At 39.1% G+C, this 60948-nt stretch overlaps 1 protein-coding gene across 1 annotated transcript; it reads right to left on the bottom strand.

The window, feature by feature from the left end:
* Positions 1-18542: 18542 nt before the first annotated feature.
* Positions 18543-59591, bottom strand: LOC145992360 (glycine receptor subunit alpha-2-like). Its single transcript, XM_083128742.1, has 6 exons — positions 59419-59591; positions 54322-54404; positions 40529-40669; positions 27722-27923; positions 20899-21088; positions 18543-18734 (listed from the first exon to the last, which is right to left on the bottom strand). Exons 1-6 carry the CDS (start codon positions 59589-59591, stop codon positions 18543-18545), a joined length of 981 nt encoding a protein of 326 aa, XP_082984868.1.
* Between the last annotated feature and the right edge of the window lie 1357 nt (positions 59592-60948).

Here is a 60948-nt window from a genome sequence, read left to right as displayed (position 1 = left end):
AAGAACGTGGCAGCTGACACTACCTTTTATTTGAGATTATCGCTTTTTGCAGCTTTTCCCATATTAATGTAAGTTTCTTCCCTACAAAAATATTCTGTCCCGCACACCCCTAGTTTTTTGAGTTCCTATATCTTTTGTTTTGTTGACGATAATATTTCCTAAAATCCTAGCTTTACAGCACTATTTATTAATCTATCATATTCTGACATAATTTCCGAGGTTACGATGAAATTAACTATTATACTCGAAAAATGTGAATATATGATTTTTAAGCCTGGTATACATTGGTAGAGTAGACGGGAGAGTAGCTGGAGCAAGTAGATCAAAGAGAGCTACTTTCCTCGTATAAACAACAACTGGGAAGAGTACTGGAGCCAGTACTCGCTGCAGGACAGTCGAGTGGATGTCCTCGGAGGACAGAGACTCGACCGAGTTGCTTCATCTCCCATCGATTTTTTCACTCGCACATAAACTCGACAGACCACTCGATCAATGTAAACGTTTTCTGAGGAGAGTATGGAGTCTGTGCGGTAGTAGAGTGTTGTGATTTTGCACTTTACTGGTATTTTTTTAAAAAAAATCAACCATGAATTTGAGGTGATACAAGTCCGACAACATAAAGTTTGTAGAGGCGTAGGAGAAGTAAAATTGAAAATAAAGAATTTATGTTCTACGTACAATCAAGAACAATCTAAAATAGATAAGTAAGTTATTTTTCTTTCTATACTTGTTCTCGTGTATTATTGTATCCATTTCTCGTAAGAAAAAGTGTATGAACTGTTTTAGAGCTTTTTTAAAATCGCAAACTACGTCGACGTCTTGATATTGTCATAAGAGCACCAAACAGCTTCAGTCACTATCCCACTTTGTAAAAAGCGACGGGTTCAGTGGTAAGCAATTAAAGTAAAATGCACACTAATTAATTAGTTCAATAATGTCAAGTTTAACTGCACTCAAGCCATAAGGAATATAATAATATCATAATAAATATGGTCTCAGGGATCGTGTTTATGCAGTTGGACCTTTAAAGCGAGGTAACTTTGTTTATACAGTTACATTATTCAATCCTGTAAATTACGTAACAGAAAAAAATAGGTTTGAAATCTATATAATTAAATAAATCAATTCACATTATACAAGCTGCCCTCTTACGCACAAACCACAGACTCACTCACACATTCATCGGCAGATAACACAATACTAATCCTACTACAAATACTTTCATTTTTTCTGGAATAATACCATTGTCTAGCTTTCAGTTAAATACGGCGGTCAGCAACTTTTCTTACTCAAAGCAATGTGATTTTAAGACTGATAATTATACTCAAATGATTATTACTTATTTAGGGTTTGGATCGATTATAAAATTACTTTCTCAGTTCACAAATGAATAATTACGGCGAAATGTTAGTATGCGAAGTAGATAATGCTTATGTCAATTTGGCTACGGAATATTGTGTAATCCAATATTTAGAATCAAGCGCTGATATTCTGGATCGATCTCCGATGTTCATAAAAATGCTTTTCTTACCTTACGGCTGGACTTGGGTCATTGCTACCTGGGATGTCATCTCAGATGGACACTCGATTAACGGAATCACTTTCACTTCCAAAACTTAACGTACGGTTGTCAACCCGTATTCCTTTCCATCTTCCTTTCTCTGGAGTAATCTTCATTGAAGCCAGGATCTTCTGTTCGCACAACAATGGATTGGCACTTCAACAATGGATTGGCGCTTCAACAATGGTTCAGCATCTCAACAATGGATCGGCACTTCAACAATGGTTTGGCACTTCAACAATGGTTCAGCATCTCAACAATGGTTTGGCACTTCAACAATGGATTGGCACTTCAACAATGGTTCAGCAACTCAACAATGATTTGGCACTTCAACAATGGTTCAGCATCTCAACAATGGATTGGCACTTCAACAATGGTTCAGCATCTCAACAGTTCACGATCTCTCACACATTGAAATCAGAGTTCACAGAGTTACGAATGTGGCGGTTAGCTTTAAATAGTTCGGGCGGCGTTTCTAAGGTGTTATGCAATTATCGGTCTATAATTTATCACGGCGGTAATCAAATTCATGCGACGAAATATGGAATTTTGTCGCAGACGTAGGCGCGATCGGAAAGGGGAGAAACCCCTTGCGGCTCTGTAGCGTTCTACTCGCCCATGATGTGGCTGTTCAACGTGTCGAAAACTAACAAAGACTCTTTCGCGAAATCAACCAGCACGAATGTGATCCGAACGAATATTCAACTAGCACTCAAGCGTCCTTTTGTTATCTTCCGTGATTTTTGATCCTCAATTACGGCCTTATCCTTCACTCGATTTTTATTAAACTTCGGAATCTTGACTTTTAGAACGTGTTTTACCATGGTCTTGAATTTTTGCTCGATCGGTCCACTAGATCAAAAGTTCCTTTTTTCCGTTAATGTCCATAAGAACATATACAAATGCTGTTTCCCAAACGATTTGTCGTGGCCAAATGCAACATTAAACATCATCCACTTGCACATTGCCTTAGTTTTACTAGTATTAAATGTAGTTTCTTAATTGGAATAATTTAATCTATAATTATTTTAATCAGATTTGTTAATCTGTAAGGCGTGATTTTCCGTTATAACTTTGATTGAAAGTGTGTAAACAGTTACTCGCCACATAATGGTCGAGTCGAGCAGACAAGCCAGTAACTCGTCCCAGTAACTCTCCCGTTTACTCGACCAATGTAAACCAACCATTATATTGGAAGAGTAGCTGAAGCGAGTAAGGTAAAGCGAGCTGTCAAGTGCAACTGAGATACAAAACGTTGTACATAAACGGGAGGCCATGGACACTTGAGGAGCTGCAGAAGAGCGACCAGACCCCGACTGCAAAGAACGGTGTGACAACGTCGCCTGGAGAGGAGAACGCAAGGTCCATCGAGTATGTGGCAACGTCGCAGGAACAAGGCGGTTTAAGGAACGGGACATCGGAAGAACAAAGGGCAGTCCATCAGGAGACGAGAGGCCCGCGCCTTAGAGATGGAAGCTACAGGGGGAGGGGGAGGGGTGGACAGTCCCCCCGCCTAGGAGCAGGTAGGCGAAGTTCCTGAAGGCAAGGACCGACCGACGGAGAGGGGGAAGAGGAAGGTATCCAGGAGGACCGGGACGACGGGAGAGGAGGAGGTAAGGTCAATGACTTTGAGGGGGTTGAAAGTGGGGTCATAAACATTCTATTTTGGAACATTGAGGGTCTCAGGGGGAAACTCTCCAATCCCTCGTTTGTAAATTTTGTGAAAGGGTTTGATATTTCATGTATGGTGGAAACGTGGTTGCCAGCAGGCGAAGCCCCGCAAGCGATGGACAAATACTCTCTCCTGCAGGGCGCGCAAAGGTCGGGGAAGAGGGGGCGACACTCGGGAGGGATTCTTATTAACTTAGCTCATAATATCAGGAAGAAATTGGAAGAGATAGATATAGGTGTAAGGGGGTTATTAGCGTCAAGGATAAATATTGGAAACTGGCATTTATATATAATAGTAGTCTACAGGCAGCCGAAAAATTCAAAATTTCACTCAGAAAAATTCTTTGAGGACTTAACAAAATGCGTAGAGGATATAACAGATAGCGACCCAACAGCAGGCATTATAATATTAGGAGATATGAACGCCAGAATTGGAGACGAAGAAGTCATATCGGAAGGAGAGGGGGGAGGGGAAGAAAAAGCAAGGATAAGACTATCAACACGGACGGCAGGCAGCTATTACAAATAAGCGAAGTGATAAACCTAGAGATATTAAATGGGAAATATTTTGGAAATCGGGAGGGGGAGTATACATTTGTAGCTCAATCGGGGAAAAGTGTCATTGATTATGCTATTTGTTCGAGGGAAATAATAGGGGAGCTGAGGGACTTCTATGTAGGAGACAGAATAGATTCGCACCACTTCCCAATCATATTGTCACTGAGATCAGAACCACATGAGGTGAGCCTGGGAGAACAGAGTGCACCGAAATAGGGAAAAGAGGTACAAACTAGAAAAATTCCGAAATTTACTCGTAAATGGAACGAGGCGGAAAGGAAAGGATGGGAGAAATCATGCGTGACGGGCTCAAGTTGATGATGATAGAGCAAACAGAGAGAGAAATGGAAAATGGGGGGGGGGGGGGTGGAAAGAGCCGTAGACTTGCTGCAGCACACTATTACAAGAGTAGGGAGGCACATGCGAGTGCACAAAATAAAACAACCAACGAAAAGAGGGTGGTACAACGGAAAATGCAGGGAAACAAAAAAGACTTTGCAAAAAGCACTGAGAGATTTTAGGATATTAAATAGTGAAAATAAAAGACAGCTGTATGTAGATCTCAGAAGAAAATATAAGCAAATCATAGAACAGGCGAAGCAGGATTGGAAAGTAAAAAATACGGAGATGCTAGAAGCAGCAATGGAGACAAAAGACAGAAGAGCGATATGGGGGGTGATAAAGAAGCTAAGGGGAAGTAAAGGGACCAACAGTACCATAGAGCCAAAAACATGGGATATATATATTTTGCAGAACTATACAAAATACCAGAGGAGGAAGGGGGAAATAGTGGCGTAAATGGAATTTTCCAACCAATCCTGGGGACACATATTCCTGTCCTAGACAATGAAATAACAGCTACGGGTGTCAGACGAGCAATACAAAACTTGAAAAGCGGGAAGGCTGCAGGGGCGGATGGAATTTTGGGGGAAATGGTAAAAACAGGACTACAAAGGCCCAATATGGTGGGAGTAGCTACACTTTTGTTTAATAGTATGTACAGCAGGGGATTATTTCCCGAGTGCTGGAGCCAGTCTATCATCTGTCCCATTTACAAAGGAAAGGGGGATACGGACAATCCAAACAACTATAGGGGGGTCTCGTTACTTCCAGTATTAATTAAAGTCTACACGAGCATATTGTACTGGAAAATTAAAAAATGGACTGACATATTCGACAAAATAACGCCATTACAAACCGGATTTAGAGATAAAAGCACCACGTTGGACAATATATTTACACTCCAAACATTGATGGAAGAAAAATTGAAGAAAAAGAGAGGAAAGCTATATACCTGTTTTGTCGACTTCCAAAAGGCATTCGATACTGTAAATAGAGAAAAAATTTGGGACAAACTGTGGGAAATGGGAATGTCGGCCATGATGATAAACGCAATAAAGGCAATATATTCAAAAGTCGAATTCTGTGTACGGTGTCAAGTGGATACCGTGACAGAGAAACGAAAATCGGAAGCGGGGGTAAAGCAAGGATGTGTTCTGTCACCCCTGCTCTTCACTCTCTATATAAATGATATAGTGGCATATATCGAGGGTGAACAAGCCGACACCCCCAAGGTCGGGACGACAAGGGTACCGGCGCTCTTGTTCGCAGATGATGTGGTTCTGATCTCAGAGACAAATGCCGGCCTACAAAGGGCTCTGGACGGGTTGGAAAGATACAGCAGAGAATCCAAACTGCAAGTAAATCTCACAAAAACAAAAATTATGGTGTTCAAGAACGGATATGTATATGGAAAAGACGAAAGGTGGACTTTCAGAGGGCAAGAATTAGAAAGGGTAAAAAGAATAAAATACTTGGGATTAGTTCTCACTATGGCAGGGACATGGACAAGACATATGCAAACGGTACAAGGAAAGGCTGGGGCAATAACAAATGAAATAATGTGGACAGTATGGAAATTGGAGAAATACGATATACATTTTGTGGAAAAACTGTATCGTACATTATTAATAGGGTCAATAGAGTACGGGAGGGAGATATGGGGAGCAAAGGGGGGCGATGCACTAAACAGAATCCAATGCACATTTTACAAGAGGGCTTTGCATATCAGCATGGGCACTGCAAACTGCGGCGTACTACGGGAACTTGGATTGGTAAGGGAGAAAACGTGGGGTATGTTGAAAAGGGTTAAATACTGGGCAACATTAATATCGAGAAGGGAGAACTCGGTAAAAGGGCAAGCGCTGATGCAACAGGTACAAGGGGAGGAAATGGGAACATGGGCGAAAGAGATCAGAGGTAAACTATACGAAATTGGACTGGGATGGATCTGGGAGGGGGAACACGTCGACCAGGGGACATTGCAATTAGTGAAACAAAGATTAGAGGATATAGATAGGCAGGAAATAATAGCGGAATGTGAAACCAAGAGATCGCTCGAACTCCAAAGAAGGGGACCGCGGGAATGGTGACAAGTACCGTACATCAAGAAGGTGAGCATGGTGGCAAGAAAGGGGTTGGCATGGATGAGGCTAGGGGGATGGAGACACAACACAGTAAAAAATGAGGAAGGGATATATAAATGCGTATTATGCAATGGTGATGATGGGACAGAACATTTATTCTTATGTCAGGACACGCGCGTTCTGCAGGAGGAGAAGCTACTCAACATCAGCTTGGAAACTGTGTCCAAATCAATCGTAGTGCAAAGAAACATGGAACTATTGGAAAACGTGGGGGTATATTTACAAACAGTTAGGGGGAAAAGAAGTGTTGTACAGAGACGGGATAAGGAAGAGGAATAGTGTTAGTTTAAGTGAGAACAGTTAAAACGACCAGAACTGCTATTTAACACCTATACGGAATGTAATGGAAAGTGTAGTCTGTAAGGAAAATCATAGTTGTGTAATACAAATAGATGTAGTGCGCACAGCCGATGGCTCGCACATGAGATAAGCAATAAATACTTACTTACTTACTTACTCTCCTTGTGTAAACAAGTGGGGAGAGTGCTGAAGCCAGTAGTCAGGATTTTTCACTCACCCGTAAACTCGAGAGACCACTTCGCTAGGGGAAGGGGGGCCACCACGCCTAGAAGTTACGCGGGAAATATACTTTTTAGGGGATTTCGTTCCGATTCTCGACGAAGATATAGGGGTCGACGAGATAAAAATGGCGATAAGGAAACTGAAAAAGGGGAAAGCGGCAGGACTTGACTCCATTGGGGCGGAATTTTTCAAAGCCAACGAAACTGACATTCATATGGTGGAAGCACAAAGCAAATTAATGGACAAGATTTTTAAAGAGGGGTACTTTCCGAAGGACTGGGCAAGCTCCATAATCTGTCCTATTTATAAAGGGAAAGGAGACAGAAATGACGCAAACAATTTCAGGGGCATTTCTTTATTACCTATATGGAGTAAAATCTACACACACATCTTAAACCGTAGGATCCAGAAATGGACAGAAATATTCGACAAAATTTCACCACTACAAGCGGGCTTCAGGAAAGGGTACAGCACGTTAGACAACATATTCATATTACAAACTCTCGTACAGAGGAAAATAAAACAGAAGCGGGGGAAATTATACGCATGTTTCATTGATTTTGAAAAAGCATTCGACAAAGTTCATAGGGATATTTTGTGGGGAAAATTGTATGAGAAGGGAATGTCCGCGCGCATGATCAGAGCACTGCAAGCAATATATGCGAGGGTAGAATTCGGAGTAAGATGCGAAGGAAACCAAGTCTCGGCACTGCAGCCTTCGCTCAGGGGACTCAAACAAGGATGCATCCTTTCACCAGTGCTATTTTCACTGTTCATAGATTGGGTAGCGCATGAAATTAACATGGACCAGGATTCTATCCCATGTATAGGAGTGCAAAGTATACCAGTCCTTATGTATGCAGACGACATAGTCATCTTGTCCGAGACAATAGAGGGTCTTCAAAGGGGCATAGATAGCATATATGAGGGGTGCATCAAATATAAAATGAAGGTAAACATTAAAAAGACAAAAATTATTCCTTTCAAAAATGGCTACATATTTAGCAGACAAGAGACATGGACATACGGGGGAGAGTTAATCGAGCGGGTTAAAAACTTCACATACCTGGGGGCAACGCTCTCCATGACAGGGAGTTGGACACACCACATAAGGGCAAGAAAAACTAAAACAAAATTTGCAATAGGACAAGTCATAAGGACAATAAATAAGGCACCTCAAATGCCTTTCCCGGTCATTCAAAACCTCTATTCATCGGTAGTGTTAGGTAAATTAAACTATGGAATAGAACTGTGGGGGTTAAGGGGGGACAACACAATAATTGGCATACAAACAGAATTTTATAAGAGAGTAATGGGCGTAAGCAGAGGCACGGCCAACTGTGGGATTCTTAAGGAATTGGGACTGAACAGAGACGCGGTACAAGCACGGATGAGGGTTGTTAAATATTGGATGCGATTATCACAAGAGGGTCAAACTACGCTGAGGGGACAATGTTTGGAAATACAGACAAGAGAGCATAACGTTTACAGCTGGGGCCTGGAAGTGAAAAATCTCTTATATAATAGCGGAATGGGTTGGGTATGGGAAGAGGGAGGAAGGGGGGCATCTCAACAGAAAATCAAATCAGGGACAGGTTACTCGACATAGACAGGCAAGAAATAATAGCAGACTGCCAAACAAAGACCTCAATCAGGGAACAGCTAAGAGTAAGAGAATGGGGGAAAGCGAAATATATCCAGTTCGTGGGAAAAAATGAAAGAGGCGCGCTGGCATGGTTCAGATTAGGGGGATGAAAACAACTAAGAAAGAGAAACGAAGCAGGGGAAACGATATGTCCTTTGTGCGATGGGGAGGAGACGGACGAGCATATCCTACTGCACTGCCCTTCTACACGTGACCTAAGGGACAAATGGATGAAAAACTTAACAGGCAGGGAGATGATAGAAGTGGTAGACGACAGAATAAAGATAAAGGAAGCGGCGCAGCAAGTGGGGAAATACCTGGGAGAGGTAAGAGAACGGCGGGGGAAAGCTATTAGAGAAGGTAGCGAAATGAGTGATCATGCTCCAGACGAGCCATCTTTATAGTGTAAGTGTGTGTAAAGCAACATGTATGCGTGTTTTGGTGAGAGTGCAGGAAAAGAGAAGTCAGGAGAAAGACTGAAATAAGAACTGTCGAGGGAGGGGAAGAATGTGTATATATGGAACAAAGTAAGAGACAGCTTAAACGAAGACTAAATGTAACAAAATATTGTAGAAAAATCAAAAATATGTAGTGCGTACAGCCTATGGCTCGCACAAAAAGAAAATAAATCTTATCTTATCTTATCTTATCTTTCTGAGGAGAGTATAGAGTCTGTGTTTTGGTAGAATGTTGTGAGTTTGCTTGTATTTTTTTTAAAATCAACCATTAATATTAGGTGGTCAAAAACACAAACTCAATCAATCAACATAAACTTTGTAGAACTTTACCGTGAATATGAGTGTCCATGGAATTTGTTTCGATTACAAGAACAAACAGAGGAAATTACGGGCATATGAGGCCATAAGTACAGGATATAAGACTTGATGTATTTGGGTTATGAAAGTAAAATTGAAAATAAATAATATACTTTTTACGTACAACCATGAACGATTGAAAATAAGCAAATCAAGGAAGTCAGTTTTCTTTCTAGACCTGCCCTCGTTCATTATTGTTTTCATTTCTCGTAAAAAAATGTATTTAAACAGTTTCAGTGCTTTATTTTTAAATCGCCTATGACTTCGATGGGTTCATTTTGTCAAAAGAGCACAAAACAACTGTACCCACTAGCCCACTTTGCTAGAGTGGAGTAGAAAGTGTGTAAACAGCTACTTGTCATGGAAGAGCCGAGTCGAGCAGACAGACAGGCCAGTATCCCCGATGGCGTAGTGTTGGGTCGTCACCTTGTAATCAAGGAGTTCCACGTCCGATACCCGGTGGAACTACATAGTGGTTCGGATTCCACTTTAAATTGTAGGTCCAGTCACGATTAACCTTACTGTGCATAAAGTGAACTTACAACACCAAATGAATCAAGGCAGGCCAGTTACTCGTCCCAGTAACTCTCCCGTTTACTCAGCCAATGTAAACCAGCCTGAAAACAGATGATCATATTTACTAGACCCGTCGAAAAGTATAAAATCATGTAAATCATCAATTTCATCATATCATCACTCATTCCTATCTTCGCAAATTAGCCAAAAATGACATAGAAAGCGAAGTAAGAAAAATCAAACTAATCAACCAATATCACAACAAATGGAACACGTAAATTTAGGGAAACACATGACTCTGCATTAAACTACATATCTCCTCAACCCCTGACTCTAAAGGCACGAAAAAAAAAAATCTCTAGAGGAAATCATAAGCTATGAATTTGTTTGTGACTTTAGGACGTAAATTACATAGTTTCTTACATATTTGCTGTTTTTGTTTCAGAAACCAACTTTTACGCTAATTAAAAAATTAAAGAGAATATTTGAATCTTTCTAATTCAATTAAAATTTATCGTAGCTCTATCAAACAAAAACCATAATTTAGAAAATTGTGTGTTCTTTTATTTTGGTTATCTTCACTTTTTGCGTACAATGCACCGTTTTCGAGATATTATATTTTTTAAATTTCTAAGTTGAATTTCTGCCGCCATTTTCCAAGATGGCGGATTATCCCCAAACATTTGGATGGCGGATATTTAATATATTATTCACTATACTATTCCGCATAATCTGGCCAAGAAACATTTGTGTTGCAATTATTTCCGGGTAAAACCGTATTTTTTCTCTACTAGTAACAGATAAGCTAGAAACGTACATTCTCAAATTGGGATTCTTTTCTACTTCTTCCCCATTCTCTTTCTTCTTCTTCGTCTTTTCTGTTCCTTTCTCTTTCTTCTTCCTCTTTTCTGTCCCTTTCTCTTTCTTCTTCTTTTTCCTCTTTTTTGCCCCTTTCGTTTTCTCCTTCTTCCCCGATTCTCTTCTTTTCTTTCTTCTTCCTTCTCTTTCACCTTCCTTCTCCTTCTCTCTCGTTCATCTTCCTCCTCTTCCTCTTCCCTTTCGTCTCCCTCCCTTTCTATCTTCTTCCTCCTCTTTCTCATTCTTTCTTTTTTCTTGTTTCTCTTTTCACTTTCCTTTCATCTTTTTCTTCCTTCTTTCTTTATCACCCTTCTCTCTTTTTCATTCCTCTTTCTCTCTCTCTCTGCAAATAAGGGTGCAAGAAAATTGAAGATTTCCGACTCCACTGCACTCTTCTTCTCTCCTCTTCGATCTTTTCTTTTTTCTCTTTTACTCTCCTCTCTGCGTGTTGATTTCAAATTTCCTCTCAGCGTATTGAATTCAAATTTCCACTGAGGCTGTTATATCAACTAACCAGTGCTATTTCGTACATCGCCGAACATGTTTGTTTTATCGGGCCATAGGATGTAGTCATTTTCTCTCAAGTAGAGTTTTCAGGTTATAAACTTTTTAAGAGTATGCAAGAGCAATAATCAACGTTCGAGTTTATGGAGAGGGGATGTACGGGATCCCCTCAGGGTGCGAAATCCTGGGAGATAGGGGGAATTCCCCACCACCAAAATTCTTGTCCTAAAAAAATTCTCCCAACAAGAGTTTTACTTAATAAGAACGATGATAAACAATTTGTTTTAACTACTTGAAATATGCTTTCCTAAGAAATTATCAAAAACACATAGAACGAAGGACAATGTCTGTTCGTATGAGTGTTGCATGCTTTCTCCCTCTCTCTTTCTCTCTCTCTCTTTTCAAGAGACCATTAAGAAAATATGCACGATAAATGTAAAACAACAATGCAAGGCAACTATAAGTATGAAATATAATAGATTTATATTGTTAATAAAAGAAAAAATTAAACGATGACTAAAATACTTAAACTTAAACAACTTCAAGTATTCTGGAATCAATTTATTGACAATTTGAATCAGTTGGAATTACTCTGGCACTTTAAAAATATCTGATATACAAAGTAGCAAATGAGTCCCTTTTATTTATTTTATTTTATATGTAACAAAATAATAAATATGTAAATCATGTAATAATTTATATATATATATGTGTATATATATATATATATATATATATATATATATATATATATATATATATATATATATGCTACACACACACTTACACTTACATATCCATAAATATTTGTGTGTATAAATTAAGATTCTCCTCCCCCCACCAGTCTTCAATTCGCACTCTCCCTCCAATAGATCCAAGTATATAAGGCAGAGAAGAGAGATTCTCATCCCTGCCCAAGGGTGATCATATCCATCCATAAATAAGAGGAGCATTTGTATGAAATATTTTCCATTACATTTTAAAACTTTCGTACTTGCAAACGACATCAAATTTGTAAATTTTTGTTTAGAATCTCTTTTCTGCTAATTTGGGTTAATTGCGACTATGAGTCGTAATAGATGATATTGATGAAGGGACACTCAGAAGAACATCCATGGTCAAGTCAAGAGTCAAACCCAGAACTTGCGTGGTGAGATCATTAGAACCGACTTTTGTGAAACTTACTGAATTGTATCCAGATTATTATCAACAAATACTCAACAATATATTAAATATTTCTTATTCTTGGTTAGAAAAGAGAAATTTTAAAATGGCAAATTCAAGGTGTGTAAGTCGAGAAAAACCTTTCAATTCTTCACAACCGTAATATACACTTGCACGGGGAAACGAAGTTGATGAACTACTTTGGTATAATTCTACTGTAAATATATGTAAATTTTTACTTGAAATAAAATTTTGGTTCTATAAAAACGGATAATTTACATTAGAACAAAAAAAAATATCTCGCACATTAACAATTCATGGAAAATAACAAGTTCGGAATTGAGAGTAAACTTTCGGAGAAAATATTGTGAGCAAGTGACTGTTTCAATATGGCCTATTATTTTAATGTTTGTTACACTTATTTCTAGTACTACTTCTACTACTACTACTTCCACACAATAAGCATTTTTCTATCCTGAAAATAGAGAATTGATTTTCTTGCAAAATAAGCAGTTCCTGCTTATACACGAGTACAGTAAAAGGTAAATGTAAAGGGCTCCCCTGTGCTTAGTACCACGCCATGAAGGCCTATAAGGGGTGTGTGGGTAACACCTCACACTTTCTTGATCGGGTCATCAGTGGGAGTGATGTGATCAGCATCACGCCCCTGACCGCCTTTACCCTCCAGGTTTCCCCCCAGGTACTATGTCATTCGACGCCGGTACCGCTTCCAACGTTAGAAAAGTTCCCGGATTTGAACCGGCCGGGGATCGAACCCGGGACCTTACCGACTTTTTTATTTTTTATTTTTTTTTATAAATAACTTTATTTCCTTGTTACATTTCCAGAATACAAAGTATGTTCATCCAATACAACTGTTTTTGGTAATAGTTACATAGTGTGCATGACAGTTAAAAAAATTGCATACGTAGTATGCATAAAATATGAAGAAATATGTTGATATTCTTGATGCATATATATTTCAAATCTCTCACGAAAATCATGTTTCTTATAGGTACTAACAAACCAAGCATAATTCCCTAATATCAATTGCACACTATGTACCTTTGTTTTCGGGTAATAAGTAAAACTTGGGTACAAAAGATGATCAATCGTGATTTGCCTCTGGCTTGTTCTGCATATTATACTGATCAGTTTCGTGGTATACTCCCACGTTGATTTTGAAATTATACACTCACTGATTAGGTGTTCTAAACTTTCTTCTACATTACACCATTTACACAGCGGAGTTTCAGCTAATCGGAATCGATTAAGTTCAGTTCCAGTTATCACGATTTTGTGAACAATACAATACCATGCAGACCTTAGCATTGTTGATAAATGTGTTGCATGTACATTAGACCAAACTCTGTTCCACAGGACACGAGGGTACCTCAAAATTATTTTACATTTATTATACCAATTCTTACAGATTATTTTGTATATATTTTTTACAGTGGATATTTGAAGATTGCCCGATAGTAACAAAGAATAACATATTTCCACAATAGAATCTACCAAATATTGGTACTCTTTGCTAATAGTGCTTATATCAAATGGATATTCTAATACAATAGTGTTCAAACATTGCTGGAGGATCGTACCTGTCAGAGCATTCAGTATGATTTATCAGAGGGGCAACGTTAGCCTGAATCATTAGTGTTTGACATTTGGTTGGCACGTGAACCAATTTTAATCCGCCGCATTCAACAGATACACACATTGTTTCATGGCTAACCCGAAGGATATGTCCAGACCACATGAACCAATTTACAGCACTCTTCAGTTTTGCAAGGTCTATTTTTCGAGGTGGAAGAATTTTCGCCAGAAACCAGACCTTGGAGAGCGCGAAAATATTTACAAAAGCTACACGTGATAGTAAGCTTAAATTCCTAAGCTTATGTTTACATAAAACACTGAGCCACCGCGGCCATTCACGGTATGCTACAAAAGCAAAAGTTGTTTTCATGAACGAGCCATACTACAGAGCAGAATTTGTTAATTATAAGTTTATGAAGAATGTCATGTACCTACTTACCGAAAAAATGTCTTACGATGAATATTTTTTTCATGTCTATAAATTTGTGTGTTTTGTTTCCATGGTTTTCGTTTGTAATTGTTGCTAAGTATTTTCCACTTCTACAATACTTTATTGTTTGGTTTTATCAATGAGAATTGATAATGAGTAGATGTTTCGAAAACAAAAGTTCGTGCATTCTACTGAAAGTTTCTCACACAAGCCTTCATTTGCTTTTACAATAACATTTGTTTCAAGAATGTTATCAAGATACATTATAAGCTTGATATCAATGAAAAGTCAGATAGACAAATTGGAAATGTACCTACAGTTTACTGTGGAATCGGAACCACTCTGTAACATAATTCTACAGGATTCAAACCCAAATACAGTTGATTACAAGATAACTGGGTCAACCACTACACTCTCGCGATTTATAGCAAGGAGATACTAAGCTGAAAAGTAATATTAATACATAATCCACAGATGACATTCGTTTGAAAGTAAATATGGATGATAGTATTTCTATATCTACATAATTTAATTTAAATTATTAAGAACATTTTTAGGTTGGTAGGCTCCATACTGTTTAACGGATTTTAAAGTTTGTCCAATTTTTTCTTCATAAAATTAGTATATTCGAAACGCATTTTAAGGAGAAAGAGCGATAAAAGTGTCATACTGTACACAAGTTTTAATGTTCGCTTTTTAAAAAAACCAAAATCGCTTATATAGCTACGAGTATTTTAAACATCAAAGAAGATATCGACGTATTTTTTAAGCTAGACTGTAACCATACCTGCGATGCAAAATAAAATATGTAGGTGATTGTGTTTTCACCTTTAAAAAAAGTTACAATTCTTTAAAATTGAACATACGTTGTTTCATTACATATTCCAATTGCATATTTGAAACATAAAATTGATAATAATATTCTTGAGATGTTACGGAATTGGAAAAGTTATCATCACAATACCAAATATTATGCCCTTGAATTTTAGTCAAGGGGTACCGTATAAGACGCACAGTGGTTCGGATCCCACTTAAAACCAAGGATTCTTAAAGGTCAAGGAACTAATAAATTCTAATAGTTTATATTGGATTTTGTAACAGGGATGGGAACTTTCTTCCTCGTACAATTTAAATACGGTCCAAGTTTGGTATTGTTTATCTTTCGGTATCGAAATTGGACCGTATTTAAATACGTCCAAACAAAAAGATTTTGGTCCATGATAATTATGGTTTTAAATGGGTTCCAAATTGATTCTCTGCTCTACCTGGTCCGATTTAAAGTTGCGTTATAAATATGCCCGGGAATACGTTTTATATTGGAATGGCACACTCCACGGCCATTGAAAGGACTGTTGCGACATGAAGTTTAGTATAGTTTTAGTTCTCACAACTGTCGCACTCTCCGTTGTTGAAAGCAGCCTTCAACACAACCCCAAGAACAACCTAAACTCACAAACGTAAAATCCACATTCAGAGTCTATAAGTAAGTGGTCCAACAGTTCTGCCCCAGCACTTGGCATTTCAATGATAGTGAGCGAGTTCGAATCCGAACTACGACTACATTCTTATTTCATTTTACCCATTGATCACACGTTGCTCTCTTAGAAAATTAAGTCTGCTTTCGGTCATATTGCAAAAATGTATACTATGTACTTGCGTCTCCTCAGACAACATGGACCACAATAATATCTTTGCAGGGAATCAAATTAGAACCGATTTCAATGAACCTTTTAAAGCAATACGTGAGATTTCGGTTCCGGAACCGAATCGATACATGTTAAGGAGAAATTGGTTCTTTGCGGTCCCGATCCCATTTATAGTAACTCATTTTCTCTTCCTCACCGGAAGAGAATTCATTTACAGTTCCTTGGCCTTTAACAACGTTGCTTAAAACTAGGTCCAGTTCCGATTAACATATGTGTGCATACAATGGGTTTAAAACAAAAATCTCAAACTCACAATACCAAATATCACAAAAAAGAACAGGGTATAGATTGCAGGTACGATATTTGTGCATCAAATATCGTACTATCTGCTATAACACCGTGTACGTATGTGTACAATGCTTGCATGTAACAATATAGGCTGAAAATCTTCATCTCATTTCCTCCTTCTGTTAGGGATCTGAAGATAAAGCCTTCCATGTTTTGTTCATCTTGTCCAGGTGATTGTGCCAATACCAGAAGTTGAACCCTATGAACGCCAGAGGGAAGATGATGAATGATGATGTATCAAGAATACCCTCTCGACGCAACAAGCTCTTGACGGATTGCACACATCTTCTGTTTTTCCAAAACTGCACCATCCGTCTCTCTCTGTGTTTTGGTAAGTGTTCCTGGAGATAATAAATGTGTTTTAAGAAGTGGATGTTAAACATACATTCAAGTTATTTATGCATTAAAATTTACTTTAACTCGAACCCAAACATTTTGTGGACAATTTCACACATAAAATAGCAAAATCATTGTGGATAATATTACTTTACTTTACTTTACTTTACTTTACATCTTACTTTGATTTGTGTGGCTATACAATGTTTAGAGGACACTGTTATTCCAACACATACGTGTTCCTAACGAGGAATAATGATGCTCCACTTCAGGAGCATATTTCATCGTGTGAGGACCAAAGGAAAGCAACTCCAACGGCGGAGTGGTTGCGTGGTTGCCTTGTAATCAAGGGGTCCCGTGTTCGAAAACCTGTGGAGGCACATAGTGCTTCCGATCCCATTTTAAACTGTAGTTCCAGTCCCAATTAGCCTTACTGTGCATAGAGTGAACTTAAAACAACAACTCAACAAATACAGGAGAGAGAAAATAATGTAGCCTATTTTTAGGAATACGTGACTGCACTTTTCTGCTAAGGATTAGAAGTGAAGATATTTCAATCTGACTACAAATAGTGCTCTTCAAAGAATAGTTTTAAAACAAAATGAAAACCTTATTTTTGGAGTTACGTTCCTCTCGTTCCCATTCGACGATTTTACTGCAAGAGTTGAAGAAGACATCTCCACACGACTGGTTTGACCCGAGAAATCATCTCTATTACCACATGTTGCATTGAAGTGTCATAAGATCGCATGATGTTCAGGGGAATAGCTTAGCAGATAACCTCATGCCCATACAAAGCTAATAATAATAACAAAATTGAACCACATCGAAGAAAATGTTTTATTGATTTGGTTTATTTTACTTCGTATTTGTACCATTTTTGGCTAATCGTGAAGATGAGATGAGTGATGGTATGATGCAATTGACGAAGGGACATTCACAAACAACAACTATACCCAGGCTGGAATTTGAACCCGGGACCCCTGGCGTCGTAGCGCGCTGTGATAACCACTCTGCTACAGAGGTCGAAATGGAACAGCAAAGTGTCGTCGATGAAGCCCAACCATATTAAAATGAATAGAAAGAAAGCAATATATTTTTAACAAAAATAATTGCAAAAAAGATTTACTGCAAAGTAGGAAATTTCAGATCTTAAGTTAAACAAAAATAGAAGAAAGATTATGAGAGCCTTACTAGCTATAAGAAAAGTAGTGATTTTCATGGGAAGAACATACCAATTAACATGAAGAATCTACATTGAAGTTAGGAATGTTGAATGCTCATCTTGCTCGCAAGTTTTATCTTCTTATCTCCTATAACGCTAATTTGAGATCCGCTATCCAAAAGGAACTTGTGCTGAGTACCACAAACTTTACCATTTACATAAATTAAGTCAGCATTTTGAAAAGGGGAAACTGTCAACGTACGACCTACAACATTTGCTGGGCATATGTTTCCTTTATGCACAGTCCCTAGTCGTTTAAATTGTCTCTATTCTGAAAACAGACAGACGAATCATGATTGGGATAATTGCAAATATCACATCTCTGCCCCTCACGCCGGTCACCGGTCGAATCCCGGTCGCCCCGATCACTGGTCGTGCCCTGGCCCCGCGAAAAATTGCGCGAAGAATGAAAGCGGGAATTTCCATTGCGCCACTGGCCGCGATTGGGAGCCTGATAATGTCTGTTCCGGCGATAACCATTTTGTTGGAAATTGTCATTACCACGACCAAAAGAACCTCTGTTATTTCTACAGTTACCTCTGTAGGATTGACCTTCATAATTATTATAACGAGGGAAGTTATTTCGGGTGTCTTTTGTATGCCTGTCCTGCTTATTCTGGGCGTTCACCATTTCATCCATCTTAAGAGATAAACTCTTTTATTGAGCTTCGAGACCTGTCTCCTGAGACGAAGGTCCCGGGGTCGAAGGTCCTGGGTTTGAAGGTACAACGTTGTGTACTCTCAAAGAATCCAGTTCAGCCTGCATGGCGGTGACACGCTTCTCGAGGTCGGGATGGACCTGAGAACGTGGTGTTTCACAAGGTGTCGCCGGCGTGTTGTGAAAGGGGAGCTGTTGCGCACATGGCAGTTTCAGTTCATTTACAGGATAGAACAATGAACCTTTCTGAGCTTCTGACATCAACTCCTGGATTTTTCTCTGATCAAAAACTGAATTTTTTCGAATTGCTTTAAATCACGCAAGAGCTCAGGGACCGAAGCATATTCCTTCTTATAAGTTTCGCGAATGTATTCAGGTTGAAGACCCAAACACAAATGTTTTATTTGTTTACTGATGGGCATGTTCGGATCCATTTTACATAAGAGAAGCAGCTTATCTATTATGTAGTCCGACACTGATTCATCGTCTCGATGTAGCCTATGTTTAATGCGCTCTTCTAATTGCAGCTTGTCTATGGATCCGGTAAACTCTTCAATGATTTTAGATTTAAAGAGATCATACGTAATGGCTTGCTTTCCCATAGTGTGTACCCATGCATGGTGCCATCTTAAGGCTGGCTCATGTAAAAGAGGCGGCAAAACTTGTAGTTTTTTCGGGGTATCCCAATCATTAAGTAGAGCTAAACTCTCTATTATGTCAAAAAATTTAGTGGCATCTTCTCCGGCCGTGCCTTGGAACTGTAAGCCGTCCAACAAAAACGGGTTAATAAAGCCTGTGCATACCATAGTACTGGGCGGGGTTCAAACTGGGGTGCTAACAGGCAAAAATCTAGCCCGGCTACGGGTAAATACAGGGCTACGCCTTATTGGGGTGGAGGACGCAGATGGTTGAGTATTTACAAAACTGGATTCTTCGCCAACCACATTCTCTACCAAAGCTTGTATTCTGTCTAGGGTTGCATCTAATTCGTCACAATAATCTAAACTGAACATTCCACATCATTAACTATCACGTCGTCGCTGTCAAAAATGAAATAATTTTTCGTGCTCACCAATGTAAATTTAGAACAATGAATGCAATTTGTGAGAACATTAAGTGGCCTTAATAGTGCAGAACACGAAGAAGTGAAATGTGAGAAAAAATGAAGTTCGAGTTATTAAAAGGGGTTGCTGTTAAAGTGTGCGACTAGTTTTCCACATTATCATCACTCTCTTGGGTTGGCAAAGAAAAGCCAGTTGCTTTTATTTCAAGATGAAATAAATGAAGGCTGACACCACCATTACGTGGAAAATTAACGGTCTATTCTCATCGCATTTCCGGAAAAGGAAATGGATGAGAGGCCACGTACCTCTACCACGTATTGCGACACACTTTTACTAAGCGTGTGAACCTCGAAAGGTTCGGGGATCGAACCTGGAGCCCTTTAGATGAATGTAATTCTTACCATTGGGGGTTAGCGGTAGTCCGTAAGCTCTCGCTTGGCTGCATCTGCTAACTGCGGGAGGTACCTAAATAAACTTGAATTTACAGAACCCTTTACCTTTATAGAATGGCATCACTCTAGATTTGGGTTACAATAACCTTAAGTCTGCATTGGCAAAGGATGGCATTAGAAAAGCATATTCCCTGTCTCTCTCTAGAAGCGTGGACAGAAGAGTTTCTAAACTAACTCTCACTCGTTTGCTGAAGTTCGCCTCTTAAATTGTCACTCAGCTTCGCTGTACTCCACTTCCAAACAAGTTTCTAGAAGTGCGCAGCCAGCCTGAATCTCCTTCAAAATCAAACTCACTCTCCTCTCTCCAAAACTCAAAACCCCCTTTACTTACTCCCGAACCACTCTCCTGTTCTCTTTCAAACTCCAAGACCAACTGTCACGAGCAAGACGCAACTTGCATCCACCCTGATCAAAACTCCTCCCCTTTTTTCTCTCTCATCCCATTTTCCTCTGCAAATACTGGCGAATTCTTTTCGCTGAGCTGGCGATGAAGTTAACACATTCCTTATATTTCCTGCAAGCCTGCCTAGCTAAACGTAACTCGAATATGAAAATGAGGGATACATAACGTTCTCATCTAAATGAAGGATATAACTGAAGTAATATATTTTATGAACTGGAAGATAGCATAATGAACATTTTGAGCTCATATCGAGCAGTGAATCTAGTGCATGGCATGCGACCTGGAATAATATGACGAGAAAGGTTCAGCAAACTAGACGAGGTTATTGTGTGGAGGAACCAGCGATTCTCGTCCCTCGGTCCCTTCGCTTTCCCGATAAATTGCAATAGCTCACCAACCCACTTTAGTGGCGGCTATTACGGCATAAAAATACTTACGAAAAGCTTGATGCGCGTCAGAGATGAAACAGCGTAGGGGTGTGGCTCCTGGGTCTTCTTCCGCATGAGTGAGCAACGGCTGCTGAACAGAATGACTGCGTACTCCAGAAGGGCTCCCACCACGAACATCATGCAAGCGATGAACCACTGCTCCACGGGCTTCACCTCGAACGAAGGACTCAACTTCTGCCTGTTTAAAAATATATTTAAGAAAACTTTCTACGGGATTCCAAGGCAAATAAGCAGGTGTTAACTGTTAACCCTCGGATCTGACTATTTTTGATGAGCGAGTCGATTTTTTACCTCATATTTACCATATACAAGGGTCTTGTACAAACATAAAATTTATCCCATTTTTAAGGATTTTTTAAAAAGGATTATTTATAAGACACTGTATTTTCAAATTCGTGTATCTCGGGAAAAAGCTACAGAGATGAAACTGGTCACCTTTTGAACATAGATAATCAATATTATCTCGTTAAAAGGCATTTCTAACACTATTCGGTCAAGTATTCGATGTGTTCAATTTTAGAAGTTTTAAATACCGTAACGATCCGTAGTATCTTTTAATTATTATGGACAAGGAACTCCAACTTCCAGTCATTCAACTATCGTTTTCCAATCAGGAAATATTCAGAAACATTACAGGAATGCAGTGTCAGACAGCACTGAAGCTCTTCCTGGTCATCAGCGGTATACGGACGAAATCCAGGAAGAGGCTACAGTCCTGACTGTGCATTTGTTTAGTAAATTGAATTGCAATAAATGTCTGGGAGGCAGAGAGTTCGGGGTCAGTTCTAATTCAGATATTGAGGAGCAAGTTACGATTGAATAGAGAGAGACGAGGAGGTTCTAGGGAGAACGTGTTAACGCTAGTCGCAAGTCAGACTCTACGTACAGTCACATGCATAACCTCTCACAGCAGATCTTCAGTTGGAGTACAGAGACAGATATATCCTTACATTACCTATGCTGATCAAGTCTTTAGGAGTGTGAAACTCAAGTGTCATGTGTTGCCATTCAAGTGTGTATATTTAGTACCTCTAGCGCGTCCTTACATTACCCATGCTGATCCAGTCTTTAGGGGTGTGAAACTCAAGTGTCATGTGTTGCCATTCAAGTGTGTAAATTTAGTACCTCTAGCGCCTTACCACCAATCTCACTACGAGCAGAGAGTGCTATACCATCAAGGATGAATGATGATTAGTGAGCTACATTCCCAAAAGATCGCCCCCCCCATACCTAAGGGTATGAGACGATACTAGAAAATATTTCAAACGTTTTTTACTCATTCCTAGATTTTGAAGTTCCATATTTCTTCCACATCCTATTAGATGCTTTTATTTCATTTAAGGAATATAATGTATTTTGAAATTTCCGTGTAGTCTGCTTTACAGTTAGGAATTGTAAGTTGACGGGGATATGTTCCGTACCACATGCAGCCATTCATTCTGAAACGCTTCTCGCGTTGAAAAAGAATTTACAACATACTTTCGAGTAAATACAACACAACGTCATCCATTTAACTCCTTACTGTATAGCTACTTTCAAAAGAGAGAAATGTGGGAGTTTCATTTGTGCAAGTGTCAAAGAATGACGAAGGACTCAGAATATTCATCCCTCCAAACATCTAACAAAATATCTGCACCCCCAATAATGGACATTTCCACTATGACATTAAAAACGTTTTAAATCCATTCATTTTACGGATAATAACACCAAAATGATATGTGCAAAATATCTCGGCGATATTTGTTTTGGTTCTCGAGAAACACGCCTTCCACATCCTACGTCACTGATTTGAAAACGTCCTCTGTTTGGCCTGACGTCATCACTTAGAAATGCATGCAGGCACGGCTTCTGCTCGTCCCTTAAATTTAGCATGGGCCGTGAAAGCGACAACAAAAAGTAATTTGTTACTGTGTAAAACAAGTATCTTATAACTTCCAGTGCAAAAATGTGTGTACAGTATAGCAGTATTTATTATAATTCAGCCACTCGGTAGAGGGTTTCTCCGTTAGGCTGACAAAGCAATACAGTCAATGGCTGAACACGTGAAGAGTCTTGTTCATTGCCAATACATAGGTTCTGGCTGGCAAAAAAATATTGTTAGAAGAATGCCTTTTCTGGAATTTTCATTCCAGAATTTTTCGTCATAATATTTTCTTTGCAAATTTTAAAACTGCAATACGTTTAGAACACTCGGGTTTACACACCAATTTCTTCAATATAAGAGGTCATATGGCAAAGAAATTTATTCGGAGTTTTTTATTTTCCTGCAGTAAACCACAGTTTTCTTCTTCAGTTAATATATATATATAGCAAATTTATGTATTTATCCTAATTTTACGTCGCTTTTCCATCACTTTTTTTAACCGTAACGATGAGAACGAATGGTTAATTTAGCATGTATCTTCTGTAACGTTTCTCTCACATTCCTTGCCAATTTTGAAAGACTACAAGCAGTATTTGAAGTCGGGGTGCAAGATACCCGCCCCCCTTCCACCACCACCAACCAGCACAATCTAAGTATCACCCAACCTGGCCACGAGATGAGGCTTTGGTCTGTCCCGTCTTGTTTCGAATACATTCGCTTGTTCCGTCTTCTTTTATGAGATGAGACGGGAAATGTTTCGTCTCATGAACAACACTAACGTTAACATTAGAAGCATCCCCTAGCAATCCTAAAAGTCTCGAGCAAACATCCCCCCACCCAGCAATTTCCACTTCAATGAAAGGACATTCACAAAGGAACATTCATGCCCAGGTTGAGAGTCAAACCTGGAACATGCGACTTCCTCAGATAAATAACGAATTTTGTGTATAATAATTAGAACGCCAGTTCATTCGTGGTAATTCTGAATCTGCGGTTTGGTTTGCATATATAAGCAGGATAATATCCAGTTTTCGAGGGCTCGTAGCGTCGAAAAGACGGGTCAAACAAACAAACAAAAAACAAACAAAATCATTAAAATAAGTTTTTGTCTTTATAATCTGCATGCACTGTGAAAGTTTACACGATAAGCCTTTGCATACGTTGTTAGTTCTACATTTTTTGAGGCTTGAGACGAGAACGAGAATTGCCCTCCGAAACCGAGACGAATGTTTATTAATCGAGACGAGACTGTCAACGAGACATTTACAAATAAACACCAGACAGACATTTACAACTCTCACCGAGAATGAGACCCAGACTGCCTTCTCGTGTCGTCTCGACAGGATTAGGATCCTTAGTGGTGAGGTTGTGAACCAACGAATTAACGCTTTCGGGGTAACGAGATGAGGCGGCTATTTGGCAGTACAAAATTCAAAATATATCGTAACATTTCAGTATGTGATACAATGTTATACACATTATTTCCTTGTAATAATTATGCATAAACAAAGCATTGAAATGTACTGTGCAAGTGATGTAATCTTCTCAGCGTATTTTCTCATATCTACACAAAAATATTTGCGCAACAGAAATGAAATACAAACTGAAATTGCTTTATGGAAAGAAAGTAAAATAGGCTTTATAAATAAAGTGAAGCATATGAAAAAATTTAATACCGCACTTTTGTCATTCATATTTTGCACTACATAAATTATGCTAAATTTAAGTTTAAAAAATAGTTTTAAAAACTTGGTCAGTAACTAATTTTTCAAACAATATTTGAACACAGACGCAGCTGAACCTTTTCATTTATCTTGCACGTGAGCAGCAGGGATATTTAATAGAAGTATGATTATTACAAAGCATAGCTTTCCCTTCCACTATCGCTCCTTCTTCCATTATTTAAGTCGGTACAGATCTGTAAAACTGCTGCACACGTTGGCTCTCCGTGGTTACCCCCAGTAAACTGAACGCTCGAATAGCAGACGACGAATGAGCTCTCTAAGTAGTGACGTATCAACATGGCGGGACGTGTTATGAGCTCAACACTAGCCTCCTAACTTTCGAAGTCTCATTTTTTGCCTTAAACTGAACGCAGGGAAACTCGAGAACTTGCAGGGCTCATTTTTCCAGGGTGTAGTTTTTAAAAATGCTGTAAAAAGAAATGAGTGGAAATGTCCATTTCTCCACACATCCCATAACCACCGCTTGAAATTTTACGATATTCCCCTAAACTTTTGCAACAGATTCTTTTATTCTAATTCTGACCCCGGTTTTAACTCTCCACAATTCTAGCAACATTATCACACCCCTAGCATGGAAATTCTGATAACATCATGCTCCTTCTTACTTATTATTTTCCTGGAGAATTCTTGCAAAACCTTCGGGGCATTTACTTCGAAAGATATATGTATTTTAAAATATCGTGTCTCGTAAATAAGCGATGTTTTTTTTAAAAAATCGACTTGCAGCGGATTTAACAAAAAGGAATCGACACCCGATCACAAAAATTGACCAAAATCTGACAGTTCGACGTGTAATCACTCTTGTTTCAGGTGTTTTTTGATACAATAAATTCAAAATCTTACTTTTCTACGCATTTGATACATCGCAACTATGTGTTGCTTCATGTGTAATGCAGTTAGGTGTTTCCTTACGTACACCGCCGGACCCTATGGTCGCGCTGCGACGCCAAGGGTCTCGGGTTCGAACCCCGCTCGGGCTAGGTTGTTTGTGAATGTCCATTCATCAATTTCATCACTCATCCCCATCTTGTGCCAAGAGGCACAAAACGCGAAGTAAAATAAACTAAATCAATCAATCAATCAACCTTACGTACACCAGGTTGGATTCAGGAAAGTCTACAAAATGGACTCTACGTATGGGGCAAAATGGCTTTGTAAACTGTTGCAGAATAAAAAATAGCGATAAGAAATTCAGTCAACATCACACACACGCACACACACGCATATACGCGCGTTTGGGTGTTGGAAGTCTATACTTATACTTTATATTACTTTACTACTACTAAACAACAAAACTAACTCTCTTACTCTCACTACACACTAAACCACTAACATAATAAAACATTAAAAAAATATTTAAGAAAAGAAAAACATAAAAAACCTCTTCCAGTATGTTTCATCATCAATGAAAATCGTTGAAAGTCTAGTTGTATCAATTGTATTAATTATATGAATTGTATTATTTGTACAATCAACATCGTTGTTCTGGATCTCCGAACAACGCTGTAGCCTACATACATGTAATGTTCATTTGAAAAAAATAAAGAAATAGAGGAGAAGGAAGCCGTAGGCAGGAAAAATTTTCGAGGGGGTTCACTCATAATTGTTCCCATTCCCATTGGCGTCTCAAGAAATTTGAATAATAGAAATAATAATAATATTTTTTTTTAAAATTTCATAAACTAATTAATTCCAAACATTATTATTATTATTTTTATTGATCCTTATATTCTTGAGGAGACATTTCTACTCTATCCATCAGAAGTGTGAATATGCAGCACAAGTGTTTTTATTTATTTATTTAACGTTTCATGCAGTGTATACTGAAATGCACACTTATTAGCTATATTTTGTTATTAAATTTTAGGTACCTCAAGTAAGAGCTTTAAAAATAAGAGAGAAATTTTAGTCATAAAGTTTATGTTGTTTGACCATTTACATAAAACTTAACTTTTGGAATTTTGAAAACTGTGGAACCAGTTATTCTTTGGATTATGGTAAACATTACCTTGTGCCTGTGTATAACCTCAATTTTTCGATCTAACGCCGTTTTGCTTTGGTTATTCTGTTAAAATACTAACTAACTGGACTTTATTTCCGTTATTAACAATAAAACATTCTGCTATTTTGTAACTTGCTTTAAACGATGTCAATTCGGAGGATGGAAGGGGGTTTCTGTAAGCCAGTTCGATCCCACTTTCCGACGCTCATATTGTTCATATACTTACCAAACAGCATTACATACAACCACTATTTCGACCGCTGCGTGAAGGATAATGAACGTAACGCGCTACGAAGCTGGATATTCTATGTTTGAACTCTTGCAAAGGCGGAATTTAAAAGTTAGGACGGGAATTTTGGGACAGTCACAAGCGAACTTTCAGTCTGATCCAGGAAAAGCACTGGAAAGAGGACAGCAGATGTGAAAATGAAGGGGTTGCGGGTGGACTGCGATTCTGAGAATTAAATCAGTTTCCCTCAAATTTCTGAATTCAAAAGAATTGTCTCCCTGTTGTATTCTTGTGAAACCGTGAATATTTTTTTGAAAATGTGTTACACATTTTGGTTCCTGAACTTACATTAATCCAACATGGCAGAAGTTTGGGGGGGGAGGTTGAACCCCAAACCCCCCTCTAAATACGGCCATGAGACGGGGGAATCGAAATTCAACGGATATGACGTCCTGGTGTAAATCAGGTACCAGGACAACAAGCACATAGCTCTGAATGTATGATGATGGACGCTGGGCTACTTTCGGAGGTTCCCCTGTCTAGTTTATTAATCTATTGTTGGAAGTCTATTTGGCGTCGCTACAGAGGGAGGATGATAAATTTACAGTTGTAACCAATGCTCCATTGTTGCTACTCTGTAGGTGGTTACCATAGATACCTTGTACTTGTAATAAACAAGCTACTGCGAAAGAAAATGATGTCTGGAAATATTTACGAGGACGCAATATTTCTGTAAAACCTGAATTTCCAGTCAAGAACTTATAACAAACTTCCAATCTATTGTGTTGGTGAAGCCCTCATGTTATTTGGCTAATATGATATGAGTGGTTACCGTGGTGGAAGAGGAGCAGAAACTGCCTGGATCTCAAATTCGGCGCCTATGTATGTTAACATCGTATTTCGAAAGTGCTGAGTGCACAATTGGGAATGAATTGGAAATCACATCTCAAGGTCAGTGTTAGTTCACTTACCGGAGGGAGTTGAACATTGTGACGAGAGTGAGGAGAGTGGTCATCATCAGCGTCACCCTCCCTGGAACCATCTCTGGGTTTATAATAAAGCTGCACCAGGACAGGGCAACCAGGAGTCCACTGGGGAAGTACGTCATCAGCAAGTGGGGGGAGAGATCCCGGTACAGGTACACGGTGAGGTAGAGTCGTTTAATGTAATAATCTGAAAGTAAATATGTGTAGATAGGAGCATTATCTAGAAAAAATCTAAAAAAAAATATTTTCTATATATATTGTAGAAAAATATTACATGAATAGCAAATCCAATTGACCTTCAAACTTACACAGGCATTACGTAAAAAATATATTGTTGTAAGCCCGTTTTCCTGGGCTCTGAGAGGTCACAGGGAAGTTTCATTTAAACATTTAGGTAGAGCTTAATAATATCTGATGGCTGAACCTGCTCCGTAGGAGGGTAGAGATATGGAAAGTTGGTGTAAAAGGTTATTCACGCTTGTTCATACCTGGTAGATGTGTGTGATGTCTTGTCCTAATGCTTCTCGCAGACCGAATCGTGACAGTTCCAAGGTTCTATCCAGCGATCCTCAGATCACCAAGCCAAGCGATCCCTTGCGCCTTGTAGCATGCTAGGCAGCGGTAACTCCGTGTTCCATCGTCGTAGTTAGCAGTGTAACGTGTTGTAATCGGACTAGTTCTCCATGTAGCGTCGATGAGTGTCAGAATCAAAAGAGAGCGAGCTCCGGGTAGGAGCTTGCTTTTATCATTCTAGGCGTCGAAAGGTTGTTAAACCTTTCAAACGCGGTAGATCCTGTTTAGATCCACGCGTTTGCCTTTCCAGTTCCTGGTTTTTACGGAAGTTACAAGCTAGCGCATTCTTGAGATCGCTCGCTGGTCGGACAAGTTCAGGAAATGAACAAGTGTGAATATTAACATGACGAGGTTTTCTCGGTCTAATAGTCTCCATATCTCTACATTCCCCTTGTTGAAATAATCGAACCATTCTGTGATGGTCGACTACTTCGTCCGGAGTAGGTTATATTTAAAAATTATGATTTATTAACATATCAAACTCGTAGAAAACCAATACAGTAAATCACTAGAAGAATCGCATCACCATAAAAAAAAATTGAAATCACCAGAATAGTCATATCATATCGTGGCACCAAACACCGTTGAGAAGAAAAATATAAAAACACGTAGAATAATAAAAAAAATGAAAACTGTAGGTTATAGCCTCTTATAAACTCAAAAAGTACGAGCACAATAACTAAGTCTTGAGGCATGGAGAAAAATAATTACATAAGTGTCACACTGAACTAGTTTTGATTGAGTGATGACAGCACAATAAAAAAAAACAACAACACATGTCAGCACAGTGTGAGGAAACGCCGGGAACCGCAAGCGGTTGTTTTTTTTTTTTTTTTCTGTTTGCTGAGTTCAAAGTACACTCGGCGGAACATACACGATGCTGGGCGGAGCCTTGAGGGATGTTACCTATGGCAACTCTGTAAACTGCATGCCGCCATAGGCTGGACGTGCTGTGCAGCTGACGATAATTAAAAAAAAAACACAAAAGAAAGAGACGTATCTCTAATCCAATATGGGTAGTACCCATGGGCACTAACTTTGGCACTGTAAATGACATATGTTCGTATTAATTGCGTGTGCCTTACGGGACTTGAAGTAGCTGAGCACCGGAACACTTGTAGCCGATGTAAGATAACAATAAGTATCATGTGTCGTCAGTAAACAAGTGCAGGATGCACGGAGTGGGCGTGGCCTGTCGATGAAGATCGCCGTGACGTCAGCGAAGTTGAGTCTGGAAGTCAAATTTGCGATGGCGCTTTGGGTCAAGAGACGTCCTGGGTAAAGCGCTCCACATCTGGGTCGCGGCGTGGGAGATGGAAAAATCAGCCATGGGGTCCAGACGGGAACGGGTCCTTTGGTGCTGGAATTTCACAAGATCGTTGTTGGTCTCTGCGATGAGCCTAGGTCTGTCGCTCGATGGTACAAGCCGGTGGTCGTCATGGGTCCGGTAGCATCCGTGGCGATGAGAAAATGAAACAAGCGCAAAAAGGGAAAAATTAGGAAAAAGCAAAAGGTAGTGGAGCAGGGTTACAATAAATGATGACGGGTTATAAAATCGATTGAAAAGGGACTTTCAGTTAAAACTGGTGAATTATTTGGGGGGGGAGGGGAGGTAATATCTAATTTGAATGACGGCGAAGGGGCGTTATTACTTATATGATGTAGAGTTTTGAAGGGGGCCTGTTTATGATTAACAGGTTTACCTGAAGAAAAGTTCGCCGGGGCAACAGGGGGGGGGGGAATAGGTGGAATAATTCCATGTTGTAAGGAAAGTTCGCCGGGGCGCAACGGGGGGGGGGGGAAGTTAGAATATTCGGCTTAGCCGGGAATGAAATGAGAAAAGAAAGGAGAATTCAGCGATAATAGAACGAACTAAGTGATTACGAGACATTTCCTTCTGTAATATGTGTAGATGTCGTTTATAAAAGCAATTGCAAGAATTTTACGTGTCTTGTGGACAAAGGTTTAAGCGCCTTCGATTCGCTGCTAATAAAAAAAAAATTGAAAAAGAAGTGAAAAAGAGTAAGTAATATGTTTGTGTAAAAGTTCATTGAAAAATAGAGGAGGTTGTAATTTCATGGGATATGAGCTATACCATGTTGTATGCTATCAATATTGGAACTATAATATTAAAGGAGAGAGTGGGAACATTTGCCTATATGTATTATATGCTTTATTAACATATTTAGTGCATTGCAGCTTTCAAAGAAGCAGTTCGTGTTACACCTAAGCGTAAATAAAAAAAATTGCTATGGCCAAAAAGCCAATTGTTCAAGCAAGTTCTACGCAGTTCATTTGTTCTTTAAATCATTGATCTTGTTCTATCTTAGTTCATTCGTTCTTTATTTCTGTGTACTTTTTTCTTCATTTGAGCGTATATGTACCAGCAAATGGGGGAAAAAAAAAAAAAAAAATATTTGCTAGTTAGAATCATAAACACACTAAGTACTTATTAGTCAAATCAGCTAAGTGATATGTTCTGACTATTACTATGCGTTGAATCGCAAATTATAAAATAACATTAAAATATCTGTAAAAAAAATTAATTATTAGGCAAGAGATGTATTATAAATGTTCCGACGATTGAGATAGCATTCTGTAATCCTGATCTTGTTAAAAATAAAAATGACCATGTTGTATTAAAAATAAAAATGAGTTCGTTCTAACGCAGAAATGCAGTGCGAGCACTGGAAGTGGAAAGAGGGGGGAGGGGAGTCGATGAGCGTGAGAAAATGCTGAATCAGGGAATGCTAGCATGTACGCAACGAGGAGCGAGGAGGCTAAAGTAGGTGACAACGGAGTGGCGTGTTAATGAATGTTAGTGGGGTTATCATGGCACTAGTCGTAGCGGGCTTTGAGTCTAGAAATAGTAATAGTGTCAGATTTCTCCTTGTTTCTGCCGTCGATGTAAGTAACTTCGTAGGAATTCTCGTTAACTTTGCGAAGAATAATTCCTTTGTACTTATAAGAGGACGCAAAGGCTTTTGACACGCCTGGAGTTGGAGTGGCATCTAGAATCCATACATGTTGTCCTGGTGAGTACTGTATTTTCCTAGAAGTGCTGTCTACGTACTTTTTCTGCTGTTCGTAACGCTTATTCAAGTTGTCATGTGCTGTCTTACGTATGGAGGTCAGGAGTTCAAGTCTCTGTGCGTTCGTCTGGGAAACATTGTCGGGGTTCGAAGGAAGGACTGCGTCAGCTAAGATCCTTGGGTTGTAGCCAAATAAAGTAAAATACGGGCTCTGGAGGGATCCAGAATGGATTGTAACGTTGTGGCTGAACGCTGCGCTAGCTAAATAGTCACACCACGAAGCTTTCTTTTCTAACACAAAGACTCTCATAACCTTCTTTAAGTAACTAAATGAACTTTCAACTAATCCATTCGTGAAATGGGCACAAGTATCTACATATTTTAGTTGTACGCCTGTAATATTAGCTAACTCTCGTAAGAGTAAACTTGAATTGGGTGTTGAACGATCTAAATAGATCGTCTCTGGGATGCCATGAACTAAAAAGACTTTCTCAACTAGGGCTGTTGCTATGTTTTGTGCATCGTGATTAGCCAAAGGAGCTGTAATTACATACCTTGTACAACTATCGACTACTGATAGGAAATATTTGTATTTGTGCGTTTTTGAAGAGACTAAAGGACCACATACGTCAATATGAATTCGTTGGAAAGGAATTTGGGCTGGTTGAAATGTTTGCAGCGTATGCGGTTTAGAACCTTGTGGTTTCTTTGAAATCTGACAAGGGATGCAATGTCGAACCTTATCGTACACAAATTTCTTCATATTAGGGAAAAAGTAGCGCATAAGCATTAAATTATATGTCTTTTGTGCACCTTGGTGACTTCCGTTCATTTTGTGTGCATGAATAAGGTCGAAAACTTGATTTCTTACTGCATGAGGAATACAAAGTCTATCCCTATTACCAGTTTTGATTTTATTAGTCCTATATAAGACTCCATTTTTGAGTACATAAGAATACGAAAGCTTTTCTAGTTTAGGGTCACTAGCTTTATCTTTGTTTTCTAATACATCAATAATGTCTCTGAAATAGGGGTCTTTACGTTGTTCTGAACTAATATCAAAATCTGCTGCTTGTGCATGAAATACTTGATGAAAAAATAAGTCATCATCATCATCATCATCTTTCTTGTCATGATTAGTCTTGTCAAGCGGTAAACTTGCACGGGAGAGTGCATCCGCAAGTTCATTTTTACTAGCGCTGACATGCCTTATTTCGAAATCAAAATTCTGAAAATAAAGGGCTCTTCTTCCTAAAATAGAACTATGGTGTTTAGTTGAACGAAGATAAGATAAGGCTTTATTGTCTGTGAGAACCACAAAATGTTGATTCATAAGAAAAAATTTGAAAGTTTTCAAAACATAATATGCACCTGCAATTTCGAGTGAAAATGTGTCAGCTCTTTTCTCTGTGTCTGTTAAGGCTCGTGAACAATAGGCACATGGATGTAAATTTCCTTCTTCATCAGGCTGTAACAAGGCTCCTCCAATGCCAATTCCGCTCGCATCAATGTATACATATGAGGGGCGTTTAGGGTCATAAGGGCGGAGGATAGGGGCGGACGTAATCATTTCTTTCAGTGTTTCGAAGCTCTTCTGGTGTTCATCAGTCCATTGAAACTTAACATTCTTTTTAAGAAGCTTAAATAAACATTCTGTTGGTCCTGCAAAACCTTGCACAAATCGTCGAATGAAATTGACAAGTCCTAGAAAACTACGAAGCTTGCGTTTGGTGGTAGGGGTGGGATATTCCAAAATAGCTTTAAGAATGTGTTCTGAAATCTTAACTCCCTTTTGAGATACCAAGTTACCAAGGACTTTAACTTCGGTAAAAGCTAGCCTACACTTAGAGGGTGATAACTTAAGGGATGCTGTTCGTAACTTTTGAAACACTCTGTCCAGTATGTTAAGCATGTGGGGGAGATTTGAACTGTAAATAATAATATCATCAGTGTAAACAGAAAGTTCTGAACTGTCTATTCCGCTAAGGACAAGTTCGCTTACGCGGTTCATTACACCGGGCGATGTTTTCAATCCCTGGCATAACCTAGCATACCTAAAACTACCCAGATTGTTAATAGAAAAGGCGGTAATGTCCTTAGAACGCTCTGTTAATGATACCTGAAAGAATGCACTGGTCATATCTAGAATTGAGTAATATTTCTTTCCAGCCATCTCTGTCATGATGGTTTTTATGTCTGGGGATTGTAAGGAAATCGGAGCTATTACCTCATTAAGCGCGCGCAAATCAGAAATAAAACGGTAGGTCCCATTGGGTTTCTTAACTAATAAGACTGGGTGTCGATAGGGACTCCCTTCACAGCGCTCTATAACACCTTGGTCTAGTAATTTCTGAACTTCCTGTTTCATGGGTTCTCGGTAATGAAAAGGAATAGGGTAGGTTTTGGCATACACTGGGGTGTCATCTGTCAGTTTGATATCATATTCCAAAACATTGGTTTTAGTTAATTTATCCCCTGGCCAGAGAAAAATATCTGCATACGTGTATGCGAGCTTTAGGATTTTTTCTCTTTCTTCTCGGGGAATATCGGGGTTAACTGTGAGGAGGGAGGGGTCAAATTTCTTTTGACTTTCACTAAGTTGTTGCTTTACTGTAGTATTTTCATTACAAGAGTATGAAAATGCAATATCTTCACTTTTATGTTCCCAAACGGAAGTAACGTCAGTTAAAATTTCACATGTCGATATTTCGCCTAATATTGTGTCACTTTCCAAAGTGATTGTGGTTTCCGTAGGGTTGTGTATGTGAATGACAGGTGACTGCGGGTTTACTGCAGCATTGGGAAGAACTACTGGATGCTGGCTCATAAGGGAAGCAGATGGTGTAAAAAGTACAGGCTTATGGGTATTAGGTGTTGTAGTGGTAATGTTCAAATTGATATAAGTCTTGGATCGTGGACTTAACTGAACTGTGTTTGAAAGGGTAGCTTTTCCCTCATACACATTTGCATTTTCAATTTGGGTAAATATGTCATGGGACAGTTGGTGAGTCTTGTATTTTGATCTTAAAATACTATAATTAGGAGTACGTCCTAAATGACAAAGAGTTATTGTGTTGTCTTTCAACGACATTTCGCACCTCTGCGTTCGTAAAAAGTCATTTCCTAAAAGGGGAGGGACGTTAGTTGAATCTACTATTCTAAATGGGTGCGAATATTTACGCTTTCCAATTATGATAGGAAGAACTACAATTTCAGACACACTCAGTTTCGATCCGGACACACCTTGGATTGTGGATTGTACCTTGTATGTTTTTCTTTCAGTAGGGAGAAGGTGGGAAGGATAAATTGAGATTTGGGAACCCACGTCAATAAGTAAATCTACATGTTTTCCTTGTATGCTACTATTAATAAAGTATAGGCCATTTCTCTCAATTATAGGAACTTTATCTAATCTGCTATTATCTTCGATTTCGTCCCTGCAAGTCGAAGACGATTTTAGTTTAAATCACTGTCTCGTTGTGGCTTGTAAAAGCAGTTGTCGCTCTCGTGATTATAACGACCACAAAACTTGCAGGCTGAGGTATTTGCATCGTCGCGATTAGCCTGATCTCGACGTTGAAACCTCTTGTTACCATTACTTCTGAACTGGCCTCTTGAGTTCGATCGAAAGTTACCTCTGTGATTAGCTCTAGAATTATTATTATTTCTGTAGGAAGAGGACTTATTATTCCCCTTGTTGAAACCTCTGTTATGTGCGTTTTGATTAGCCGTCTTCGCAAATTCCAGCACATTTGAGCAAAGATTGAAGAGAGACCCTGCGTTCATCTGTTCGGTTGAGTGCAGAGCTAAGGTCGAGAGTTGTGACGAAAGTTTGTTTATTTCGTCACCAGAGGCGGCATTTTGAGCGTGTTCTACAGCGGCTATGGATGGTGTCGCCGCGCAGCGGACATTATCAGAATTCGGTATATGATACATTCCTTGATACACTGTGTGGGAATTATTTATGAGAGCCGGATTGGACTGTGGACTTTGGACTTGATGTGTTAATGGTGGGAGAGAAAGAGATGGACATTGGTTGTATGGTACAAAGCGCTGAGTCAAGGTGTGAGAATTACTGGGGAGGGGGGAATAGACCTGTGCATGCGAACAGCTGTGAAGTGGTGACGGGGTGAATGTCTGGGGTAAGCTTGCCTGTGCAATTGCCTGATCTATTTCCAATTTCTCTTCCAACATACGTGAATTAATTAATGACTGCTGGCGTTCGAAATTCTGTAGGTGGGTAATTAATTCTTCTGTTCTAGCAAAATGTTTGTTGGTTAAACAGCCAATGTATTTGGCTCGCAGTCCCGTGATGATGTAAGAGAGAGTTTGTTCTTCAGTGGCGTTCGGGAAGTATTGCTGGACTAATGCCTTTTTAGCAATAACATAGGTATGGATCGGTTCACTAATCATCTGTTTCTTTTGGAGAATTATCTGTACAGGATCTGCTGAAAGGTATGATCCCTTAAATAGCGTACTTAGCTCGTCTTTGATATGGGTGTATGTCAAGTCTACAAAATTGGGTCGTTTCTGTATGTCATGAAAATAAGTTAAAGCGGTGTCCGTCAAAAATAAAGGTAACATTTCTTTACGCTTAGCTTCCGACCATCCTGCGGCGTGTGCTACGTTTTGAAACTTGAGGAAAAATGAGTCAATGTCCTTAGGGTCATTTCCGCTAAATGGTGCCGGGTACAATGCAGTTGGGATTGGGGTGGCCATGTTAGTTGTGGAAATTTGTACAGTTACGTTACCAGAATTATTAACAGTGTTAGAGGAAGTTGAAACGGGAGCCGGGGTACTCGCTAAGGGTTGGGGTTGGTTTTTTTTTTGGGTGTTTGTAGTCCAAGGACAAATTGAGGGTAATTTCTATTAGCAGACCTTAACCGTGTTAGTGGAGGGGAGGGAATTGGGGATAAAGGTCGTGAATTTATTGGATTTGCCGTGATTGCAGTTGCTAACTCTATGATTTGGTCGAGGGAGGAATCTAGGTGTTCGTGCAACGCTATCTGTGACGTATTCATAAACGAAGGTTCGTCGTGCTGACCAAAGAACAAATGAAAGTATGGGTATACAGTTATTTATGTCATTAATATATCGCTGGTCAAATAAGTATAAGCAAGTGTTCTCATTCCTGTGTGAATGATGCTTGAATACATGTTATGCAGAAGAACTAGATTTTGTTGAAAAAGGGGGGGGGGCTCGGCATAAAAGAAAAAGAGGGGTTGTTGTCCATAGGGTAATACACATAATTGTCACTGGGTCTGACGCATCTTAAGCGTACTGTGGGAGTATGAGTTGGACTTACTAAACATTTACTTTAAAAATGCTCCCAAAGTGGGAGGGAGGGGGGGAGAGAATAATTTAATGTAAAGCAATTCGTACAGGAGGGTACTTTAATTGCAAAAAGGGCCTGAAGCACCTCCACCATGTTGTAAGCCCGTTTTCCTGGGCTCTGAGAGGTCACAGGGAAGTTTCATTTAAACATTTAGGTAGAGCTTAATAATATCTGATGGCTGAACCTGCTCCGTAGGAGGGTAGAGATATGGAAAGTTGGTGTAAAAGGTTATTCACGCTTGTTCATACCTGGTAGATGTGTGTGATGTCTTGTCCTAATGCTTCTCGCAGACCGAATCGTGACAGTTCCAAGGTTCTATCCAGCGATCCTCAGATCACCAAGCCAAGCGATCCCTTGCGCCTTGTAGCATGCTAGGCAGCGGTAACTCCGTGTTCCATCGTCGTAGTTAGCAGTGTAACGTGTTGTAATCGGACTAGTTCTCCATGTAGCGTCGATGAGTGTCAGAATCAAAAGAGAGCGAGCTCCGGGTAGGAGCTTGCTTTTATCATTCTAGGCGTCGAAAGGTTGTTAAACCTTTCAAACGCGGTAGATCCTGTTTAGATCCACGCGTTTGCCTTTCCAGTTCCTGGTTTTTACGGAAGTTACAAGCTAGCGCATTCTTGAGATCGCTCGCTGGTCGGACAAGTTCAGGAAATGAACAAGTGTGAATATTAACATGACGAGGTTTTCTCGGTCTAATAGTCTCCATATCTCTACAATATGTAGGATATCTGAGGCAAACAATCATACTGACGTCATTCAAAAAGTATGTGTACGATATCTCGATTCACAAGATCAAGCATAAGATTTCTGAGGCAAAACATCATGTTGTGGCAAAACATCATGCAGGTATCATTCAAAAACTAAGTGTTTAGGATTCCTTGAGACAAAGAAATCATACCAGCATCTTTCAAAAAATTTGTGTAAAATTTGAGGGGTACTTAGTCATGTAGACAACGTGCAAAATGCACACATAGGATTTCTGGGGCAAAACATCATACAGGAGTCATTAAAAAATTATCTCTACTACACAACTGCGCCAAGTGTTATTTTCCAAAGTTTTGTAGGTTTTAAATCAGTCATCCTGAAAGAATTTAAAGGATTTCAATCATATGTAATCCGAGATTAGTTATTATTACTCTATTACGTTAGCTCTAAATTTGGTACAGTTATTGTGGTTAGAATAGTGACGCGCATTGAGAAAGGTTTTATTAGAAAAGAAGTATAACTGAAGTTATGTCACACACAATCACACACGTGTGTGTATGTGAGTGTACTTACAGTGGCCGGCCATTGTAAATGACTCATATATTCGTGTTCTTCTCCTCGGGATAGATGTATGGGTGACCCTTTCTCGAGATACCCAATGGCGACCTTAAAGTAAAAAGGTTCTATCTGCCAAGTCGTAATATTCTCAGGAGAGCTAGTTAAAGATTTGACTATGTGCACAGGGAAAACTAATTATTCCAACAAGTTGTGCCTCGGGCATTTGTATAGTGATCCCTCCCTCTCTAATATATACAGGAAAATTAATGAAAAATATTACTAATGTTCAGGTATTGCAACGACGAATTTGCAGTTAGAACGTTTTTAATCCAAAAGTAACGTTTCAGATGAGAGTTAAAAGGTTATCCCTTAAATATTCAAACTTTTTGCAAAAGAAAGAAAGGTGAGAAATTAGTTATATTCTAGTTATTCTATATTCTGCATGAACTATGTACATGTTAAAATTAAAAAAGATGTAAAACGTGCTCCAGAGTACAAAATAGTACAAATTTTTTCATCCAATACTATAAACCAATTACGTAAGAGTGTGAAGATTGGATTTTTAAATAATGATTAATAGAAAGTATTGACATGTGAGTCAGTTGCAAAAAGTAACCATGTTGTAAATAGTGTTGCAGTATATAATCCCAGTGGATTGACAACAAGACTGTAAACAAATGAAAAAAAAAGTATCTTATATATTTCTCTTCAGCACCGTAGCAAAGTACGGGTAACGTTGGTCCACAGCTGGCATCCACTTCATCATACAAGTGAGATCTGACACTTTTTCTTTACTTAATTGCTTCCTCTCTACGTTGGAGGTTCCAATAGATGGATACGTAGGAGATGAATGTTGTGCCATTTGTCTGGTAGTCACAAAGACCGGAAACAAAGCAGATAGAATTTTTTACCCCAACTTAAAACTTCATTTGCAGATAGTACTTTTTTACCTCGTTGATTTCTTCGAAACTAATAGACTTGGAAGCATGATCTTTACGGAGTACAAAGAATGTAAACCAATGGCCTCGTTAAGGTCACAAACTCATTTTCGCACAAAAGTGCAGATAGAACCTATTTACTTTAAGGTCGCGCAATGTCAACCTCACTTGCACGTAGCACACACTGGACTGTATTTTGACGAATCCAAATATGAATTATTTGGCAGAAATAGGCGAACCTTTATGCGTCGAAAGGTCGGCGAGAGAATGAAAGAAGAGTGTCTTGTTCCCACGGTGAAACATGGGTGGAAGTGTAATGGTGTGGGGATGTTTTTCCGGATACCAGATGGGGAACATTGGTAAAAGAAGGGTATTATCAGATATTGGTGCACCATGCCATGCTGGTCGTCGTCTTGTTGGAAATGTTTTTTTTTTTCAACAAGATAATGATCCCAAACATACATCCAAATTGTGCACGCGGTATTTGGAACGCAAGGCAACAGAAGAGGCATTAGTTCTCATGACGTGGCCACCACAGTCTGCTGATCTTTCACCAATTGAACTGCTATGGGACCAAATCGATAGGGACATCAGGAAGAAGTTACCCAGCAACACTCAACAGCTATGGGAATTCATCAACGATTCCTGGCATAACATTCAACCATCCTATCTGGAAAAACTATTGGAGCGCATGCCACGTGTTTGCGCTGCTGTCATTAAGGCCCATGGCGCACATATTGATGAAAGCAAAATATGAGGTGACATTAGTATGTATAGTGGATGTACCTATGTTTATACATTGCCAAGAAGATTCTTACATCTGTTTCTTGTACATCAATTACGAAATACATTCATTTCTACTATTTTTAGCACTTTTTCCTGGTGGTCAAACTTTTTGTTGGTAGTGTAAAATTAATACAAAAGAGTTGGATATCCCCCCCCCAATTTAATGATCAGTCCCCCCTAAATAAAATTCCCGGCATAATCTAAGATTTCACGCCGATATTCAAGAGTTTTATTTTCCTCCATCCCAACGTTTATTCCACCAACACTAGAAAATCCACGTGTCAATTTAACGCGTAATACGTAAGAGTTAGGCATTGCCCCCGACTCCCCACCGACAATACATACATATTACCCGTTACAATTCCCTTGGCAGTCAACAAATTACTATTTACACAGCAGCAATGGTTTGTTTATAACGCAATTCAACTTGTCTACTGTTCCACTATTCATGTCAAATATCCATCAGAAAAAATCACCCCCCAAAAAAAGAAATTGGTGGACGCTACGCGAGTCCCCAAACCCACGTGAGGGTACCCCTCCCCTGCCTCTAAACAATTCCTTTTCTTCTTCTAAAGGATAAAATATGGTGCATCTAAAGTGCAAACATTTTTACATTTATTTTAAAAAATATATATAAATGTTGAATTCTTCATTGTTTTAAGACACCTCCCACCCAATTTAAATGGCGCAGTCTGGGCCATAATCTTTTCCTGTGGGCACCCCTGCACTCTTACCTTCCGTGTGGTTGTGGTTCCGTTTCAACACAAAATCTTTAAACGCGGTCTGCTGTCCATTCTGCTTTTAAAGTGCTCATGTTATCTGACTTCAGTCTACAGATTAAATGTTATCGAACCACACTCACCTTTCGTGGGGTTGCTCGAGTGTGTTTTGAATCTCAGTCTGAAGCTCGGGAGCTTCATGTCTGTGGATCCCCACGAACCATCCTTCAGCTTCAGTCCACCTATTGAGGCCCACGTCAAGTTCAGGTACTTGTCAGGCGCATCTGGAAAAATGAATTTATCTCTTTATACCCTGAATTATGATATAAAATATGTAGAGGCGTGAATATATTTTTTTATGCCACTAGTTACTTCAAATTATTTTGTTCATAATTTAATTACAAAATTAATTTTTTGTACATAGAAGTACCGCCAGGCCACTATGCATTTTCATTTATCGTAATAACACAATTTGTACTCCCATACATGATTGTAATTTTGCTCACTGTTAAATTAAATTTTCATTCAGATTTTTCAAAATCTGATAGAAATACCTCGAAAATAGGTCATATGTCTGTGTCACACAATGTTTTGTTTCTCATTGTTCTAGAAAACAAAATGAAGAACCATTGATTGTGTTTTTTTGTAACATTTACATTGACATGCTTTATATGTAGGGGGAAGTCTTATAGTACCGGACGCCCTAAGTTTATTGGCGGAGTATGAGTAGGCGGAATGTAAGTTGAAAATTAGAGTATGGTACCGTATCAATCCATAAGATTGTATGTTTATTTTATTAAGTCTCTCTGAACGCTTCATGTTGACCAGGGCATTCACTTGTTTTTCTCAGCTGTCTCAAGCCCCTTAGGCATGTTTACAATGCATTGTGTTGTGCCATGCAAACCTCCTGAGCATTCAGGAACAGGTAACACTTCTGGTTTTAGAATCAGCGGTTTGCATGGTAGCAATTATGATAATCACACGATTCGTCGATTCGGCATCGAGGAAGAGCTCGATGGCCAGGGAATATAGAGGTGAGACAAGCTGGGAGGTGACTGGACTTTGGGCATTGAGTTGGTAGAGAGAGGTGGTCAGCAAGGCAGGAGGTCGATAGTGGAAGCACGCTTTGGTCAGCATAAGAGAGAAGCTTACAGAGGACTTAGCTATTTTCATTCAGCTAAGAGACTTCAGTTAGACAGGTAATTATCCTACACCTAGCCATGATACAGGTTCAACGGTTCACAAAACCCAACGAGTGACCATTGTCTTTTCAGTAGTTTAATTCCTTTGTGTAATTTGTACCTCTCGCATGCCAAGCGATAACTCGTCATGTCAATGACGAGTGGTCTCATCAAGAGGATGAATGATGAGTAGTTTACATCACCCCATCAATTAACTGGTTAACCTGCTAGATACTCTTAAGATCCCACGAACTTTAAGGTTCGTTACGTGGTGGAGATACGTGGGTCTTTTCATTTCTTACAGGAATGAAAGGAGTTTGTTAATCAGTTTTAAATTCAATCCCATCCCAAATTTCGTTACGTGGTGGAGATTTGGGCTTCTCATCCATTTCCTCGGAAATGCCATGAGATAATAGAATGTTATCTAGTAGAGGTTTCAACAATCAGTTTTAAATTTAACCCCACCCCAAAATTTTCTTCACTTGTTTAGTTTTTAGTATGTCCTTGCCATATTTTATTTTTGAAAATACATAGGGCTTAAAGGTTTTAAAATTAATGGGGGGAGAAGAATTTACTTGTGCCATGATAGTTGTCGAGCTTTCACCTTGCTGATGAACTCGACGAAACATTAGATCAATTATTAGACATAGCACGAGGAACTACAAGTTTTAATTTAGATGTCAGCGGTCCAGCTGCAAGTTCCACCCCCAAATTTAAACGTAGTCCAATTTTAACTAGACGCCTTCAGCGACAATTATTAGAAAAACAGAAATGTGAACAGCAATTAGAGCAACAAGATCAGGATATTAGAGATTTAGACCAAACACAATTCGCAACGATGGCTCAGTCGCAGTTTGTTCCCCCAACTATTTTAGAGGGTATCCCATTTCAGGGGATAGCCGGGGAGGATGTATCAAAATTCTTAGATAAAGTGGATAGCCTTGCCATATTAAATGGATGGAACAATGCCCGTAAGCAGGAATTATTTCCAGCCCTTCTGGCCGGGCCAGCGTTACGATGGTACCAGACCTGGAAAGATGGTACAGAAAATCAAGAAGTTTCTTACGAGGAGATACGGCAAAAATTTAAAGACGAATTTACAGGGTCCTTGGATCAACTCCAGATCGAGGAACAAATTCGATATAGATTACACAAGGAAACTGAGCCAGTTACGAATTATGTTCGGGACAAACAATTACTTCTACTCAAGGCAGACCCCAAAATGAGTGTTCAACAACAGATCAAACAGATCATATTAGGATTACAGGTGGATTATATGAAAGATATCCACCATAAAGAGTATGAGTCCGTGCATGGGTTACTTAAGGATTTAAAATCCTTTGAAAAACTTCAGTTCTTGATGAGGCAGCGCAAGCTGAAAGAACTGAGGTACGAAGATCAAAGAGATAGTTTATTCTCTCCTTTGCATAATACACCAACTTTTCCGCAACAGCAGCAGATTTTACTGCAGAGTAACAATCTGGCTGCTGCTGAGTCTGCGCAAGCGCGACCCACTTCAGACATTGAGGCAAAATTCAAAGCCTTGCAAAAGGAGGTTGAGCAATTAAAATTATCTAATAATCCTCACAATACCAAAGCTCAAGTCCAGGCTCAGGAAACTGGTTTGGAAGCGAGATTAGCCAGTCTCACTTTGAGATTGGATAGCATGGAGGAGCGAAAACAGAACCCTGGCACCGACTCATCTACTCCAAAACAATTTAGAGAACCTTATTATAGGGATAGCTATCAGTCAGGTAATAATTATAGAGGCTCCTATCGGGGTAATAATAATAGACGACAGTACAATAGGGGGTACAGGAATGGACGCAATAATAATGGTAACAACTCAGATCGCAATAGGCGATATGGTAATACCCAACAAGGGCGAGGACGTGGGAACTTCCGCGGACAGAACTCGCGGGGTTCCTCGTCTTCAGCAGGGCGAGACCAGGAAAACAGGGAAGAGCAACGGGGGAGACCACGCTGCTCAATTTGTAATTACCCTAACCACACAGCAGCCACTTGTTTTCAGAACACGGAGGCTTTAAACGAACAGTGACTGCCCATAGAAGAGACGTATGCGCAGATTTCGTTGGCAAACAAATATCAGTCTCTACTTTCCCCTATGAGGAATTAATTTACATTAACGCAGTGTTAGGGGGACAACGTCAGAGGTTTCTTGTGGATTCCGGAAGCCAAGTATCAGTTACCAGTGATCGAGGCATTCCTTCAACCGCCAAACGTTTTAAAATTCATACGGCCATAAGGGGAGTAGCAAAAGAACAAATTGAAATTAAAGAGATTGTCCTATTAACATTTGCAATAAACGGCCGCAATTTTACTCATCCTTTTCGGATGATTCCAAATTTTGAACATGGGACAATCCTAGGAAATGATTTTTTAAGAGCTCATAAGGCAAATTTGGATTTTGATCAAAATCGACTCACATTGAGGAGATTTGGTACTCCTCCGCTGAACCAGTTAAGGACGGAACACAGAAAAACCTTTGACGTTTCCATAAAAGTTGCTAGTCTGATCAGGGATTTATATGTGCCGGAATGTGTAACTTCCAGACAAATTAGAATTAAACCTAGATCTCATTTGTGTATTCCTGTCAAATTGACAAATTCTAATAATCAAAATTTAACTTATTTGGAACCAGATTTACAGTTTCAAATGGACACAGGCTTAATGGTGCCTCGAGCCATTGTAAATCCGGAGTCATTTTTAATTTGGATTACTAATCCAAATTCTTACAAAATTAAAATTAGGAAAGGGGCACGCTTAGGTACCGCAGAGGCATGGCAAAATCCAGTACCAGCTTCACGTCATACTACAGATGACGGAGGACCTAACGTTATGGTGACCAAGGAGACTGGCACCGTGACAAAACCAGTGCACGACATTACTAAATTTGACATTAATCCAGCATTGGAACCCGATCAGAAATTGCAACTTAGACAATTATTAGAGAAGTATGTAGATGTATTTTCTTGGTCTGAGCAGGACATTGGTTGTGCCACTAATTATACGCATCGTATAAAGTTAAAGCACGATTCGGAATTTCACGTCCCAGCCTACCCTATACCTGTACACCTGCGTAAGGAAATTAATCAGCAAATTGACAACTTGCTAGAAGCAGGGATCATCAGTCCTACAACATCACCGTACAATTCACCAGTTTTTCTTGTTAAGAAGAAATCAGGAGCTTATCGCATGGTGCAAGATTTTCGATTGCTGAATGCCAGGTCCGTTTTCGACGCAGTTTCAATTGGAAACATTTCAGAGATATTGCACAATATGGCCGGTAAGAGCTACTACTGTAGTGCTGATTTGAAACAAGGATTTTTCAAATTCCATTAGCGGAAGAATCGAAAAAGTACACTGCCTTTACTATACCAGCCAGGGGACAATTTGCGATGAATTTTACACCTATGGGACATGTGACTTCTCCTGCGGCGATGACCCAATGTGTTCAGCTCGCTACAGCGGGTATGAATGACAATAACTTTGCCTTCTATATCGATGACATGTTTGTTTTTGCCAATACATTTAAGGATATGTTGGTGAATTTAGAGAAAATGTTTCAATGTTTACGATCTGCCGGATTGAAATTGGCTGTACCTAAATGTTCATTTGGATACTATAAGACAATTGCCTTGGGCCGCAATGTGGGCAAATATGGCTATCGTATAAGCGATAGAATACTGTCATCCATTAAAAATTATAAAGTTCCCACCACCACAAAAAAGGTTAAAATGTTTTTAGGTCTTTGCAGCTACGTGAGGAAATATGTCAAGAATTTTTCTGATATTGCATCACCATTACAGGGTTTAATTCGTAAGGGCAAGAAATTTACATGGGGTCCTGAACAACAATCAGCATTTGAGAAATTAAAGGAAGCTCTAATTACTGCACCTGTTTTGTTACCGTACGATCCAGCGAAGAACACCAAGGTTTTCACCGATGCTTCATCTCATGCGGTCAGTGGCGTATTAATGCAGCCCAATGCAGAAGGAGAGTACTTGCCATGTGCGTACTGCAGTAGAACATTGACGGACACTTAAAAAAGATTGAGTGTTATTGAACAAGATCTAACGGCAATTTTATATGCTTTCAAATCATTTAGATTTTATCTTGTTGGGCGCCATTTTGATTTATATACGGACAATAAAGCTATTACGTACATTAGGACATCCCATAATTTGAGCTCAAAGCTTCTTCGATGGAGCAACCTTTTGGAAGATTTTTCATTCACTCCTATCCATGTTAAAACTACGGAGAACATCGCCGATCCCCTCAGCAGAGAATGTGGAGAAAACGTAGAGGATGGCAACACTGAAGAGGACATTCCCGAACCCAGGACACTTACTTTATTTGATGCAACCACAGATGTCGCGGAACATCAGAGACAGGATTCATTTTTTGGCCCAATTATTAAAGTTTTGGAGGACCCAGACAGGGACGATGGAACATTACCTCTATACATCCAGAGGCAGGTCTATCATCATGTGTTGGAAGATGGATTATTATATAGACAGCAGAAATTAGGAGCTACTACCAAGAAATTATTATGCATTCCCATGATGTTACGTGATTCTGTGATTGAGACACTCCACGCTTCACCCATAGGAGGTTCTCATCTTGGATTTACCAAATGTTACAACGTTGCATTACCACGAATTTATTTTCCAAATATGAAGTTATTTATACAGAGGAAAATTAGGGAATGTATTACATGCCAGCAGAATAAACGCCGTCCAGGTCTACCAGCAGGAGAACTGTGCACTTTTCCCGCACAGAAGCCATTTCAGCGGATTTGCCTGGACTTTTCAGGTCCATATCCTCCTTCATCCAAACTTCGTCATCGATACATAATCGCTGCAACAGATTTTGGGACGCGCTATTTAATAGCCAAACCAGTTGCAGATTGCACAGCCAGTACAGCAGCTGAATTTGTGTATGAGGAAATAGTGTTACGCTACGGAACCCCACAGGATATCTACACTGATCGCGGATCAGCATTTAAGTCTAAGCTTTTCCAGGAACTTGGCAATAAATGGGGAATCACCATTAAGTTTTCACCAGTAGGTTTGCATAATTCTATAGGCCTTTCTGAACGCAACCACGGCGTACTGCAGAGTATAATGAAGTGCTATGTTAATTCAAAACATACAGATTGGGTCCAATATTTACAGCCAAGTGTATTTAGTTATAACACTACAAGGAATCAGAATTTGCGGTATAGCCCATTCTTTTTAGTACATGGATTCCAACCTACTTTGCCCTGGGAGCTTGCATTACACACACCAAGCTGTGAAAATGTGGAGAATGATGTACGGTTCCGAGTATTGGAAAAAGCAAGAACCAATGCTACGGATAACTTAGCGAAGCGACATGTTGAAGTAAAGAAGTATTATGATCGAAAGAGGAAGCAGATCAAATTTCAACCAGGTGATAAAGTATTAATTTTTGACAGCACCCAGAAAATTGGAACCGCACGGTGCTTTTCAGGTATTTATAAAGGCCCAGCTACAGTTATTCGAGAAGAGAATCCTAATACATACCTGGTGGAATTTCAGAACAAGCGTGGAAATACATTAGTGGACTCTATTGCCGTCCAGAGACTCAAAAAATATTATGCGCCTGATGACGGTGAAGGCGAGGAAAACTTGGCAGGTCAAGGTGAAGATGAAGATCATCAAGAGGACAACGCGGTCTCACACATGGATAATGGTCACTAAAATTGAAAATTTATATAAGTAACAGGTTTAATATATTAATTTCACTTGCATGACATAATAATAATTTATAATAAAATAGCACTAATAATATTAAAGATTAAAAGCAGACTTATTATTTAATAATGTGCTTTAGGCACAAAAGGTTTTTTTTGCAGTATGTAATAATACTAGCTCAGCGAATACATCACTAGAATTTTATAGTTACTCTTCAGAAGAAGGTATATGATTATATTAGCAAAGTTTATTTTTAAGCGCCAGTTATGAGAATATTTATATTATATGAATATGTAGACGTCGACGTCAAGATTTTATTGCGCTCCACTAACAAGTATTTTCCTTCGGATATTGGATAGCTACCGATAATCCTGGAAATCCATTCTACCATCGCAGAATGATAATGATTAAACCACAACGGTTTTAGTTTAAAGCTTTGCCACAATAATATGCTAAGCATATTTTAGAATGAGTAGAGAGAATTAAAGATTCTTCAAGTTTTAGTGATGTTAGTATTTTAATGCATTTAAAGTTTGCATAAATAATAATTATTATTTTATTTCAGGTAGTCAGGAGTAAATTAGTTTCAATTTTTCCTTTACCTTGTACCTCAGTACGGTTCGATTGATTTCAAGTATTTAAACATAAAGTTAACACCTGAAATTAAATAAGATAAATTTGCAGTAAAATTCAAAATAAGATAAGTTAAACAGTGCTAATAAATTTAGAGAATAAATAAATTATATTAAATAAATAAATTACGCAGATAAATTGAGCCTAGAGTGAGAAATAATTAAAAGTTGAGTTAAAATATTTACTAATTAGACTAGGCAGGCTTAAAGTACGTATTAGCTTTGAAGAACTGTTTGTTTTGATTGCCTAAGCAACATGAAAATCATTGCGATTTTAGTTATTTTAAACGGATTTCTTCCATACGTAAAAGCTTCTAATTTTATTTATCTGTTGAACAAGTCCTTTGACTATCCTTATAATATAATTACAATTTTATTATTAACAACATTTAGTATTAGTATTTTTAAAATTTTCATAATCTGTTATTTTCAATGTCAACGCAAGAAATCTATTATTTATGACCATGAGTGTACCAACGAATTACCGTTAAGCAAACTTAATGATTCACCGTCCATTGATCAGATTTACGACGATGTTGCACCGATTGTTGAAGTGGTACCATTAAAAACGAGTCACCCGCCAATTCCCCCACCCCTGCCTCAGTCCATTATTATTCAACCTAGGGTACAACAAGAAGTTCAGTATGTATCCAGAAATATTTTTGTCACTAAAGACGACAGTATAGATTTGCCGAAGAATATTTTATCCGTTAAAGATAGAGTTCAGAAATTTGCCGTAAGCAAGGGTCCTAATTTTGTTCAAAACAGCCGCAAAATGGAAAGTGAATTGCCTATTTCACCCTGTGTTCAGCCAGTTGTAAAATTTAACGATTTATTTGCGAATCAGTTTCCAGTAAAAGTCAAGAAAGTTTCAAGTGTTACTTTAAAAGCAGAAAGTAAGCCAAATTTTCAGGTTCCCGAACCTGTTGTATCGTTTACAGACCATATTTTTACGACTTCACGTTCGCCTAGAATTTTTATATTCATTACGATTTAAATTTTAAGTATAATTCATTTTTTTACGTTTGATTGTACCTTATGCAAGGTTTATTAGTCATTTAGTTTGCTAGCAGCTTCCCAAGTTTTGTTATTGTACGAGCACGGAAGTGTTCAAGTAAACACACTGTCGCAAGCGCGACGATATTTTTTTCCTTTCCATCCCGCCTATGATGTAAGTTTTAAAAAAGTCCTTGACTTCCATTTCGATTCTCGCAGCGCTTACTAGACTTTGGTCGTAGTAATTTAAAGTTTTGTATACATTCACGCGTCACTTAACGCGTCAGCGAATCATCGCCCTTCATTTTCCTCCTCCGCATGTTGGTTTGTCACGTTTGCATGTTACTCAAAGCAACGATTTTTTCGTTCGCTATCCCGAACGGAACCCGAACTTACCCGAAGTCGCCGATAAGGTGCTCTGAAAGGTTCGTTACGGTACTTCAAGACATCCTTTATTAAGAACAGAGAATCATTGATGAAAAATGCGAACCAAAGTACAAATGAGATTGAAACAAGAAAAAAGTAACATTTGAGGAATAACAAAAATTGTCGTCCAGTACCGGACAGGCAATGTGTTAGCATGTACCTACATAACGAAATCATAAATTTCAAATCACCGACAACCTAAATGCAGTGGCAAGTACTTGCTTCAGTTTAGCATCATTCTTGCAATGTTCACAAGTAAAGTACAAGATGCTTTTCTCATCTGTACATTAGACGTGAGCCCAACCAGACATTGCGCCCATTCTTCATTGAATGTATCGCTACAAATGATAAATTCCGTAATTTCTTTCTCATCAGAACCAAGTCCAGGTATTTTGTCTTCTTCATAGGTGGCATGTAGTCTTCATCCTCCTTTGCTCGCCGTGTAGAAGTGCGGGATGTGTTTCTTCGTTCCATCTTTCCAACGTCCTGCATGTCTCGTTCATTTCATCTCTTCTGGGTTTTCATTTTTTTCTTCTTCTTCACAGATCAGTGAACGAAGGTCATGATTCAGAGGCTGTGGAGTTGCTAATTCTCTTTGCTGAGAGTGTTGATGTAGCAATTAACAGATCATTCGGCACTGGTGTTGCAGAAACATAGTCCGCATTAGTCTCCGTAAAGTTCTCAGAGGCTGAGAGTGTTGATGTAGCAATTAACAGATCATTCGGCACTGGTGTTGCAGAAACATAGTCCGCATTAGTCTCCGTAAAGTTCTCAGAGGGAAGGAAATCCAAATCAACAAATACCTCTGGGTTCCTAGGAAAAGAACCTGTGCAGCAGATAGCTGACTGTGCAAGTTCCATTCTGCAGATGGAAGAGAAGGCGGTATTAACAAGCCCAGAAACATATATTTCTGTATGATTGGTTTTGAAATTCTGCTTGTCCGGTACTGGAAGACTCTACGTTGTCCGGTACTGTACGATCGCCACATGATAGAACCTCGTCCAATTTTACATTGTGTGCAGATGCTATCGTGAATTCTTTATCAGCTATCACGCACTAGATTCCTATATGCACACTTACCTATAAAACAATATCTCCGGCTTATATCGATCTGGAGGAATATCACAGTGAAAATAACTTTCGACACACACTTTTCCTACGAACTGCATCAACCGCCCCTCTTTCCAACGACACTCCGAGCAGATTTGCGTGCCCAAACTATGTTGAACATTGATACACACACACATGTACACACAGTACATGTACCTGGCAACTGCTGCTCTGTAGCGCCCGAAGCGAGAACTAGCGCTGTCCGGCACTGTCTGATGTCCGGTACTGTAAGATTTTCCCTATATATAAACACATTACATATGTGTTAAATGCATGTTTTGTAAATTTAGGAATTACCTGTATCTTTTTATGTTCCTCCTACATTCGTTTTTTCTTTCTTGCAGTGAAATTATGGCCTTTATACTAATGTACACAAATAGTGCCGTGCTGGTGTGGGTCATGACCCCCCCCCCTTTTGGACCAATATTACTAAAAAGAGGATGTCAAAGTCAGGAAAATATGGCAAAATAAGGACTGACTACTAAAGATAGTATACATAACCCCCCCTTTTCAAAAATCCTCGGAACGTCACTGTATATAAATATATCATGCTCCAGACGCCTGACGCCTGACGGCACTTACAAGTACCAAAATTAAATTTATGCTTAATTTGGATAATCTCTTGAGAAAACTAATATGTTTTGCACATATTACATCCAAATTTTCACAAACCAATAAAAAAATAATGGAATACTTTCCATGTTTTGATGACTAAATATAAATGCAAATATTCAGAAAAAACTTTTCCTTGTAAAATGGCTGCTTGTCAGCATGCTACACTGCTTGTCACATCCTTCTGGACGTAAGAAAACAAAAGCAAGCACACACTGCCATCTATGGACCGATATAGAACATACGTAAGCATGGTACGTATGAGTACCACCAGGATTTAACAAATGCTGGGGCCAGAAAGTGATTTTCAGAGCACTGGTACTTTAAAGTACCGTCAGTAGATAAAGGGTGTAATGAGGTGAATCATTACGTGATCCTCTTTTATTTTATATGTTTAATTAATTAATTTAATTGGATGGATCGGGTTTTAGTATCATGTATTTTGGTAATGTTGTGGATGTCCATGTATTCATGTACGTGCATATTCTTGGCTGTTGGGTAGGTAGGTGTGTCTGGACAGCCGACAAGCGGAAAGTTCCCAGTTAGGTGATTAGCGGGGCCTGTAAAAGGAAGGAAAGGGAACAGTCGGTCTCAGATGTTTTGCTGCAATACGGATAGGTAAAGAGGTGTCTTTTCTCTATGGGCCGAAACAAAGAATTTTTCTTGATACTATAAATCGGCGGAGACTTTAACTTTCTTTCTTTCTTGCGTATAATACACACACTTGATCTTTCTTTCACATTTAATTCAATAGTACATCCCATGTTGGAAACCGGATATATATGTACACCTACCTTCAGCCACCTTTTTTGGTACTGAGGGTTATATATTTTTTTTTACTCGTGGAGCCAGTGGCTACGCGAGTCTACACACTCTCTTCGGGAAGGAGAGACAGGGTACACCGAAATGTAGATTGTGCGAATAACGGTCAAGAATTAACTTATGTAAATATAATATTAATAAACCTATATATATCTAAAAGGAAATGGGCGTTAAGTTATAATTTGAAGAAGTACCTGTGTGTTGGCTAAAGTAGCATCCACAGAACTTCAGATACTACACGTTTTGAACCTAGGGACAAGGATTCAAAAATGTATGGTTGTGTATATTGTGTATGTTGCTGAGAATCGCCTTAAAAGCACAAACTATACAAGGGTTATACAAAGTTGTGAAAGCAATTTATATCCTTCACGGTCAGACAGAGGATCCAGTCGAGATGACTAATGACTTATTATTTGATAGAAACAAATATGAAAGTGATATTTGTTGTTCCAGTAATTTCCAATATATGGTTTCTTTACATTTTTAGACAGGACCAGCGAATATGATTATTCAAGTAATTTAAACATAATTGTGTATATGTTGAAAAAGTTAAGTACATGTACCTATTTAATTTAGTGTGGGTGGGGGGAGGGAATTATGCTATGGTGGATTACAGCAGAAACATTTGGAGATTCTTTACATATTGAAAGGAAATAACAAGAATGCTCCAGAAGGAATTTTATGAAGCGTCTTTCCTAACTTTCCAGGTTTTGAATGATTTGTAAGCAATATTACTGAACTATATAGTTTTTCATGTCATGAAAAACCAAATTAGGTTAATATATGTGCCCCTTTGTTGGGACATATATATGGACAATCGACTATTTTCTATGTGATGGAGCATAATTTTTTGTCATGTTCAGCATACTTTCGCTCTCTCAAGCTATTAAAAAGTTTCCTTTACACTTGCTATTTCCAAAATGGATTAATTTTTTCTCTCGTGTAAGTCCAATTGCGAAGAAACTTTTCAAGGTTTTGTTAACTGACAATAAAATACCACTTACGTCTGAAACTTTGCACAAAGTGATGATTGGACGCTGCAGCTAAGGGTTCATAATGTGAACTGAAAATTGATTTATTTATTTATTTTATTTAACTTTGCGGTTTGTGCCTCTTGGCTAATTTGCGAAAATGGGGATGAGTGATGAAATGATGAAATTGATGAATGAACATTCACAAACAACCAAGTCCGAGCGGGACCCTTGGCGTCACAGCGTGATGTGCTACTCGGCCACAGGGTCCGGCAGTGAACTGAAAATATTAACCTACCTGTATATAAAATGGACTTAAAAGTTCGATTCAATTAATATATCGTGTATATAAAATGCACACTTCTGAATGGATATACAATCTCCGTACTTGTCAACACAACCATCAGAGAAAAAGTGATTATTGTTTATTGCGTAGGAAACGTGGCATTTACTACAAGAACAGTTATACCCTGTCCCAGCTAACTGTAGAACAGGGCCGCTCATAACGGCAGAAGAGGAGGAGGAAAATCGAGTGGTGAAAGCGCAGCGTTGCCAACCGTACGGTCCTGACTGTACATGTACGGACATTTCATGGCATGCACGGACGTACGGTCCAGACTTTAGTCCTCTACCCTAAATGCACGGCTTGTTAAAATTTGTTCTTGCAGTTTTATCCTTAATATTTCCCTAAGAAATTCTTAAACCTATCGTACGGACCTGGAGACAAAAATAGGGTCCGTGTGCCATGTGCGTTTGGTAGTATCCTTTTCAAAAGTTTGCAACACTTACAGAGAAAAGGAGGAAATCGGGTAACTCCCGTCGCCCATTACACAATCCCGTTTCTCTCACTGTTCATTGGTGGACCGTCGTCCGTCACTACTTGCGCAGAGACTTGTTCTCGTTCGCCTAGTCTACAGTTAGCTGGTACGGAGTTTAAACAATATACAGTGCGTTCATTTTCGCTCGGGGCCGAAATAGTGCGTGACTGAAGATGGCAAGGCATGACACAGATGTCGATATTTCCATCCTGTTACGTCCCCCTTAATTTTACGCACATATCTTTAGCATGCAGAAAATTGCATTTATATTGCATAGCGAGTACTAACCTGTGTTATTAGAGTTGTTAAACGAGATGGCCAATTCCATTCACACTTTACGCACATGCTGAAAAGATATGTGTGTAAAAATAAGCCTGACGTCACGGCCGAAACTGTCGGCATCTGCGCCGTGCCTCGCCGTTCTGCAGTCACACGCTATCTCGACCAGGAGTCAAAACGGACGCAGTGTTTATGTGTCAGAAAATGTTTTCAAACAATGTGTTTCTGCTTCTATAATTCTCATGAGAAATTTACAAATAAGGGATCAAAGGGTAGCTGCTTGGTTTTCAGCTAAAGGGAAGAAACCTTTCCTGAAATACAGATAGAACTACAGTAACGAGCAGCACTTACTCCCTTCTATAATCCATGAGCACGTCTGAATGTCCATTGGGAATGAATCAAATTGCATTTCGCAGATCAAGTCAAGAGACCATCTGGAATTAGAAATACAAATTACATAATTGTATGCAGTTTCACATGTACATAACCTGAAAAAAAGTTCCTTAAATAAAAATAATATACAGGGTGAGTCACCTAAAATTACCACTGGAAATATTTCGTGAACAATAATAAATATTGAAAAACTGCTTTCGCAGATATATAGGTATGAGAGGGGCTCATGAAATTAGTGGACACAATGCGTTCAACTACGTAAGGAAGTACGATTTTCAACACAAACTTAGTTGTTGTTGTTTTTAATGGAAACCACATTTTATTTTCAGCCCATTTGAAAGTGGGGACAAAATCATTAAGAATGGCGTTTATTACATTGTAATACATCAAATAGTTCTCAACTAATTGTAACCTGAAGTTGACGCTTGAAACAAACATTCTCACAAGTTGAGTCGAGTGTCGTAACATAGGATATCCCCCTTTTGACGCCATTCGTGTATCGTAACAAACATGTTACTCTGCAGCATGCTGTGCGTTGAACTTAGGAAAGTTGTTATTTTCTAACAACTGTGGGTTACAACAAAATGTGTAGTTTGTACATAAGTAAGCTTTGACAAATTATCTAAAAGTTTCTAATACATCTTTCTGAGTTAGAGTTGACGAGCTGTATCTTTGCGGGTGAACCCTGCCCAAGCACGGCTGCGCAGTAGCAAGGGGGAGGAGCTACAGGCTGCGCGTCATTATCCTTGCGTTCTGTCCTTGCTGTCGATCACCCAAAGGGCGAGTAGGTGGCAACTACATAAAAGTATCTCTCTCACACTCTGCGCGGAGTAGCCAAGGCCACCTTCAAAGACACAGCTCGTCAACTCTAACAAATAATTGTTAATATAAAAGTATAAATTTTAAACATTCCGCCATCAGATACATACATAAATGTTAATACATTAAAATTTTTCTAATTTTTAATGGCATTCATTTATTTACCTCATAATTTTTAGTACATTGGAACAATCAACTCTTCTCGTTTCGTCACGACAAATCTTTAGGTTTTCAACTTTCAAACTTTGGAGCTTATACATTTTTCCTTCAAATTGATTTATCAAATTTATCAAATAAACCAAGGGCGTAACAAAGTGCATTAATTAACAAGACGTTTGTGATAGTGTACGTACGTCAGAACTGGTGCTGAGAAAACAGGATTTTCAGACTCTGAAAAGGTCGGGATGATACTTATCTATGGGGAGTGTAGGAAAAATGCAGCACATGCGTGCAGGCTGTATCCGCGGCTGCATTTGCGCTCTGCTCTGCTGACAGGCATAGTGAAGCATGCGCCTTCACGCTCAACTTTAGGTTACAATTACTTGAGAACTACTTGATGTATTACAATGTAATAAACGCCATTCTTAATGATTTTTTCCGTACTTTCAAATGAGCTGAAAATAAAATGGGGTTTCCATTAAAAAAAACAACAACTAAGTTTGTGTTGAAAATCGTACTTCCTTACGTAGTTGAACATATTGTGTCCACTAATTTCATGAGCCCCTCTCATACGTATATATCTGCGAAAGCAGTTTTTCAATATTTATTGTTCTTCACGAAATATTTCCGGTGGTAATTTTAGGTGACTTACACGGTATACATTTCTCACATTTAAAATTTAAATATGAGTTTTAAACCATTTTATCATATGCAATGATCATAAGTAATCATATGAAAATAAAAAAAAACTAGGGCTGAGCAGATACCGATACCGATGTATGGGTATCGGTAAGTATTGGTTGATATTTTTGCACCGATATAGCCGATACCATTGTTTTTGAGTCGCAAGAGGCGCGGGCAAAACCAATTGTAACTTTTTTCCATTACAAAGTTTCGTTCACCTTTTCAAACTTACCTTTGGTTTTGAAAAAAAAATGAAAATTCGTTGTGCATTTGTCAAATGAACCTGTACTCAAGTTTCCGGGAACAGCAAGTGCGTGACACAAAGATCTGTACGCAGATAAGACTCGCGGTCAAGTATCTTGCAAATCAAGCGTAACGTAAAATTATCACCTGGAAGTTCGCTGCTTCTGTTCAGTTCCCTTCGAAGTCTACCAGGCTTTGTTCGTACAGATGCGGTCTTGTGTAACAATAACCCCAACGAGGTCCCGAAAGCCAACGATGCATCTGTTGGTAATACTTCCATTTTCTTTGGTGTTTGCGGACATCCCTCTCTTTAGAGACCTCCCGCAGTCAAAAAGGTCATCTCCCTTGAAAGTGGTGGACGTCTCTCAGACATAGTACATAGCATTTTCCTGGAAATTCTAATACCTGGGCTAGTCGCCGTTTTCCTTTCCAACTTTAGACTTTTGTTTGTTCCAGTGGCGTAGCATGGGCATTTCGGGTAGGAACGCTAAGTTCGAAGCAAGTGTCGGCCCTCTTTTGCTTAATACGTAATTTTCTTATGGAATTAGTCGCCACAGGTATTATTTGCTTGAAGTCAGCTGGGTTTTCAATAAAACATCATCCAAGCATGTTTTAGCTAGAAAATTAGATGCCTCACTATGCCACAAATGTTTTGAACTCTGGTGTTTTATACCTTTTTGCAAGTCATTAAAAACCTACCTGAATCACAAGCGCCTCTGCACAACAGTAGACGTCATTGTTGTGGATGATCCAACTACTGATTGATTTGGTTTATTTTACTTCGCTTTTCTACCACTTTTGGTTAATCGCGAATACGAATATGAGTGATGATGTTGAAGAAGGGACACTCCCAAACAACACCCGTGCTCACGCCGGGATTCGAATCAGGTGCCTCTGTCGTCTTGGCGCGCTGTGCAAAACACTCTGACACAGAGGTGAGCGGATGATCCAACTATCGTACACTCTACTGACGTAACAGTGCCGATTAGTAATTCAGACCACTGTTTATTGCATTTTGGAATGGTGATATACATTTTAAAATAATTTTGTCCACAGACCATTCGATGTTAAGGGTTTTCAAATGAATGCTAAACATTTCCATTGACACAATATTAAGCAGTTAAATACTAATGATATAATAACAATAATAATAATAATAAATAGTTTTGCGGGTTAAGTGGTAGAGCAGGCACAGGTTGAACTTCTACCACGAGGACTTCACCAACTTATTTGACAAAAACTATGTTGATCTTTTAGTTTTTAATACACATCGCTGTTCGTGCGATAAATTATACAATGCAATGGTCATTAAGAAATGGTATATTTGAGTTTGGTAAAGTTATGTCAGTCAATATTGCGTATTGTAGCATCACATAGCACGAGCGCGAAGAATCGGGTAGGAATTCTACCGCTGTCGTCTGATTCAGAAGGCAGGAAGGGTCACATGAACCAATCACGTAGCCCTCTGCTCCATACGCTGGCGTAAGAGAGAGCATTTGCCAGCGTGCTGTAGATGTCCAAGCTTTCCCTCCAGAAAGGCAGCAAGGAACATAGAGTTCTTTACTCCGAACCTTCCCGGCGTCCAGGCAGGAAAGGTATTGAAAAAAATGCTGGAACGAGTGTTGTTAGTGGAGCGTTGCAAGCGGATCGCGAAAAATAGCTATTATAATGCCATGAAGGTCAAACATATATGATATTAGTCAAGATTTACTTTACATTAACAGCATTTACGTATTTTTGAAATTTTAGATCAGGGAACGCCGGGCGTATGGGCGTACTATAAAGCTACGCCACTAGTTTTGGGCAGGCGTGTTTCGGCACAAGGAACGCGGCAGATGAATAATTTTCTTTCAACGACAGATGACGGCAGATGGGTAGTTTCTGGAAAGTGTAGTAATGGGTTTGGATTTCCTCCCACGACAAGCGATAGAACTATGCATTTAATTTCTCTTAGAAATCATTTGCCGAAACTATATCGAAAGCAAAGTCACTTCGGAATATCACGGTACTGAAGTCAATCGCCTGATATAAATACATATTTGAAACATCTGATCGATCACCAATTTAAAAATAATGTAAAGTTGAGATGCATCGTTGCAACAGATCGTTTCGTGAGTAAATGTATTCATCGGCCTCGTCAGAAATGCATACGTATAAAATGTAATAATAATTACACAGACACACACATATAATTTTTAACCTTTGTTATTTTAAATTTGGAATTATACAAGAAGTATCGGTATCGGTATCGGTTCAAAGTGGTACCGGCTCAGCACTATAAAAAAACTTTTTTTTCACTGTCAAGAGAGTATATTCCACCGTCCCCTTAATAGCACATATGAGATATGGTGGTAAGCTCGACACATTCTCGATGTCGGCGACAAGGAGGTGGTTTGGTCGGCATGATGCTCCTTCTGTTATATAAGCCATGTTTGTTCCAGATGCCAACTGATCATCAGAAACAGGGCGAGCCCTATAGTCGCTAAAGGAGATCGGAGCTTGGTGCTGATCAAATCACCTCCAAAGTTGACGATTTCGAGAATGTTTGGAGCCCCACCCCCACATTCTCTAAAATGTGCCTTCATGGCACGGTGCTATGTGCACGATGAACTTTACCTTTACCTATGTTAGCGTGGTTGTCTTGGAGAGGGTTTATAGGGGAAATTATACTCTTGTATCGTGCCCTGTTAAAAATTTTCACGAACCTTCCATTTAATTACAACAAATTCATTGTCACAGCAATACATTTCACAAACTTGTTACTGTCGCTTCAAGAACATAATATGCCCTGTTAACAATCATTGTGTGTTAAGTACTTGGCAATATCAATAAATGTTGAAATAGAATTTAATTAAGTTGTGTACATAAACGCCTAGAAGACAAATTCAATAAACTAATAACATAAAGAAATCAAAGTAATATAGTAACTAGTCGTAAGTTTTCAAAAGTATGTTCCAGTCTTAATTGAAGTTTTTATATTTTTGTGACAAGGAATGCAAGAGGAGCATAACATGTTTTCTGATTGGACTCGTGGATAGGGACTACTACAGCAATTGCACTCTTTTGTTAATTGGAGAAAAATAATAAAGAAAACTGGGATAAAAGATTTGAACCTGTGACTTCTCAGAAGAAATAATATGTGAAAGTTACCTTGTTTTGGAACCGAAATCGAACAGCCTCCTTCGGAAGTACAAGCGAAACGACGAGGCTCCCAATCCAGATATTGCATTCAAACTCCTTGCAGGGTAGAACGCAATTTTTGGTAGCCATAGTTTATCCACGAAGTCCTCTTTTACCAAGATGACGTCACCTTCATCTGCCATCACTCGATTGTCCACCCAAATAAAATATATTGCAGCGTCCAAGAGAATTGTCTAGTAGGGGTAAAAAGACAGTTCTGCAACCGAAAATGGGGCTCGGTGGGGCTCGCCTTAATGGATTTCTCTTGTAAGGCATGAGCCCCATTTTCTGGCAGTGTTGCCAGCTGCTTACTCGAAAAAATCACCAAGGTTTTTTTTTGGGTCTAACCTAGCCTCAAGCAAGGTTGCCAGCTCCTTGCTTGAGGCTCACCTTAATGGTTTGCTCTTGTAAGGCATGAGCCTTATTTTCTGGCAGTGTTGCCAATATTTTACTCGAAAAAATCACTAAGGTTTTTTTTTTGGGTCTAACCTAGCCTAAAACAAGGAGCTGGCAACCTTGCTTGAGGCTTGCGTTACAGTGCATAAAGCAAGAAGCTGGCAACCTTGCTTGAGGCTTGCTTTACAGTGCATAAAGCAAAGTTGCCAACCTACTGGTACTTTTGCCATAGCCTTTTACAAAAAAAGAGAGAGGAGAGAGAGAGAGGAGAGAGAGAGAGGAGAGAGAGAGAGGAGAGAGAGAGAGGAGAGAGAGAGAGGGAAGAGTTAAACAACCGACAGCTGCCAACACCCACCCTAACCTAACCTAACCTAACCTAACCTAACCTAACCTAACCTAACCAGGTCTAACCTAGCCTAAAGCAAGGAGCTGGCAAACTTACTTAAGACTTGCCTTACAGTGCATAAAGCAAGGTTGCCAACCTACTGGTATTTTTGCCATAACCTTTTACAAAAAAGAGAGAGGAGAGAGAGAGAGGGAAGAGTTAAACAACCGACAGCTGCCAACACCCACCCTAACCTAACCTAACCTAACCTAACCTAACCCACCCTAACCTAACCTAACCTAACCTAACCTAACCAGATCTAACCTAACCTAAAGCAAGGAGCTGGCAACCTTACTTAAGACTTGCCTTACAGTGCATAAAGCAAGGTTGCCAACCTACTGGTATTTTTGCCATAACCTTTTACAAAAAAGAGAGAGAAGAGAGAGAGGGAAGAGTTAAACAACCGATAGCCTACCTACAGCTTTTTTTTCCCTTGGTCTAACCTAGCCTAAAGCAAGGAGCTGGCAACTTTGCTTGAGGCTTGCCTTACAGTGCATAAAGCAATTTTTGCCAACCTACATATACTAAACAAGGAGAGCCGGCAACAAATATGTACTGCCGTAAAAGAGAGAGAGATGGGTGGATGGTAATATAGTATGTGCGTGCGTGTGTGCGTATAATATGTAGCATTATTAACTAGAGTGTGTTGGCAATTTACTTACAACTAAAAAAAAATAGAGATGCCAACTTTGCTGTAAGATGAAAAGAGAGAGAGATTT

This window comes from Lepisma saccharinum, chromosome 9 (genome assembly GCF_977018435.1).
Source record: "Lepisma saccharinum chromosome 9, izLepSacc3.1, whole genome shotgun sequence".
NCBI classification, from domain to species: Eukaryota; Metazoa; Arthropoda; class Insecta; order Zygentoma; family Lepismatidae; genus Lepisma; species Lepisma saccharinum.
The sequence above is the reverse complement of the archived record's forward strand: the minus strand, read 5'-3'. Positions and strand labels throughout refer to the sequence as shown.

Excerpts from the sequence above, each read along its gene's own strand:
- LOC145992360 (XM_083128742.1), bottom strand. The coding sequence starts at position 59,591 with ATGGCAGATGAAGGTGACGTCATCTTGGTAAAAGAGGACTTCGTGGAT. Across the intron at positions 27,924-40,528 it reads CTCGAGCAACCCCACGAAAG|ATTATTACATTAAACGACTC; the intron begins GTGAGTGTGGTT and ends ATTTACTTTCAG. Across the intron at positions 21,089-27,721 it reads ACAATGTTCAACTCCCTCCG|GCAGAAGTTGAGTCCTTCGT; the intron begins GTAAGTGAACTA and ends ATTTTTAAACAG.